Here is a 60,948-nt window from a genome sequence, read left to right on the forward strand (position 1 = left end):
CTATGCTGTTAAGCCTATCTTCCTTTTGTGCGTCAACTCTACTTTCCAGGAAATGTTTGGATGAAAGATCACAGGGCACCGGCACAGTAATTAAAAATTAAATTATGGGGTATTTCGTGCCAAAACCACTTTCTGATTATGAGGCACGCCGTAGTGGAGGACTCCGGAAATTTCGACCACCTGGGGTTCTTTACCGTGCACCTAAAGCTAAGTACACGGGTGTTTTCGCATTTCGCCCCCATCGAAATGCGGCCGCCGCGGCCGGGATTCGATCCCGCGACCTCGTGCTCAGCAGCCTAACACCATAGCCACTGAGCAACCGCGGCGGGTCACCGGCACAGTATCTACGGAAGCATGCATGCCGGTAGCATCGCGCACAAGCTATATAGAGATAGATCGTGCTGAGAGGGAATTGCAAAGCGTGCTGACCGCGCTGTCACAGTGAAGCGCGTGGCCGACACCTGAACATCGGTCAGCTGTATGCGGAAGGGAGGAGGAGACGATGGGAACGTGGCAGAGAGAGGGACAGGAAGAAAAAAAAAAGAGAAACAGGCGTGGAGTCGACAGCTCTGTTCGCATCAGCTTTTCGTCAAACGCTAAACGCATTCAATAAGAACGCGGGACGTGACAAATCCTGCTGCGCTCGCAAGAGAAAGGAAGTTGGCGTCATGCCAGAATCAGCCTATAGGTAGGATGCTGCTGGGAGACTCTGACACGAACACCCTCTCGGCTGATTAATAGTAACTATAATTCATCTTAGAATATCCTCCTTGCATTGCTGCGAACTCTGGGGAGGTTGTCATACAATCTGAAAAGCCAATATATATGTACCCACAAAGTGATCAGCGCCTGTGCCTCCGGCTCCGAGGAGCACGAAGTAGAGAACGCGGTTTGCAAGGGGTGAGCCTGCAATATAGCGTGCGATATATGCAATATAATCGATGCCGAAGCGCGGAACTAATCGTGTTGCAAACTCTGCGGTGCCTTAGCACGCCCCATTACATTCGCTGCACTGCGTGTAGACTGCGCGACCACCACCACCACTCTCTCCGCTATCGCAGCACGTACGTCTGGGAAAATTGCAGCTGACGCTGGCTGATGAGGAACGGGACCTTGCGGGCGCACACGTCTCAACGCACGTGTCCCTCGAGCCTCGAGCATCGTGATATTCCAAAGTTGATACGCCTCGATATTTCCAGATCTCGAAAGGGACCGTGCACCCTTTATTATAACTTTCATTATTGTATCACGATTTCTCGCCGGCGTTCCGCCATCCGATGACGCAGCCGAAATAAAAAAAAAAGAATTAAAGCTGCTCGCAGCTGCATATAACCAAGGAGGTGTTGATATAACTCGCAGATGAAGTTACCGTGCTTCGACGCCTGTTACAGCGATTCGTATTATGAGCGCATCTCGCAATGACGGCTGAGCTGACATTTAGGAAAGATGACGAGTGCGAAGGCTTTCTAGGAGACTTTCTGGCCGCGAGTGAACATAACGTTCCTATTCTTCGCCTCGAGACGGAGGGTCACGTCGACGTTAGCCCGACCACACGTATACTTGCTGCTCGGCGCCTACAGGGGGAGAAAAGTGGAGCAGAACAAGTGGCGAATTATGTTTACATGGGGAGGAAGAAAGGATACGGGCATAAAAGTGGACAGAACAGAGACTGACCTAAACCCGTGTGTATATTATTAAATATATTAAGTAGTATGGTTAAATATACTATTTAACTGAAGTTCTCGTTTCAACGCATCGAGATCCCAGTAAGGTTAACTTCGCGCGGAGATCTTAATTATCAACGCAGTTGGTTATATATTGGGCACCCTTACTTCATTCGTTTGTCGTTTTGAGCCGCAATTTAAGACCCCGGTGTTCACAAAAACGAGTTTCACGCAGGGTGTCGGAACGAAATGTTTTTTCGTTCTGGATTTAGTTTCGTTCCACTGGAAAAAATGCCGCTCAGGTTCTGCTCCGGTACGGAAAAAAAAAAAAAAAAGATCCATAACGGACCATAACAGTTTTTGTTAACATGCGAAAATTTTTGAAGCCATGTAACGATAAAGACATAGCGTTTATTTTTCTCAATGAGGATTGCCGATTTTCCCCAGTTGAACCGAAAACCGTTAACAGATATTTCGGTTGAACTCCCAAACAAAATAATAAATAAGGGTTCGGTTACGCTTTTGTTGCGCTCAAAAATATTGTTTGCTTTCGTTTTTTTGTTTTTGCTTTCGTTCAGTTCCTAAGCACTGGTTTCACCTACCATGTGCACTGGCGTTGCCATCTGTGATTGTAGTATCCGGTCGTTGTTTCTGCGCGCCCTGCTTCATTTTATCTAAACGCAAACAAAAATCAACGCACAGACTGTCGGCAGAGAGCCTATAGGTAGACACCTGGCAAGGTTATTCCACCTTGCCTGTCTGACTCACTGTCTATATAGTGCAGGAGCCGTTATTTGCAACAATTTCGCATTTCTGCATGGAAAAACCACCAGAGTCACAAAAGTGGTGCTAACCAAGCTTTAAGTCATGAAAAAATACGATTATCCGTGCGAAATTTGAACGCCGACGTGGCAGAGGCAAGCTCGGAACAGTTGCTCATTGTTGTCTGGGTGAATATATACGCAGACCTTTGTAGAAGTACACAAAAAGCCATCTCGTGCTTCCTGGCAGGTCTGAGAGGGCGGTTCTCGTGCATCTCGCACAAATACTCGACTCGATGGGCATTCGAATGGATTTGAGAACACTGTTCGTCACAATGTCGAATAGACGGATAGGCGCCTAGCGGCGAGACAAAGTGCAGTTGCCACTTTTTTCTTTTTTTTTTCTTTCCGAGCCCCACTCCGCGCTGACAAAGTGTGTCGCTCCAGCTGGTCGCTGACACGAGTGCAGCACACAAGTGTGTGCAGCTCACGGAACGAAATAGAAGCCACCCCCACCCCATGGCGCGTGCGGGTTTTCTTTACGCTCCACAACTTCCATCACGCGCTCGTTACAAGATACAGGCATACGCCGCCGCACTCAACAGCCGCTGCGTATGGGGTGGAAGTCGTGGCTCCAAACTGACGAAACAATACCGCGTATGCAGGATCGCGGCTCACATAAAGCTTCGTGCGCGACAAAGTACCGCAGTTTCTTTTCGTTCTTTCTCGTCGGACACAGCTCTCTGCATAACTTTCCAGTTTGAATTATCGATTTTCGAGTGAGCGCACACGCTCTGGAGTCGATCTCGTTAATCGTTAGTTTCGACACGCTGTGCTTACGCGAGCTCGCGTCGCAACGTTTTTCTGCGATACCGCCGGTGTTTCTTCTCTCTTTGTCGCCCGTTCACGCCAGATGAAAGCCGCACTTAAATATATCTACAAGAGAGTGCCAAGTGGACTAGCAGTACCAATGGAACGCACAGCTTTGGCGCTGAGGTCAGCTTTTTTACGCCGCTACACAGGGACCGCAGGAGGACGTGCAGAGCACAGCCGGCGCTTTAACGAAGGCCTTCGTGCGTTTCGTACAAAAGAGCGAACACGCATTGAGCTGTCCAGACCCTGACACGCGATTCTCGCTTGCAATGGTCGTAAATGTTTCGAGATTTTCGAGATACGTGTACAAGCAGCGTGCGCGATGCATCCGGCCCACCTGTTCATCTAAAAATAAAATAAAATAAAAATAAAAAAAGCACAGAAGAGAGCGAGAAGTGTGAACAAAGTGCGGTCAGGATATGATATTTCGGTGGACATTAAACGATCGTGCGCGTGCGCGCACATGTGTGTTCTGAAATGAAAGAGCGGACGGATGTGGCGAAATGCGCCCATCAACGCATATACAGAACAAATAGGTCATCGTTACGGTTTTCAGCTGCGACATATAATAACCATCCTGCCGAAAGGTCCGCAGGGACATTGCCCGGCGTAAATGCAAGAAAGGCCATCCCCTGAGCTGTGTGAACCCGGGCCACGGCCGCGTGCTCGGGCTTGCGTTCTTTATGCGCATGAATGCTAGTCCCGAAGTAAGGAAACTGTTTGTTGATGGGCACAAAATTGTTCTCCATTTTATCTGCCTTCTGCACACGTATGCACTTGGCGTAAGATGTTCGCCGACAATGACGTCTGAGATATGGACATTATTTCCGCAGTCCGGGCATGCGGCCCGGCATTCAGATTTCCGGTGTGTACACAATATTATACAGGGTGATCATTTTTAAAATTTTAAGTGAAGTTTTAAAATTTTAAGTCAATTTTTAAAAATAGCCTGTTGCATATAACACAGTTATAGTTTTTGAGCTGGATTATATTAAAAGAGGCGGACATTACTTGCACGAAAAGTCAAAGCACATATTCAACTAATGAAAAAAAGTTCACCAATTATATTCGGGATTAATTAGTTCAAGGGACATGTTGCAATTTACGAATTGTAGCCGGTGAGTTTGCGAGGCGTATCCACTTGGAATTTCCAGAATGACGCCAGTTTGGAGATATGCGCCATCAAACTCGCCATCCAAAATGCACTGTTGTTCCACTTATTTCTTTAAGAAAGAGCTGTTGTATTGATCGAAGCACAAAGGCAACGGAAACGCCCACGTATTTTGTCCCGAACCTTGGGAAATAAAAATTATGCAGACAGCAGCAGCACCAGCAGCGGGAAAGTCGAAGGAAAAGGCAAAGAAAGCTTCGCTTTAATAAAAATTCTAAAGGTACAATATCACACCTGGGTGTACCACTCAGTCAAGGACCCCACGAGCCATAGCCACACGGCGCTTCCTCCTGACCAGATCACGCTGGTCCCCGGAGTCCACGCTGGACAGCAAAACTTTCCACTGTTGTGCGGTCGGGTGTGTGGCACGAGATATGGGTTTTGCTAACCGGTCGGTGCGTTGCAATCGGGACGAGTGTGTGGATACTTCGCGTGAGATAGCATGCGATGTGGGAATGTGTTTGCGATTGCCTCCAACGACACTGCCTCGTCACACGTGAGTCATGCGTGAGGAGGGGGAGGGGAGGATTTCTGTCTTTCGAACCTGAAGTGTTGCAGGATGGCGTGAAACTGTTCGCGGATGGGTTCTAGTCTTTCCCATTCGCCTCGCTCGTCTCACTGAGAGACTCTGGAGACGTGCACGCTTGAGTCGATGCATGGGCCTTCAGATTCCCAGTGAGAGATTCGTGGCCGGAAGTCCAGATGATCATCGTGGCTGTTTTCAGCAGGGTATAGACTTTCGTACGATAGAAAGCGCCAACTGCGAGATTCTACCTGCAGCGTAATTTCTGCTCGGGCAAGAGCCAGAGGTTTTGTCAATCGGACTATCTCCGCCACCGCAGACATCCTTTCAGCGTCGCAGTCCCCAGAGGAACCTCAGCAGGCGCGCTGCAAGCCAATGGCGGATGCCACCAGGCCTGCTGGTGGCATCCGTACTCACAAAGAAGATCGCATGAGAACCAAAAAAAAAAAGAAGTTCACCGACGATTGCGATACTCTCTAATGCGAATTTTGAGCGCAGATGGTTAGGCGTTTTGAATTCGCGATATATTGTGCCAAATAATTTGATTCTGAACGACAGGGTCCTCTCGGCGGCGGCGCTGAGCCTCTGCTCGGGCAGCTCGTTTAGGGCCGATTTACGCTCGAGCCGCCCATCGCCGCAAGCCCCACCGCACGCGTGCGGTCGCGTGAAAAATTGCACGTATCCAGCACTTGTGCACAAATTACCATTTACACTGTGTGCACAGTGTATACCTCACACATTGTAAACCGAAATTTGTGCACAAGTGTTTGATACGTGCAATCCTTCGCGCGACCGCACGCGTGCGGTGCGGCTTGCGGCGATGGGCGGCTCGAGCGTAAATCGGCCCTTAGCAGCTACGTGCGGCAGACGAAGCACTTCCGCCGGTCGCGTCGCTCATTGTTCAGAAAGAAAGTGGAAACACGGGAACGCATGGCTCGCGTGGAGTGCATTCTCTAGCGGTGGCGGCGCAGGCGAACTAGCGTACGCGCAGTGGGTCCGAAGCCCACGCGAGCGCTTTGTTTCCGCGCGTGGTAGCTGTGGACGCGCTCGCCGCCTGACTGGTCGCCGCCGTGAAGCACGTCTCGTGTGGCACACCGATTTCCTCCTCACCCTTTCACTACACTCTGTCCCTCTTTCCTCCTCATGCTTCGGCTGCACCTTCCTCCTTCGTTTTTCTCCTCGCGCTCTCTCCGCTCTCGCCGTCTTTCATCAACACCTCCTAGAGGGTGTTGCTTTCATCCCCCGCTGCGCTCCGCATTCGCTCTTTCATCATTGGCTCTGCTCGTTCGCTCGGTTACACCGAGGGACTCCCGACGTCGACGCTCAACGCAGGAACGGGCACCTAAGAGGTGCGATCTAAAATTGAATGAAGAGAAGATGAAAAAAACATAGACGCCAAGAAACGAGCCTGTAGTTTTCAACACCTTCCTTGCTGCTCGCAGGTGGCCTCGGTATGTGTGCGCGATATCCGCCCGTGGTTGTTTAGTGGCTCCAGTGTTGGGTTTCTAAACAGGAGATTGCGGGATCAAATTCCGTCCAAGGCGGTCGCATTTCGATGGGGGCGAGATGCGAAAACACCCGTGGTACTTGGATTTAGAGAGAGAGAGAGAGAGAAAGGCGAAGGAAAGACAGGGAGGTTAACCAGAGATTATCTCCGGTTGGCTACCCTGGATTTAGGTGCACGTCAAAGAAATACAGGTGGTCCAAGTTATTCCGGAGTTCCGCACAACGGCGTGCCTCATAATCAGACCGTCGGGTTCGCACGTAAAACCACATAACTCAATTTTCACGTGCGCAATAAGCATTTTTATTGCTTAACGTCCAATCTTACAAGTGAATTTTGCCGTATGTTATATTAAATTCTTCTGTATTAGTTTTGAGGCGTAAAGCGCATGTTTCTTCTTAATCTAAAAACCTAAATATAGACTTTCAGAGCAGCAAAACGACTTAATAACGCACTCTGTATTCTGGCGCCGTAGGCTGATAAGGCCCGCGACCGGAAGTTTCTCGGGGCCGCGTTCTCTCTGCAGCTGTTGTGCGCGAGTGAAACCGCTTATACACACGCGGCCGCCTACGCGTGAAGTGTTAGAGCGGGCCACAAATCATTTTCATGAGCGTGAACTGAAAGCACCACTTGAACGAAACACGTTCAGTCACCGTGAGAGCAGGGAAAGCAGACCAATTATTTAGTGACTATTTTTGATAGGGAACTTTGTGAGCGTATTTCACTGGTTCTGTGATGTCTATACTATTCTTCCTGCTACTTCGAGCCAGATAGACAGTAGTCGGCAAGGTTCTTATTGGGACTCGAACCACAGGGTATTTGTGATGTCACGCCTCAGGAAGCCATTTTCTCGTACTACATTTATAAACGTAGTCTAAGAAAATGAAAGCGATTTGTGGCCCGCTCTAAACACTTAACGCGTAGGCGCCCGCATATGTGTACTTCCAGTAGCATGGAAGTGTGCATTGTCGATCTACCTTCAAGGTTCAAATTTTTACGAACCGCTGGTGATAGTGGCTTTCATTCCGCACCACGCAGACCACCATGTGCACCACCCTGGTTTGTATTTCCCGCCAACATGCTATCAGGTGAAGTGGAAGCACGAACCAAAGTAATGCAATGGTGGGACTCAAACTCAAATTTATTTTTCTCAGTGAAAGCGCAAAATTACTTCGATTAAAATTTCCGTGGCGAAAGCTGTTATTTTTCTCAACGATATCCGCTCTTTTGCTTATGTATTTATGGACGACCTTAATGTGCTACTAACGTCTAAACATAGGCCAAAATAGCGTGTTTGCCAAATTCAAGCTTTTATTTTGGAGCCTGTGAGCATCACATAGGGTAAAACAATATTTTACAAGATAGCAAGCCTTAGTGGCAGTTCTATAAAAGTAATTCCAAGTTTTTTTAGTAACTTTAGTAACTTTTTTTAGTAAAAAATTTTACAAGAACGCTAGAATTTGCGCACTTTCACCTCCGTGCTAAGGAGTAAAAAACATGAAGTTATTTTGCGAAACTGTTTTACTATAAAAGAACAATGTTCAGACAACGCAAAACACCAAAATTTGAGATAATGCGCAAGACGGTCGACTTTTGGTGAATTTCTTTTTTGCGCCTGGTTTTCCATCATTTCGTGAAATTCGAATGGCTCTCACGTGGCCAAAAATATTTTTCCGTTCAAAATATTTTTTGGGAAATACTCTTCAAGTAACTCTTATATACGTGTAACCTTTTTGTAATCTTTTGAGAGAAATGATTTTTCTCGAGCGCCATGGTTAGGACAGTTGGCGTGGAATTACCCAACACGAATAGGGGATATAAATGTTGGAGTTCCACGACATGAGCAACACGGCACCAAAACGATTCTGCCACGTTTTATGAAATACTATGAAAGACTTCGCCAAAGCTGGACCAAGAATTAGCCACCATACATATTATCGAAAAATGTGATCGCCTACGCCCCGCAACCGCAACTGCGGTCAACTGCGGTATGTAACATCTCTTGTTTGCATGTATGCAACGAGCTACTGAAAGCATAGATCCTCCATTTCTTTTTTTTTGTTTCTTTTCAGCGTGGTTCAATCGTCGACGATGGCAGCTGCAAGTGAGAGCTCAGATGCAAGCGCGGAATAACTGCTGCGAATTGCACCTCTGACCTTCGCGAGAACGTCAATAGCCTTTTTTTATATTTGGGGTTTTACGTGCCAAAACCACTTTCTGATTAGGAGGCACGCCGTAGTGGAGGACTCCGGAAATTTTGACCACCTGGGGTTCTTTAACGTGCACCTAAATCTAAGCACACGGGTGTTTTCGCATTTCGCCCCCATCGAAATGCGGCCGCCGTGGCCGGGATTCGATCCCGCGACCTCGTGCTCAGCAGCCCAACACCATAGCCACTGAGCAACCACGGCGGTTTTCAATATCCTGTACACCAACTCGGCGGAAGCGTGAACCTCAGTAACGCGCACTTCATTTCCATGCGACAAAAAAAGAAAGAAAAGGAAAAAAAAGACAGAAAAAGATTATGCCGAGATATGTGTGCTGATGATGTTGCTGCCGCTATCGCCATTAAAGCGGCCAGCTGCACGGGGCAGGCGTGCAGGCGTGTCGTCCCCAGCTGCGACTAATAATAATAAACCACGCGCACAACTGCAGCTCAGCTGGATGTGTTGTCGTCCGCATATGTATGTTTATATATAGCCACAGGCAACTAGATTGTGAACGCGTTGAATGATTTGTAAGACAAATTTTTAAATGACTTTCCGGCTTGGTAGTTTGCTGCGCTGTGTCACGCAGCTGCGTGTTAGGAAAGCATCAAGAGGATCAGGAATAAGCACGAAACAACGCTTGACGCCGTACACGTTTTATGTAAATTAATTAGTACGTGACCCAAATGCGATCGTGCTGCAATATCCCGTGCGGACAGGAACAGACATGTGCTTCTTCTTGGCGAAGTTTAAGTTGCCAGGCCATTAAGTAAAAAAAATTTAATTATGGGGTTTTACGTGCCAAAATCACCTTCTGATTATGAGGCACGCCATAGTGGAGGACTCGGGAAATTTCGACCACCTGGGGTTCCTTAACATGCACCTAAATCTGAGTACATGGGTGTTTTCGCATTTCGCCCCCATCGGAATGCGGCCGCCGTGGCCGGGATTCGTTCCCGCGACCTCGTGCTGAGCAGCCTAACACTATAGCCACTGAGCAACCACGGCGGGTGCAATTAAGTAAGAAACACTGACTGTGTCTAAAATTTCAAATGGCTTCCAGCACGTAGAGGGGCTGCGATGTATTCGACACTTCGTTGCATTCATTTATGCACGAAGGTCCGTATCGTAGAGAATTCATTTTTCCTTTAATTTCTGAAAGACGGTGATGTATATTGCACGCTAATAAATGTCAGCAAGTAGAGTAATGATATTGAAAGAAAAGCCAGCATTTTCTCAACGGACTTACTGCGTGCTGAGGCATGAGCAGAAAGGCCTCCGGGTGACGGAGCCGAAATCTTCGCAGAGAGAGAGAGAAAAAGAGAGAGAGAGAGAGAGAGAGAGAGAGAGAGAGAGAGAGAGAACGTTGAGTAAAACTAGTGACGTCAAGGAGAAAACTTTGAGTAAATAATGAAAGGTGACAGGGGCCTGGCGAATTGCTAACGCCTCGAGAAAATTTAACTTTGCTTTGGCTTTCGTTGGTTCGAAAACGCCTGCCAGTCTGGCTTACATAAATAGCTGATCTCCAAGAATTCGTATTGCGTTGTATCTCCTCGCCTGGTCAAGAAGAAGCTATACTTCAGGAAAAGGAAAACAAAGATTCTGGAAAGTGACACGGCGCGTGATAAATGCGCCTATTGTGCGCACAATTTGCTTCCTCTGGTATATTTCGTTCGCGCAAGAGCGTTCGGCATTCCGTTACATCTGCAAGATAATGGCTTGCGAAATCGATTCAAAGAAAAGTGAAAATACTGGCGACTATTGTCATGCGCTCCTGGCGCAAATGGTAGATGAAAATAAATTTAATGATAAAAAATGAAACAAGCCGGTGGAGCAGCGATAACATACAAGAAAGCATTATACCATAGCACATTCCGTTAAATAACTTGTAACATATCCTACTCAGGAAAAGAGGTTTCCCTCTCTCTTTTTTTCCTCACACACAGAGTGAGAGAGAGAGGAATACCTTTCTATGGCTGTATCATTCAACTGAAGTGCAGCCAAACTGGGTTTGCCTTGTTATGCTACGTGATTATAAACCACAGCTTCGATTTATCAACTGCGTATTGGCACAGCTAGCTGTGATGTACCCTGCCTTCCCGTTTTTCAACAGTTAGTAAGCAACAACAAAAGCCCCTCTACTTCAATAGAGGGCAAATACTACATTGGAGAAAAACGAACACAACAGTTGAAAAGATTGCAACAGTTTGCCTCTCTCCCTCCCTCCTCCTCATCATTAGAGACCTACAGAATAAAACACTCAAAGAGCGTGATGTTCAGGCTTATTCCCGCATTCATTAAGTGCTACCACACTTGACTTCTCGACTTCTGGGAGTGAAATGCAGCTTCGGGCCAAGACTGAAGCGGTCGCGACGGCTCCTTGACTGTCATGGCTAAATCCTAAGCTACAGTCCAGCGCCTCTTCAACTAATGCCTCTATAAGAGGCCTGTGCAATGAAGGATTCTGCTTGTCCCGGCCAGATTACTATCGTTCACATGTATCGTGAACACCTCTACAGCAAAGACTACTGCCGCAAATTTGCCTGCACAACGAAGACATTCAAACGTCCCTGACGGCCGATTTGTTGCTCTACAGCGAACGCACGAAGCGCCTAAGGAGCACCGTTCAACAACACAAGAAACCGTCGAGATTGTCGTTGCCTGGTCGAATTTTCGCGGCAAAGGAGATAATACTGGCACTTTACCAACTGCACACCCTGGCACCCTGCTCCATTCCCCGGTTTGGCCCCTAAACTTGCTGTTAAAAGCGATGCCACAATGTCGGGTACAGTCTCACATTACGTAGGCTAAAGTGTGCAGAAGAAAATTAGTAACTTCACTGAGTATTCCTTGATTGCATGTTTAATTAACGTTTTTTTTTTCTGAACGTGCTCAGCATGCTCTAACGCGAACGGTGCGGTGGAACATCTTGACAACGAAGTGAGCTGTATAACGAAGGATCTTGGAGGTCACATGAGCTTCCTAATGAACGGGCTCAACTGTATAGTTTCGTTATCCGGCATTTCAAGCATGTACTTGAAGGCACTGAAGTAAACAAATGTTGTTCACACAATTTCTTATAGGGGGAACCACCGGGCGTAGTCAGTGAAGTACAGTTAAGTGCTAGAAGTGAAAAGATGTGCTAGTTGGTTCTGGCCGAAACTAAAACATTATTCCAGGGAAAAAAAAGAAAGAAGGAGCGAAGAGAAGATAAAAGAATACGTGATATACTTTGAATTGAAAGCATAGCGTGTTTACTACTTTCCTTTTTCAGGTCGAAAGTCTAGACCGAATTCACCACGTTTAGAGTGCATCCACAGTGGCAATGTCGGCACTACGATGACAGCAGTTCTTGTCGCCGTCCTGCTGCACTTGGGTTCAAGACAACATTGAGGGGAACGCGTAGGACAATGAACTTGTGGACTTTTACACCGATTTTAGCGGGAAGCGCGTCTTCTTAAGTCTACTCTTATTGTAGATTTTTTATTACTAGTCTCACCTCCTTGCCTTTTGTCGTCGAGTGGTAAGCGCGTTTGTCGTGGTTCAAACACAACACGTTTGTTATCACATCTGCTCTTCGGCCCACTAAGGAGAAGTACTACCAGCATGCTTTTCGACAGTAGTGGAGACAGGCACGTACCCAGGATTTTTTTTCGGGGGGGGCCCACCACCTCAATCATCATCATCATCATCATCATCATCATCATCATCATCATCATCATCATCATCATCATCATCATCATCCTGATTTATGTCCACTGCAGGACGAAGGCCTCTCCCTGCGATCTCCAATTACCCCTGTCCTGCGCCAACCGATTCCAACCAGCGCCCGTGAATTTCCTAATTTCATCGCTCCACCTAGTGTTTTGTCGTCCTCGATTGCGTTTTCATTCTCTTGGTACCCATTCTGTAACCCTAATGGTCCAACGGTTATCTAATCGGCGCATTGCATGAGCTGCCCAGCACCATTTTTTCCTCTTCACGTCAATTAGAATATCGTCTATACCCGTTCGCTCTCTGATCCAAACCGCTTTCTTTCTCTCTCTTAACGTTATGCCTAGCAATCTTCGTTCGATCGCTCTTTGCGCGGTCCTTAACTCATTCTCAAGACTCTGCCCCATATGTCAGCACCGGCAAAATGCACTGATTGCACACCTTACTTTTCAATAATAATGGTAAGCTTCCAGTCAGGAGCTGGCAATGCCTGCCGTATGCAATCCAACTTATTTTTATTCTTCTGTGAATTTTCTTCTCATGATCAGCGTTCCCTGTGATTAATTGACCTAGGTAAACGTACTCCTTCGCAGTCTAGTAGCCGACAGGCGATCCTAATCTCTTATTCCTTTGCCCGGCTATTTATCATTATCTTCATCTTCTCCATATTAATATTCAACCCCACTCTTACACTCTCTCCGTTAAGGTCTCCAATCATTTGTTGTAACTCGTTTGCATTGTTCTTGAATAGAACAATATCAACAACAATCCGAAGGTTGCTAAGAGTTTTGCCGTCGATCTTTACTCCTAAGCCTTCCCAGTTTATTGGCTTGAATTCTTCAAAGCATGCAGTGAATAGCTTTGGAGAAATTGTGTCTCCCTGTATGACCCCTTTCTCTATAGGTATCTCCCTGCTTTTCTTGTATAGAATTAAGGTAGCTGTAGAACCTCTGTAGATATTCTTACGCGAAGGACGAGTCAGTAAGACGAGAAACTATTTACATATTATATTTACAACAACGGTTGCAGCGAAGACCGGTCAGATTCACAGCGCGAGCCCAGTTCGTTCTTCCTCCTCTTTTCTGGAGTGATGGCACCCACGCGCCTCGTTCAAACAAACAAATACCACACGATTGTAGCACTGTTTTCCAAGCTTTTTACGTAAGCGTTCTCTACTTCTTGATTACGTAGTGCCTCTATGACTGCTGGTATCTCTACTGAATCAAGTGCATTTTCGTAATCTATATAAGCCACATAGCGAGGCTTATTGTACTCTGCAAATTTCGCGATAATCTGATTGATGACATGGATGTGATCCATTGTAAAGTATCTCTTCCGGAAGCCAGCCTGTTCCCTTGGTTGACAAAATTGAGTGTTGCTCTTATTCTATTGGAGATTATTTTGGTAAATATTTTATATAATACTGGGAGCAAGCTAAGGGTCCTATAATTTTTCAATTCTTCAACATTTCCTTTTTTGTTGATTAGTGTAATGTCTGCATTCTTCCAGTTTTCTGGGACCCTTACAGTCGATAGACACTTCGTATAAAGAGCCGCCAGTTTTCCAAACATTATGTCACCTCCATCTTTGATTAAATCGATAGTTATTCCACCTTCTCCTCCTGCTCTTCATCGTTTCATGTCTTGCAGGGCCCTTCTGACCTCATCGCTAGTTATAGGAAAGTTTTTGTATCCTTTTCATTACTGTTTCATTACCTTTTCATTACCGTTTCATATATCATTTTCATTACGTGACTGCTCTGGGTACTATATACTAGTCAGCTTAGAATTTTTCCGCTGCTTTTACTATATCTTCGAGATTGCTGATGATATTATCCTTCTTATCTTTTAGCATACATCATGGTTTGTCCTATGCTAGGTTTCTTTTTTACTGTTTTCAGGCTGCGTTCATTTTTGACGGCTTCTTCAGTCTTTCTCATGTTATAGTTTCGAATATCAGTTATTTTCGCCTTGTTGATCAGTTTTGACAGTTCCGTGAATTACGTAACGCTGTGCGGCCGCCAGTCCCGTACAACCGCGTAGAGCGCAGGACTCTGCGATTCTAGACGTACTGCGCTCACCGCGAAAGGTTAGAAAAACACCCACATAAGCACAGCAGAGAAGTGGCTACGTGAGGCGGTTCGACCGATAACTGTAGAAGCGTCATTCAAAACAAGTAATTGTTCTCCACTTCCGGCGACGTTTTCTCTAGTTCCTTTCTAAATAAAAAGATGTTGATCCATAAATACTCTCATAAACAACGGTTAACTTTTTTATTATTCTCTTTTGCTGGCAGTTTGGTTGTTGCCTTGGCTCTCTCCCTAAGTAGATCGCTTAATTTCTCAACTCCTTGCGATTTTTGTTTCCAGTTTCCAATTTGGCACGAAAAGTGCTATGGAATTAGGTAAAAACAAACGAAGTAACGGGCGACAGTCATCTTGCTTATGAGCTTAAGGGTTATTGCAGGATTTCATGATGGACCTTCTTTCACATTATTTTATTTCCCACCTTATCGAACCCATATCACGTGTATATGGTTCCGGGCATCTGCCAGCGTCGCGGCGAGCCGTAACTCAAGGAAATAATGAAGCAAAGGGAAAAGCTAAACGCAATTGGCGTATTCTCCGCGGCCGCAACTCGTTCCATGAGAGTACAGACCAGCTGAGTAACAGCCGCATCCCTCTCCTGGTCCCAGGATCAGCCTAAGCAAAGAAGGTTGAACTAAAAAAAGCAACAGCTATGCGCGTGACGGTTGAATAGATGGTGACAACTGAACGCATCTTGAGTTAATCGCGCGGGTGCGGAATCTATGAAAAAACTGTCCTTCACATTACAAGAGATGCCGATAACTACCGCCATCTAAAAGGAGTGAAAAAGGCAGCATAATGCTGACCGATGAACAGCTGCCAAGTCTCAACATTGATCTGGCGGCGCTTCAGGAATGTGTGAGGAGTGGTGGCTTGGGTGGGGAGGGGAAGGGGGTATGCCACTTGATTTCGGGGGGGGCCCGGGCCCCCCCAGGCCCCCCCCTGGGTACGTGCCTGAGTGGAGAGGTAAATCTGGCTGTGAACTCGAGCCGAGGGGTGACTTCCAATCAATTTCTCTTAACAGAACTTTTTGAAAGTCATTGAGGTGCAGTGAGCACATACCCAATAGTCATGGGGCGGCTCCAACTTAAGAAAAAGAAAGGAAATAACGATGCAGAAAAAAAGAGGAAAGGGATGTAAAAACTCCAGGCCATTCCACCCTGCGAAGGCGGATGACCAGCGGAGCTGTAAACGTCGTGGTAAGAAAACTTGTGGCAAAGACTTTATTGCATCACTCATTGTCGCTAAGTAAAGACGGTCACTATGTCTTTGTGGTCACTGCGATATACACTGACCGGCGTACTCGCAAATGCAGACACATTCCTTGATAATGTCAAATCGATGCCCGTACGCCGCTGGGTAGTCGATTGGGTCGGATCGGTGTGGCATCGGAGGCGATATGTCTGCAACACGAAACGCGTAAACCACTTCCATTCCGGTCCCGACACATTCGCACTGAAATTACCGCGACAACGACCACAGGGGTAGTGTCGTCGCAACTAACCCACGCAAAGTGAGTAGCCACGAGTCTTTCGACATCGCATTTCGACATCGAAGAAACTTCTGCGTCTCTTCGCCGCGTTCTCCGATTCGCGACAGTCGTCCCTTCTGGCCTGCCGCTTACGGTCAGTCTCTTGGGCACGATCCTCGGTAGTGTTTGCCGTTGTGCTTCGTAAGCCAGCTGCTCTCCGGGAGTCCTAACCACGAATGTTGTAATTTTGAACACATGCTCTGGCTGCGCCCAGGCTTAGAAGAAGCCTCTTCACTTCAAACCAAGGACTTCTGTGAATCCACCCTCAAGTGTCTAGAACATCTACAACTCCAGGCCGTCTAGAAGGCCCATGATGTTGCAGTGTGTATCGGCGTGCCAGTCGCGTCATGTGTGAAGCCATTGGCTCCTCCAGGATCCTTCACGAACGTGAGCTCTTCGGGACCTCAATAAAGTTCTTGTCATGTCATGTCCCTATCGCAACTCATACTCAACGCTACCCAGGTTTCTCCGAGGCAGCCGATGACAGTTTTCGATATGCTGTTCTGTGTACAGTATGCGTGATTCTAAAGAATGTAAGCACTAAGAATGTAAGCACTTCGTTGAGTGTTTGCAGCCTCTGTCTCACGGAGCTCTGAGCCACTGCATTTCTTGCTTGCTTACGGGGGTATTAGTGTTTACGCAGTTATGAGTCATTGATGGTGATAGTTTTTGTGTGCGGACACGAAAATTCTATGGTACCCTAGCCATATACAGCTCCACTGTAAAACCAGAATGGCTTCCAGTTTGCTAGACTACGCTGAAAGAGGGGAAATTGGCATAGATGAAGGAGAGAGGGAAAAAGCAGGGAGGAAGCTCGGCACTTGTTGCTTTTGGAGTTTCGCAGGGCAGTTATATTAGAGATCAATACTAGGATAAAAATGCATCTACATATTATCCAGGTGAAATTTACATTGTATGTATGTATGTATGTATGTATGTATGTATGTATGTATGTATGTATGTATATATGTATGTATGTATGTATGTATGTATGTATGTATGTATGTATGTATGTATGTATGTATGTATGTATGTATGTATGTATGTATGTATGTATGTATGTATGTATGTATGTATGTATGTATGTATGTATGTATGTATGTATGTATGTATGTATGTATGTATGTATGTATGTATGTATGTATGTATGTATGTATGTATGTATGTATGTATGTATGTATGTATGTATGTATGTATGTATGTCATTGTACATTTACGCTTTAAGACAGTGATTTATGGCTGCGACATTGCGTAGACAAGTAGTGTGTACACAGTGCTCGCGAAATTTTTCGCTGTATTTCTGTGTTGTGACATTTTGTGCATGAACATTTATCGTAACACCATTTTATAGTTTAGGACCGTAGAAAATGAGACGGGACGAGCGAAGCTCGTCTCGCTTTCACCCCCGTGCTGCTTTTGCGATGTTCACGCTCATTATGGATTACTAACTAGCCCAGTTAGCCACCTTACTAAGCCATTTTATAATTAATTTCACTTACATTTGTGATTTCCCGTGGATTGTGGTGTATTTCTGCCTCTCATGTAAAAAGGGGTAGCCGACACTAGCTCTCGGCGCCAATGCCTCCTTGTTTATGCCCGCAAAAAAAAAAAAAAGCTTGGCAGACTCATACGGATACAAGGAACTGTACAGAATTGCGAGATACGTTCGAAGAAGACACATCTTCTGAGAAAGACTCGTTGAAAAATACGATAGCCTAGTTTATTTTAGGCAATGTGCTAGAAGAACATGGGAATCTGAGAGGCTCGATATCTTGTTACAACGATTCGAAGAAAATACACAATGAAGTCAGAAGGAGCGCAGGGGAAAAATTGAAACGTAGAAGTAATAAGGAAAAGTGTGAACGAAAGTGGACGAAAACACAACTTGCCGAAAGTGGGATAATGATGTTCAACGCAGAAAATTGTCTCCTCTTCGGAGATGAAATATTGATCAATTATTATTCGATTCATCTGAATTGATCTCTGAATCAATTTTCATTGATTTCGAAAAGTAATTCGCTCGCGTTGGTCATTGCGCTTGGTATATAAAATGAAGTTTAGTAAATAGAAGATAGAGCCATCGAGTGGGTTCATGAATACTTATGCGACAGGCGAAACAGTATTTGTTGACGCCGTTAGTTATAACTTCGAATAAGACAACCAAGGATACACTGATTTCGTAGACTTGTCATTCTTTCAAATAACGCAATTTATCTCTGCCCCAACACGCTCTGTTGCGACCCTTGATTTGTTGCTTACAAGGAATCCTGAACATGCCACCATGAACTTCAGGGAGCGCGCAAGTGACCACAGAATGATTCACCATTTGTTCAATGCCAAAATAAAAGAAGGAAAGGAAAGAAAAAAGGAAAGAAAGAGAAAAAAGGAAACGCTCCCGGACGAAAGAGATATACTAGCTTACCAAGACTGATTGCAACGAGATAGAAACCGAAATCAAAGAATTCAATTCAAAATTTTTTTTGTGCGCGTACGAATATCGAACTTTGCATTAAAACAGAGCGCTATTTCGTAATCACGTGAAAAGGTTGCAGGAGATATACGTTCCAAGAAATGTCATCACCAAGACTAAGCACAAACAGTGGCTCACTGTGGATGTCAAGCGGCCCTTGAATAAGAAAAGAAAGTCTAAAGAAAACCGCTCTAAAAGAACAACAACTAAAAGGTGAAAAAAAAAAACGATTGCATTTAGCTCTTGAATTTGCAAATTCCTGCAATCAAAAATTAAAGAAGCCAGAAAGCTTTTTGTTACCGATATGCCAAGCTTCTTAAATATGACCTTAAATAGTCTGGAAAGTGATTTCTCCTGAGCGTATGAGAAAATTCCTTCATGTATATTCTCGCCACAGTTCTCCATTGGCTGCTGCTGATTTGTCACGTGCATTTAATTCATATTTCTGCAGTATTATTCTGAAAGAAAGGCTTCTTGGTGTTGAAAGTTAATACACTAATAACAGTAATAATGTATTTGATTATGATGCCTCTGCAATGCCTCGCATAATAACCTCTAATAGAGTTATAAAAGCTATTGAAGTTTTTTTGATCATACTCAAGACTTGGTCCGGATGGCATTGGCACGAAATTACTAAGACTTACTAAGCATTATTCAGCACTTACACTCATTTTCCAGCCATCGGTACTAGATAACACTCAGAACCCGGATGAATGGAAACTTGCTGATGTAGTGTCGATTTTTGAAACACGTGATAAGAATAAGATGACCAATTATCGATTATCGACCGATACCCTTGGAAACCGTCACTTGTAAACTGTTTGAACACATTCTGTCCACTCAGACTATGACAGTTAATTTGCTAACCGACGTGGCTTTCAGCATGTACTCTCTTGCGATACACAGCTTCCCAAACTAATAGGTGATATTCAAAGCGAGCTGCATGGATTTCTAAAAACTGATGCAATTTTCATTGATTTCGAAAAGTAACTCGATCGCGTTGGTCATAGCGCTTGGTATATAAAATGATGTTTAGTAAAAAGAAAATCGAGCCATTGACTGGGTTCATGAATATTTGTGCGACAGGTGAAACGGTATTTGTTGACACCGTTAGTTATAACTTTGAGCACATTAAGTCTGGTGTGCCACAAAGTTCAGTAGTGGGGCCAATGCTGTTTCTAGTCTACATAAATGATATTCACATTGCTACAAATTCAAGAAGTCGTCTATTTGCCTACGACTCCGTTATTTATCGGGCTGCTACTGACCCTAATTATCGCTGTGTACTAGAAAACGATTTGTAGAAAATTGGTCAATGGTGTTTTGATTGGTAGATAAATATTAATATTTAGAAGACAAAGCCAATGCCCAGTCTACTACCCGAAATAAGTTTCGCGTTGCAGACTTATGAAATGAATAATGATGAAATTGAACCAGTCAAGCCATTGAAATAGATAGGTGCCCATTTAAATAAATTCTTATTGTGAAACACACATATTGACTTTCTATTGGGGAACGCAAAAAAAGAAATGCTTGGTTTTCTCCGGCGCACACTTCGCCAAGCTAACAAAGACATACAACATTTTGCCTACAGTTCAATTGTGCAATTCAAACTTGAATATGCGTCAGTCATTTGAAATCCTCATCACGCATAGCTTATGAAGATATGGGTGCCTGCCAGCGTTGGCAGGCAACCACTGTCGGAAAAAGCTATCCTCGGCCCATGGCCTGACACTGCAATTTCAATGCGCGCAACTGAAGTGTTGTTGAAGTTTCTGCAGGACACGAAGCTCGACGAGCGGCTCTAGCAAGGCAACTGTTTCACGTACATAAGCACTCACCACTTCTCTTATCATCATCGTCCATCCCAGTATTTTCACTCCCCTTCCCTCTTCCCCAGTGCAGAGTAGAACACTATATAGAGCGCACTAGCTCAGGTTGACCTCTCTGTCTTTCCTATCAATAAATCCTATATATATGTCATATAAAGGTAATAAAACGGCATAAGGTGCTTCAGAAAGGCTGGCCAACACTCGATAGGAGACCTTTGACGAAGATAGGTCCTCCCATCAAAACGCTGGCCAACCTTTCTGAGTCACCTTATCCTTGTTTATAATCTTTATACCACATTGTGCCACTCTATCTGTCAGCCCATTTGTTGATTTTGGATTATCAAAAGATTAGAATCCCCAGAAAACCTAGCGACTGCTAGGTACACCCCATCGGATTCTTATGATAATTGAAGTATATGTAGAATGAAAAATAGCCTTGACCTTGCATTACTAGAAACGAGACGGAAAGCCGCTCGACCAACATGCTTTCACAAGACATGCCCCTACCTTACCCCTTACACTAAAAAAGTAAATAAGTAAATAAAAAAATAAAGGCGTCAGCTCCATCTTTTCCGCACTTGAATCACTCTTTCAAAGTCGCCAACCTTACGCTCACACTAACTTACTTCGTTTTTCGTGGAATCATTCGCCGAGATCAGTAGCTGATATAGTCAATGCAGATACACCTTCAGAGGCACTGAACGAATTTCTCTTGCTGACCAAGAGGCCAATAACGTAAACGCGAGAATGTTCCCGATTGTTTTTACCATCTGCAATGGCACGCGGTATTGTAACTGACGTCATGCTTAGTTTAATTCTTTTTTCTTACTCGTTACAAGTATTTTTCTTATACTTCTGCACATGCATTTTTGTGTACCTTGTAATGTAAATATTTTCTATAATGGTTTCTATCATTGCAAATGAAGTAAGTGTGTTATTTATTTCGCAATCTTTCTTCTGTTGGAACGTTTTGTACTGTACAAAATTTCAGCACCTTTGCAAGCTTTGTTGCGCTGATGAAATTTTAGTAAACAGGGCGTTGCGCGTACATATTGTGAGAATTATTTTCACTATTCATTCGTGTCGTCCTACGTAATTAACTCGTAACTCTGCACGTGCGGCCACATGCGGCACTATGAAAGATAAGCGATAAATAGAATCTACGCAAAACGATAATCGTCGGGAAATAGGGAACGGTCGTTATCGATGCGGCAGAACCTCTTCCAGCCGCGAGGCTGGCGACAGCAAACGAAAGAACCCGGAATGTGAAGCTCCATTGTTCGTGCTCGTTCACACGTCGCGGTGGATCACTGACTCGCTCTGGGGCTAAGCACGAGGTCGTGGGCTCGATTCCCAGATCCGGCAGCCACATTCTCATGGGAATAATGCATTTCTCTCGAGGCGCACATTAAACACCAGCTGGTCAAAATTAATCCGGGACTCCACTCATAGGGCCAGAGTTGTTTTGGGAGAGAGAGAGAGAGAGAGGGAGGTTCTTTCATGGTTGCTGGAAGTATTTTCTGGGCCATGCACCTAACAAGCTACTCCCGATGATGAGCGTGACATATAAAATGTCCATGTTGATAGAAAGTACGGATGTACACAACACACGCACACGTTAACAAGCAACTACAGTTTCTAGTCGATACCATGCAGTGTCTTTGAAGAAGGTTAATAGCGCCTACGCGGCGCGCAAACCAGCGCATTTAACATCCAAACGCAACCCTCCGTTCCTTGGAGTTGCACCATGCACTTGGAGTTTATGATTGCTCCGGGACGTTGACCACGGTCAACGGTCGTTCGCACCAAGGCCCGGCAACCGACCTACGCCGAAAAGAGTTCTTACCTGTCGTAATGTGACAGACGTGTCGTTGCTTTTGTAATCCGTCCCCGTATCGCTTGGAAGACACAGACCTTCTGGCTTGCCCGTGCGCGTGGTTGAGCGGCACACTCTTGAGACCTCATCAACGTTGGAGGAAACCAGCTTGCATTCATGCCGGAGTAATCCTCGCTTGCAGTGGAAAGTTCATATCGGCCGCGCCTCTCAGTGCGGTATTAACCCAGCTGCGGTCACGCCGTGTTAATCGTCTCTTATCGCTCCGATACCTCCAGTCACCGCTGCAGTGGGGCTGTAGTCGATGAGGAGGGGAAGAAAGCAAAAAAAAAAAATCGCTTACACCTGTAAATGTACCACACAAATGGTCAGACAAAAGATAAAAGGAACTCGCTGTCAGCATCAGCTGGCCGCTGAAAGTTCAACTTAACAAAACGACGCTGTCTATCAGTACGTTTTGGCGGAGCACTTATATGTTTCTGACGCCACCTTAGAAAGTTATCAGAAGTGTCGTAATTTATTCCCCCGCAGCAACTATTCTTATGGCTCTGCTTTTATGACCACACAGATAAGGAACGGCGATGACCTATATACTTATATCCTTATGCCATATTTTGTGATAAGAGTACTCGATTAGTGCTTGTCAATGCGAACGAGAAGCTCACAGATAAATATAAAGAAAGGTAGGAAGGAAGAAATTGTTACACTGCACGCAAGCTAAGCAAAATGTGCCTGTTCTGAATAAACGTTTTAGTCTTTCCTCCGTAACCGATGCAGTGTAAGAAAGAAAAAAAATCTTAACGCCAACTCCTGGTTGGCTTGACGTGATGTGATATTCAAAGAATGTGTGAGAAAAACTAAGACAGGGAAGAAAGAAACATGAAAAAACGCAATCACATGCATGGCTCTGGAGCGGGTTTCGTACTATTTTGAATAGCAACTAGAAGATAACTCCACACCAAAAGACCATATATGAAGCAAACAGACAACGAAACCAGACGAGAAAGCATAAAAAAGAATTTTCTCTTCTTAATTGAAATCTAGAAGCAACATGGAAAAGGAAAATGAAAATGCGCCGTGGCTGTGACTAGCGCTGGCTAACACTTCCATGGCTAAGCTTGTAAACATACATATTATACCACAAGTACGGCAGGGTGGTAGCGTCGCACGCTCAATGTTGAAAGTGTTGGTGCGGCTCCCACCTTTGGCAAGATGTTTTTTAGTCCATCTATATGGACATTTTTTTGTTATCATTTATACATTTCAATTAAATCCGAACAGTCGCTTTCCCCTATGCGTTTTCTGGTTTCACTGTATGCTTGCTTTGTATGGTGATGGCTAACAAAAGATTAAATCCCTCGGTTCGCACTATTCCTCCATTCTGAAGGAGTGTTACTTCGCAGTCAACCAATAGACGGCAAAAGCATCCCTGAATTTAATGAATTGTGGGGTTTTACGAGTCGAAACCTCGATTCGATTATGAGACACGCCATAGTGGGAGACTTCGGAATAATTTTGACCACCACGGAATCTTTAACGTGCCACCAATGCACGGGACACGGGTATTTCTTTGCATTTCGCCCCCATCGAAATGCGGCCGCCGCGGCCGGGATTCGATCCCGCGACCTTGTGCTTAGCAGCGCGACACCATAGCCGCTAAGCGACCCCGGCGGGTCGAAAAATATGTACGCTGAAAAGAAAAAAAATATTTGTCATCCAGCCGACTGCAGCGGAAGCTACAAAGGAAACCCAAACGAGACTCTCATTAACCAAGCTTCGCAGCTGAACAGAAGTTCCTCCTGGTCCGGTGTCAAACCAGGGACTAACGCTTTTCGAGGCAGTCGTCCCAGGAGACTAGCGGATCGTACAGCGAAGCCGAATTTATAGACAACTCAAAGCACAGGGAAGCACTGAACATGGAAGATTATTTCTGCGGAAGTCCACAAGACGGAGGAAGATTCGTGAAAGGGGAAAAAAATTGTCATCCACCCGACAGCATTACAGACGTTTCCTTCGTGCCTTCTGCTACGGTCGGCTGGACAAAAAATTGTTTCTCCTATCGCAAATATTTTTCCACCTTGTGGGCTTTCGCGGAACTGATGTGCCAGGTCTCTATGCCGTATTTCATACAAGCAGACATGCTTACCTGTCGGAGATACACATACAGGCGTATTTCAGCTGGTGCCAGAGTTACAGCGGCAACGCCGACTGCGGCCACTTGAAAAGAGGCGCTCTTGCAACGCAACGAAGCCCAGGCCGAAACACGCGGCGGAATGTCAAACACCGGAGGGGGGGAGAAATCAATTTGCCCGTGGCTCCACCTGTCGATCGATGGCGACGTTCCGTGAGCGTAAGACGTGCTGCGGGCTGTCGGCAATCAATACCACGAAAAGTTCCGCGTTGTATATCGCAATCTCCAGACGACCTGCGGTGATAACGGCCTCAAGTGGGAACAGGTGGCGTAACTCTGTCGCGCTTGCGTGAAACAAAAGGCACGTGGCATCAGGAGTAACGTGTTGCATGTGACCTGAAGAGAGCCGGCATGCGTTTATATACATGGTCTTCAAAGTTAAATCTGTAGATAGATAGATAGATAGATAGATAGATAGATAGATAGATAGATAGATAGATAGATAGATAGATAGATAGATAGATAGATAGATAGATAGATAGATAGATAGATAGATAGATAGATAGATAGACAGACAGACAGACAGACAGACAGACAGACAGACAGACAGACAGACAGACAGACAGACAGACAGACAGACAGACAGACAGATAGATAGATAGATAGATAGATAGATAGATAGATAGATAGATAGATAGATAGATAGATAGATAGATAGATAGATAGATAGATAGATAGATAGATAGATAGATAGATAGATAGATAGATAGATAGATAGATAGATTTACAGAAATGCAGAGAAGCAGGCCTGATTTGCACCTATATCTTGCTCTGGCCTGACATATAAATGGGGGACGGGACGGGGAAGAAAAGGAGTGAGGAGTGATGATCGTGAAGAGAAGAAAGTGCAGTAATTTCACTGAAAGGGTTAGAAATTCATTACAAGAGAGAATCTGAGAGGTCACTTGAACTAAGGTGTTCTATTCATTGAATCAATGGAAAGTCAGACATCCACCCGTTCGTAGCAATTGCTACAAAGGAAACCCATACGGGTTCCTCGAAAGAAAAGCCTCAAAGTTGATGAAAAATTCATCCTGGTCCGGGACTCGAACTCGGGACCTCCGCCTTTCCGGGGCAGCCGCTCTACCATCTGAGCTAACCAGGCGGCTAGGAGATGGCAGGGCGAAGTCGAATTTTTCGACAACACTGTTCTATTCATTGTGGCTAAAGAGCCCAAAGTAAATGCGATCGCGCGGAAGAAAGGACAGGACCAGGCGCTGACTTTCAGCGAAAGTTTATGCGCGCGTGCACACATATACCGTGGGTCCCGGCTGGCATTAACCAAGTCGCTCATAAAAAAAATAACTTTAAAAAATATGGTACAAAATACTATTATAACATCTACAGTGTTCAGTCGTCAAACCTTTGAACACCAAGTACCTCAGGTCTTAAAACCGTATCGGACACTGTGTATTTTAAATATTTCTTTTTCGCTGGAGAGCTCGGTTAACGTTAGCTGGAACACCTTATATAAGTAGGATAGACAGAAAATCATAACGTTTCCAGGAAAGCCACCTCCTTCGGCGACAGCATGATCGAAACTTGGTTTGCGAAGGTATACCAGTAGGGTTAAACGGAGACTAACTACAGTGGTTGGAAGCAGTACTCCCCGGACACCATTTCGCTTCTATACAAGAAAGAATTCATTTCCTTTAAAATAAATAAAAGTCGATAGTGCTGTCTCCTGAACGTGGCTAAAGTTAAAACTCGTTATGACAATGCAAACCATTTGTTGAAATTTTACACCTTGTTTACGCGATCAGCCGCTTTACCCACAATGAATTCACAACGACCAGCTCAACCTAAACACTGCTATTGTGTTATAACCTACTACTTAGCGTTTGGGTAGGGTAAGCAAAGAAGAGGGAGCTAGTGAATAATAATATGGTGATATGAAGAGAAGAGAGCATAAAAAACGAAACCGGAAACACTTATTACAGTCGCATAACATGTTCCCCGTCTCACACAAAAGCCACAATGGCCTTTATGGCATGGCACGCGAAGTATTTTGGCTGTGAGCCTAAAAGAAAGCTTTCAGAAAGTGGCCGGTTGTCGATGCGTGCTGAATGTCCATACCTTTAATAATTGCCCCTTGTGCCAGAGACATCACAGCAAAAATAACTATTATTTTAATTAAATTTTAAAATTTTAAAGAAATATCAAGCAAAAGAGACATGAAAGGACACGAAAAGACGGCTTGCCGCAGGTGCGCACCGAATCCACACGTTGCGATGCTTTATCATTGAGCGATCACAAATGCTGCTGGCACAGCTAGTTTATGCGCTTTGGTGGGCACAGTTATTGCGAACAGGTGGGGTTAGTGAATAAATAATATAAAAAAAAACATGCGATGATTTTCAGTGTATATGGTATACATCTATATTACATACTTGAAGACAATTGTATTCGAATGCAACCCCATCTTCTTTGATGCTTCTAGAGCTCCTGTGTTCCGAGATATTCTTAATCGAATGAGAACACCAAGTGCGCTAATTTGGCACTCAGAGGCGGGAATCTTGACAGTGACAATGTATGATCTCTTATGGTCACGCTAACTACATTTGACAGGAACTTGAATCGTCGTTCGAGCACGCTGCACATGAAGCCGAATATGTAGCTAACATGAGCCTAACTGTCTCTTGCTCAAGCCTGTTCACATCAATACCATTACCTTTATCTCACCTGCACATACCATGGTCATATATTTCCTTGCTGCTATACTTTTTTTTTGCCTCTCCGGAGCTCCTCAGGTCCTAGGGCCTTTCTATCCCCGATTCCTTTCCCTATATGCGGAGCAGCATCTAGGCGCCTACATATACGCTGGCAGAATTATCTGCATTTAACTGAAGAGCTTTCTCGCTCTCTTGAACTTGGCTTGCATCACTGGGCAAACGAGAGCAGTGATCCACTGTATGCCTCACTCGTTAGCCATCACCATCACTTCTTGTGAGTTGCAGCGCGAACGCAGATGCTGGAAGCTTAATTGACCTGTCTCTTGGTCTTTTCCTGTCTCTGCAAGATGAGAACATATAGCAGGACAACTTTGGGCTCAACAGCGCTGATTACATTGACAGATTGAAGGTCAAAGCGCTTTAGCCACGTGGTCACGAGGAAGGGCGCAGACCTGTGATACTGACAACTACACCTTATATTGGGCAGGAGGCCAATTTGTACCAGCTGCTAGATACACAGGGATGAACCAACTCGCGTGCAGTCGTGCTGTATCAAGGAAGTACGCTGCCTTGCACTCAAAATATACGAAATGATCTCTGCTCCCTTTCTGGCAAATAAGCACATATCCGCGATCTTTTCTTTTCACTAAGCATCACGTTCAGATTTATATGAGCTTGTAATCATTTACATCAAAAAGCGGTCACAAAGAACTAACGTAGGCGCGACTCCCCATTGAAAACTTCGATGAAAAAAGACAGAGTATATAGTAAGGCTCAACAAAACGTGATAAAATGCCAGTTTAGGACAGGCCTTTGTTGGCCCTATCCAAACATTTGATTAACATTCTGCCCAATGACACAACATGCACAAGCACTAGTTCCATGGGCAACTCCTTGAGAGAAGCTTCATTTTGCAAATAACAAGATGGCAGTATACAGCTGCTATATCTAGTGTTCTACGGTGACACGGGAGCCCTGTTGTAATATAACCGAAAATAGAGAGATAACCCCACGAAAAGGAGAACCGATGACAGGGCTGTCGGAAAATGAGACAAAGTGTGAGTATTGTCTAACGGCTTCGACACAAACATGGCTCACGTTGTGTGTGCGCTGAGCCGTTATACTTCTCTTCGGTGGCACAAGCGACAACCACTACCTCACAAAGCGCTTTCCCAATTGTAACGCGAACACCTGCTCGTTTTCCAAACCTCGGCACCTGTTACGCGGCCGAAACGGCCTTCACAACCGCGGCTTCACGGGGCTCCGTTTGGTTCCCTGTTTGTCTTTTTCTGCGACCAAGGTCAAACAGGAGCAAGCACGTGGTCTCACCCTTGACCAGTGTCGCGTTGCGAGAGCAGGTGGAAGGGCCGCAGCTCGGCTAAAGGCCGGCGTTGCCATGGAAACTCACGACGCACTCGAGCGAGCAACGGCTCGCGTGCGTCGGGGCGCGCAAGGCACGCCAAGCCTGAGGGTCACGCGCTGTCCGGCAACGCGGAAAACACTCAAACGCCCCAGCCACGTCTGGTGGGCACATACGGTCGAGTATGACAGCGACGCGCGCTACATACACAATGCGCGAAGCGTACGTCACGCTCGGGGACCGCCAAAGCGCTGGGAAACGGGCCACATGATTGTTGCGACGCTGTGTTTTGTTCGGCGCAGTGGGAAACGCCGTCTGACATTTATGCACGCTTTGCTCTCTCGCAGTTATCGCATTTTCAGTGAAGCCGGGAGGATCCGGGTTTCGACACGCGCCCCTGCAGGGGTGGTCCTCCTAGAATGTGACGGGCCGTAAGTCGGAAACGAAGCTCTTCCGCATACTATGCGAATTTGTGCGGCTCAGTCCCTACGTTGAGGTGCACCTATGGAAATTCGTTTATTAAATTCTGTGGTTTTGATGCCAGAACCACGATCTGATTACGAGGCCCACCGTAGTGGGGTACTGCGGATATAATTTTGACACTCTGGTGTTCTCTAATGTGCATCGAATGCCCTATACGCGCGCGTTTTTGCCTTTCGCCCCCATCGGAATGCTGAGCCGCCGTGGCCGTGAACGAACCTGCGACCTTGAGCTCGCCAGCGCAAAGCCATAACCACTGCTCTACCTTTATAAGCAACTTGTTGCTATGCGACACCACGCATGCGAAGGGCAGTTCTTGCGTCCGCGGTCAAATGCAAACCGGCAACCGTGCGCGTGCTTTCACTGTTATAAGCAAATTGTTGCTACGTGACGAAGCATGCGCCATTCGTCTCAAAGGGGAGAAGTGTCATACGTCTGCGGCCTAACGGGTAGGGCATCTGGTTTCTGTTTTGGTGGACCCAGATTAAAATGCGGACTTTTTTTTTTTTTGCTGAGCCACAGTTTGCGCTGAGCCAGCGAGGCCCAGCGCCCTGACCAACCCAGCCATATGTGGCGTAGAACGCACTACGTTAAGCTAGACGAATCATTTGTTGTACATGAGAGGAGAAAACGTATGACGTTAAGGCGAAGCAACTGCTCACAACACCGGATCCGGCGCCGAGGATGCCCCTACGACCGGCGACGGAAGGAAACCTGGGCACGTACCTAAAGAATGCTTCGTATTATAAGCGTGCACGCTGAACATCTCTATCCTAGAGGAGTGAGCGATGATTATGTACCCAGTCGGTCACGTCGGTGACTTCACGTTCACGGTGGAAGCTGAGCTTTTGGCTTGTCATCAGGGTGGAAGCCTTAGAGTGCGTGCTTACTGCTAATAAAGGCTGATCAACTGGTGCTGGACGCTCGTGTGCCAGTGGTGCTGTTAATGCTGATTATTTAGCACGCCTGGTGAAACATAACCGATAGATTTGTGCATTTCAGATCTATGCATCTAAGACGTCAGGGGCGCCTTAGCGGAGTGCTCCAAGATTGGTGATGTGCTTTACTTTCTTCACAAGTAATTGATTTCTATGTAGTAAGCATAGACATATGCTGTGAGCAAGGTCGTAACGGAAGGCTCTGGATTGAGTTTGACCGTTTGATAGGGAATTTCTTCCTCGTGCACTGAAATGATAAAGCGTTTGAATTTTCTCTCCGCAACAGTAAAGTCCGAGCCGCTCAGTTAGTGAACCATCTGGCCTTATATGTGGTGTATCCCTCCTACAAATTTATTGCCGGAAAAAATTTTCGCTACTTTATGCGTCAGCCGCCCGCCTTTTAACCTTCTTGCCTCTATACAAGAAAAATAAAAAGAGTGGTCATATTAAATAGCGTATGTAATAACCTACAAGTACGCCGACGAACTTGACATGCGGCACTCATGAGGAATATTTAGAAAGGGCCGCCTGTTGGCACATGCTCCCACTTTTGCCTACTGTCTAGCATGCTGTATATGACGATGTTGCTTGGCGGCATGGTCGGGGCCCTCAAAAGTCAGCATATCTGTCGGTGGCGCTAACGTGCTTTGATGACAATTTAAGGGAAGGCTTTCTCTTTGTATGTTTAAAAATGCTTTTTGACAACTTTGTCATTTGTGTTATATTTCCTTTCCTACATTTCTCTCTCTCTATCTCTCAACCGCACACATGCAGCATATTCTGGTGATTTAATTACACACTGGTTTTAAAGTGTTGTACCTTGGCCATGCGGAAAAATATCCCATCCTCTATAGTCCTATGGTACTTGGTTAGGTCACTAAGGTCATTCAATCGCGTTGTAAGTAGTTCTTTTCTAGTGGTATACTGTCACTGTAAGCAAGCACCAAAACAGTTGCTCAGAACTTCGCCTTTAAATCGCGGTGACATTTACTCCCGTTCCTTCCTACAAATCCCCCCAACGAACCGGTCCAACTAATTCAACCCGACGGATACAAATGGTGTCCTTCCAAGTCCGGAACTAATTTAACTGCGCCCACATAATTTGCCTTACCGGCATAAGAAAGCTAGCGAGATGTTTGAGTAAACCTACAGTCTCGTCAGAGAATGTGCACGTCGCAAAAATGGAGGAGAATGCAAGAATAAAATAAGAACAGCTTGCGATAAACGTTGTTATGAGAGAAACAGTTGTACCACCATATTTCGTATCAGCTCAGATTTATAAGGTCGCGCAGACTTTCTCCATCTAAAGGGCTCCACAACGTATCGAGATTTAACGGAAAGAGATCAACCAGACTGCTTCTCTAGTGTGCCGACGATTCTAAGTGTCGCAGTGACTACTTTTCTGTTTGTTTACCACTCGGGTACCTTGTGGACAATTACGCACACTCCGCAAAACACATATAAACGAAGGCCCAACATAATCATAACTTTCCTGCAAGGCTGACACTGCCTGCACACAACACACTAACAAAACACTCACTCTCCCATCCTCGATATAATACCATGATGTTATCTATACCGCGCAACTCCTTCATACTCGTGCTAACCACAGGCAGGAACAAACGCTGTGAATTTACGTTATTACCCTAGAATGAAGGTAAACAGCTTTATATTTCCCTTCCTGTCAATATCATTTCCTCCCACGCATGCAGGTAAAGGGCAGCACGTTCAGCAAACACTTCCACGGCGAGTCCGCGCGACCCTTTCATGTATAACATTGTGTTTATTCATTTATTTCACCCACCATGGTTGCTTAGGGACTTTGGCGTGGCGCTGCTGAGCACGAGGCCATGGGATCAGATCCGGGCCGCGGCGACCGCATATCGATGGGGGCGAAATGTAAAAACTCCCGTCTACCATGCACTGAGTGCACAGTAAAGAACACCAGGTGTCCAAAATTAAGTCGTAGTCTGGTACTAATTTCCTATCTAAAGCTAATTTTGACAGACGACATCCCTTTGTCAACCAAAGGGCCTGGTACATTGTCCCATGCAATACTTACGCACACGAGAAAACTTATTTCAGATGATTAAACATTCATTTATCCTATATATTCTATGGCGCTGTACATAAAAATAAAATTGGTGCACTTTGGTGCAAGAAATGTTATTTCCACTATTTACTCAATTTCTCATGAGAGCGAGCTGACGTTTGTGCATATGACCGTCTACTGTGACGCCGACGCTGGCAAAGCGGGAATCCCTCAGCCGGGCCTCATCCACAGACGAAACCCGAGAGTCTGCAATCTGTTTCCAGCAAAACCCTACAGACACTTCTTATCTTGAGTTACGGCTTACGTGATCTGGTCTGCCCCCGGTGCTTTTCGAGAGAAGGGACTTTAAGGCCGAGAAGAAGATGCAAACACAGAAGGCCATGCCGTCGAGCCGTCGAGAAACATTGTGCGCCTTGCACAGGTTGTTCTTGTTGTCATGGGTGGTGCAGTGGACTTCCTGCGCACCGTCCTGCTTTTACAGCACCGGACCCTCGGGACAGGAGACCTACACGTGTTCTGGCCTTCGGTCTTCGGCCGATCTCGTAGACAATTTCAGGCCCAACAGAACTTCCCCTGAAGGAGGCAAGCTGAAACTGGTGCTCGAAAACAGCGTGTTGGAACGCATCCCTCAGGGTCTCTTCGAGGGTTTGCGGGCCTCGACGTTGCAGCTCGACAACGTCACGTTGACCAGTCGATGGGGTCGAACGGAATCGACTCCCCTGCGTGGTCTCGAGTCCACCTTGGAGAAAGTGGTCTTCAGCCACAACAGCACCGTTCCGGACAACTGGGCTTTCTTCCTGGCGGGCATGACGGAACTGGTCGAGATGGTCTTCTTCGATATGAGCCACCTGAGGTTCTCGTCCAGCTCCCAAGAGGGACTGCCTAGGACGCTCCGCAAGCTGCACCTGGTCCGATCGAACATCGAGAACGCGGACGACTACTGGCTGTCGGCCCTGGCAGACCTGGAGGCACTCTCGCTACGTCACGTGAGCCTGACGGCGTTCGCGAGGACAGTGCTGCCAACGGTGGCCGCCAAGCTGGAGACGCTGCTGCTGGAGTAAGGTGCCTGTGAAGGCTCTCTCCTTTTCTTCATTATCAAACAGTATTTTGTGACTCACATGCTTCAGCCCAGCAACCATGTACTAGACTTAATACGTCCCTGAACAAAAGCTGTGCTATCAGGAAAAGGAAATATCAGAAGAATCATTGGAAGAAACAAGCGCGTCTGAATTACAGCTGATTCAAAGGAGCAAGTTCTCGTGCGTTAAAGTTATAAACCCCATAGGGGCTGATATAACAGGTCCTGCGGCGCGCACGCAGAAGCGTTTTAAAGCAGCGTCACGGATACCTTCGCGCTTATGCACACTGCCCTGTCGCGCTTACTCCGAACATGCTTGTCTCATCGCAGTCGCTATAGATACGTCCGCCGGCACACTCTAATCCTCGAGTCTTGATGGTGTTTTACGAAGCCTGTTTTTTTTTCAGAATGGCAACTAGTGCTTTTATTAGATGTCTTGCAGTTTGGTGGTTCATTCATCAACTTCTATGATGGTCTCAAGGCAACACTTTTCTCTTTACGTCGAGTTGAAACAAGTTAGCTAAAGTGCCGTCTATTGTGACTTCTGTCCTCCAAGAACCGATGCATACGTGGGGATAGTTGAAGAAGCGGGAGGCCGTGGTTTGCATGAACATTTAATAGCGAAAATAATAACGCATTTGAGAAAGCGGTATTAAATGTTCCCTAGTCAACGACTATTGAGCAGTTGGGTTAGGGAATGTTGGAGAACCACCAGTTCCGAAAAGTACTGGCGCCGCTAAGCAGCTCTGTTGCCCTCATAGGCGTCCGTGCGCGTGCTCCTGCGTTCTGGCGCTTCAAACGATAGATCATTTAAACAAGGTCTAACTTACTGCATGAATCTTTCGGCACGCCTCTCCAGGGCGCATGCGGCGCGGCGCACAATCCTTGAAGCTGTGGACTTGTGAACGCCAACAACATCGCCTGCTGTAGTCAAAGGGTTTCCAGTTACAAAAAACTGCAGGGCCACGACGACTTCAAGCAGTGGTGGAAAAGCCATGCTTCGACGCGTCCGGGGCTGCAAGTCCTCACGCAGCTCTTCTGTGATAAGCATGATACCGTCGCGTCCGAAGCGGTATCGCCTGCAGCCCAGCTGGTCCTCACTCGGAACGTCCAAAGAGTTGGTTCGATCGCGAAACACGCGCTGTCGCAAAAGCATTAATTCGGTGTACAATTGATACGGCCGAGCTTCGCGCACTCCAGCTGGGCCAGCCATGTTGAAATGAGTGGTTTGATTCTAATTGTCCCCAGATGCCCTTCAATGTCTGCAACTTTTTCTCTGCTTGCCCCGGCAGAAGTGCAGACTAGGAGTTGTCTAGGGAACGTTTAAGAACGCGTTCTTAAATTCGTTATTATTCTTGTTATTAAATGTTCGTGCAAGCCGCCCCTGGCCTGCTCTAACGTAAAGCTATTCCAACATGTTTCTATTCCATTTTTGCCATTAGCCCCTTGCGATTGGTCAAACATATTTCTGGCCACGCTCACTTCACCGGTCTGTCACGCGATGTGACAATATATGCTTGTGTACACTATTATTATGCATGATTAGGCCAAATAAAAAAAGAAAAGGCTACTTCCAATTCTAAGTTTTTTTTCCCATTAACCTACCACTATTCGCCAATATTTTTTCCCCAGATACCTCCACTTCGTCTATTGCTACGCGATGTCACCAAACAGCAAAACTCACCTCGTCAAAGTAACACAACTCTCCTCCCCCGGTTATCCACTTTCACTGCACTATATGCCTCGGCCTCGCCGTAACTGTCTGCACTTACTGCGTGCTTTTCGCACATTTTGTGAGCCAATTAGATAAGAAAAACCGGGCAAGGTAGGTAATGCTATTCTCAGTGAAAGCAAACGAAAGTGACGTATGAAGGAAGAGAGCGTTTGATTGGGCTGTTCAACCAACGCTGACGGTCACCGCCCGATGCTTGCGGTGGCAGTTACTTAATTTTTGACGTCAGGAGCGTGGAATAAAACCAGAATGGAACAGTTGAGCGTCATACGACCCCTGAATAAGCATCACTGTGTATTTTTCTTCACTTTCAGAGACTGCTCGCTAACAAGCCTTCCTTCCGGTCTTGACAAAGGTCTTCCTTCGCTGAAATACGTCGGCCTACAGAAAAATCAAATCGCTCAACTTGGAAGTGACGACGTCGGGCCTTTGATCAACAAAGGCGTTGTCCTGCAGCTTGGAGGCAAGTCACTAAATTTTGTTTTCTTTGTTCACAAGTTACAATTTCGCTTGCTTCCATTTCTTTCTGAATTTTCTTTATTACGTCATTTGTCGCTCTGCAAGCAACAAGTGCGCCTGGAAAGATGTGTTGTAAGTTGTCACACACTCTGTGACGAAAACTTGATTCTGGCTGTGCTGTTTTTCATCGTTTTCATGGTTTATTCAAAGCCGTTAGACGAGGAGCTTGAGGAATGCTGAAAACAAGCCCCGAATAAGCACCGAATGCAAGCTGACTCTAATAAGATCGAGGTTGCATACCCGTTATGCAAAGATAAAGAATCAAAGTACCAGCCATGTCAAGGTGAGAATTTGATCCAGATGTAGGGAAGACGTGACCTCGTGGCTTCAATTCTTCGAGATTGGAACAGGTGACCAAATTATGTTAGAGACTACAGTCAAACGCCTTTACAGCGAAGTGCTTGAGACCTCCAACATATTTAGTTATGCAGGTTACTTCGTTGTAAATAAAGATCGTGCCCCGCACAGCTCACGATACAGCAGGTTAGGCATGTTTTACAAAAGAAAAAAAAATATGTAAGCTTCATTCAAGAGAGGCGTAGTGAAATAGGTCCCTAATCACTTTGTTGACACTAAGTATTAGTGTCATTATTGCACCGATGTTCGCGGCCTGCTTCTCGGCGAAACGCTGGAGCGATGCAAAGAAAAGCTGCGCTTCGTCAAATCGGCGCTCTCGCCTCCCTTGCGGTAAAAATTATCCGTTCGTTTACAGGTTTTCCAATAATGTGGCCTTCGTCGAGATTCGTGTCCTTGCCGCCATGCATTGCTTTGAAGACGTCGTTGGTCGTCAGTTACGATTACACCATCGCGTCGTGAGCTGCGACGTATTCGTCAGCCGTCGCACCTGCTGCTGTGTTACAACAAGCTGACGTCAGCGTACGAGTTGAGCGATTCTTGGAGCAGTGCGGCAGGACTGCGACACTCGCTGACATCGTCGCGCTCGTCCAATGCGTCACTAGCGGATCGCAGTGAAGGCACTGCCCCGTGACGTTCCTTGTAAATGACAAATCATCCGTCGGGGACAGGGGCGTAGCCAGGGGGGGGGGGGGCTTATGGGGCTTCAGCCCCCCCCCGAAATTTTTTCGTGCTGTCATGTGCCACCGACCAAAACAACTCCCGGCGCCAGAAATCATGCTCGATTTTGTCTAGAATGTCCTTAATTCACGCCCGAAAAGGCATTTTAGCGCGAACATTGCTAAATCGGGCTGGATTTCGGGGCAACGCCCATGCATAGGGAGTCACATATCGTAACGCAAGGAGCCCCACCGGGCACAAAATTTCAAGGGCGTTTTGAAGGCGAGCGGGGTCGTCTCGGCATCTCGCGGAGGCCGTGGAATCTACGGAGCGCTTGGATTTCAATTCTGAAACGTTGTGGGTGTGAAGTTCTCATAACATTTTGATGCGAAAGGTCCATTGACATTTTCAAAGTCGTGCTTTAGATTTTCGATTCCGGAACTTTTTGGGTTTAATGCTGTTGTAAACATTTGACGCCAAAGGTGCATCAACTTTTCTAAAGTCGTACATCGGGCCATACAACGAGACAAGCCAAATCAACATACTATCAGACCTGTTGACAAAGCACGCAGCGAGGTCCGATGAGACAAAGCGTTCTGGTGGTTCATTTGTGCCATCAGGTCACAGAAAAGAATATAAACATTTTTTTTTTCACCTGCGCCAAAGCATTCATGTCAAGACACTAAAGCCGCCATTGTAAATAAGTTCTTATTTATTTTTCTACCTAGGCTTTTATTCGCGAGGATATATTGAGCCTCTTTTTCCTTTCTTTCTCATACTTTTTTTTTTTGTTCTCGCAACCCGCGGGCTGCCGATCCAGCCAGAGTGCATGCGTTTTTCTCGTGCTGCATCGATAACCGCGCGGCGCACTTGGATGCGCGTTTTTCTCTGGCCGACTGCATTATCACCTGGCAGAGTTTTGGACGCTTTCCGGCTAGCAGACGAGAAAAGAAACAATGCATAGTTGCTCGCCACCAGCACTGCGGGGACTCGGTGGATTGAAACGCGTCCGCTTGAGCGCAACCTCTCCGGAAAATTTTGTCTCGCCGGTGTAGGATACCGAGGAGTACGCGTATGGTTTTCTGTGGACCAAGCTTCACACGTTTTCTTCGATAATCGTTCGGTAGCCACACTAGGTGCCCAAAGTAGGCATTCGATTGTAGCCAACATGCTTTCCTTTGCGTTATACTATTTCGCTGCCCCCCGCCCACAAAAAGAAAAGAAGACATTACTGCGGCGCAGCAAATTTTCGCATGGTGAAAGTTCGATTTTGTTACTTCTTTTGCGGAAAGTAATGGGCGACGGGACGCTTCAGTTGCCGGATACTATTTTATTATTGCGATAGCAGCTCTGTGAAGACTCCAGGCGCATTCCTGTCATTGCCCTCATGTTGCGTATAAGTAAAGGCCAAGGGCGATAACATCGTGACCGCGCGCCGCATGCTCTATGTGCGAGTGAAAGCGTGCGGGGGGGAAGGGGAGGTGGTGAGCCGACGATGGTGGCTGAGTCTTGTGTGAGCAAGAGAGAAAAGCGGGGAGGAAGCACGCCGCCTTCCGTCGCACGCGATACATTTTGGGAGTGAAGGGATGGGGGGGGGGGGAGGTGCTGTGATCTGTGAATCTGTGGTTGCGCAACCTGCTTATTTGCCTTGTTTGACGCATTATATATAGTGACTTTTTCTTAGGCACGTAGATTTATTGGTGACTTATGCGTATATTTAAATATCTTGTTGCGAGGTTTCGTGAATATGCGCAGTGAACATTGTTTCCAGTGACAATTTTTTGCCCTGTATCAACCTGTATCTTCACATTTGTGTATTCCATTGTATCTTCGCATTTCTAATGTACGAAGGCGAGTCAAATGAAAGTGAGACAACCCGCCCGGTGCAATGAAGGTTCGGTTCAATATTTTCGAGGCATGCGCGTAGCACATACGCATCTCATTTACAAGTGACGTGCAGAGGTGAGGATAAATGTTCTTTAATGCTCTCATACACGGGGTTTAACATGGTTGCGTGACATTATGGACACTTCGAAAGTTGAACAGCTTGGTGTCGTGAGGTTTTTGACAAATGAAGATGTTTCCCAAAAAGAAATTATTCGCCGTATGGCTGCCGTATGCGTTGAACATTGCGTCTCATTGGTCACTAAAAAGCGTTGTAGCAAACTGTTCAAAGAAGCACATGAAAGTTACAAAGACGATCCATGGCTGGGCCAAAGCCACCTTGCAATCACCCCCAACACAATTGAAAAGGCCGTGGTTGCTCAGTGGCTATGGTGTTCGGCTGCTGAGCACGCTGTCGCGTGATCAAATCCTGGTCACGGCGGCTGCATTTCGATGGAGGCGAAATGCGAAAACACTCGTGTACTTAGATTTAGGTGCTCGTCAAAGAACCCCAGATGAGGGTGACGACTTTTTGTCTGTAATTGTGACCGGGGATGACTCACGGTGCCGCTACTACTAGCCTGAAACACTACGGCAAATCTTACAGTGGAAACATTTGAATTCACCGCTCCCAAGGAAAACAAAGGCCGTCAGTTATGCCGGAAAAGCGTTGACTTCTTTTTAGATCGTTAGGAGCCGCTATTGATCGAATTTTCTAAACCTGGAGAGACTCTAAATCGTTTCAGATATTGTGAAATATCGGATCGGCTGCGTGTCGCAATTAAGAACAAACGACGTGGAAAATTGAGCATTGGGGACATCTTGCTTCACGACATTGCCCGTTCCCACGTCGCTGATGTGGTTAATACAAAACTGGCAAAGTTCAAGTCGGAAACGCTGCAACATCCCTCATGTAGCCCAAACCTGTTACCTTGCGTCTTCCACATTTGGTAAAATTTGAAGAAACTGCTCAAGGGAACCAGATTCGTGTCGAAAGATGACGTGTAGTCATTTACAGATTTTTGAGGCAGCAACCCAAGGAGTTTTATGAGACGGGAATTACGCGACTCGTTTGTAGAACAAGTGTCTAAATACTCATGGTGACTACTTTTAAATAAAGTACCCCGTTTGTCATATATTCTAATTGGCTCACTTTCATTTGACTCGCCCTCGTATATGTTGCAGAACTCCTGCTTTTTATATGTGCTCTCTGTTGCGACTGTAATTTCGGATCAATTACTCGCAATGAACAACCGGTGACAGCTGCTCCTGCGCAATACATTCTAACAAAGTAAAGCGTCATTGAGATTTTCCCCTGGTCGTTGCATATGTACAAAAATGTAAACAAGGTTGTTGAATGACATATATATATATATATATATATATATATATATATATATATATATATATATATATATATATATATATATATATATATATATATATATATATATATATATATATATATATAATTTATCCCTCGACTAATATTATAAGGAGCAGGCCGAGCTGCAAAGTGAGCCCCCCCCGAACGAAATTTCTGGCTACGCCACTGGTCGGGGACACTTAAATTTCTTCGTTGTACAGGCTAACTTGTTGTAGTGCTCTTCGCTGTGTAGGCGTTCAAATAACTTGTGAAATGTATGGATTCGGCCAGGACGTAATCGATCATTCTTTATATAGGTTATTTTGTTGCAAAGCTTTCGTTGTAAAAGAGTGACCGTACCTCCTTTTCTCTAACTCCACCACCACATGCTTGAGAAATCAGTTTGGAGCAATGTTTGGAGTGACAAAGACGAATCTGTTTATTAATTGAATGTAATCAAGATAGCGATCCTATCCTCACACTTTTTGTTCAGTCCGGAAGCACCTTTATTATTTCGTCTTCATTCATGCAGGCAACCCATTGAACTGCGACTGTCACCTGCAGTTCTTGTATGAAAATTCGAGACGGCACTCCGTGTACGGGAAGTGTGACACGCCAGCGGCCCTCAGGGGACGCAGTCTCAGAGAACTCTCCCAACGAGACCTAGTGGCTTGCTCGGGGCGACAAGCCTCGTGATCACTGTATATCCGTTATGCATGTACATAGCAAATGAAATAAAAAGGCTCAAATGCCGTCTGTCCACATAATGAAACTATTTCAAAACACTCAGAGGACAGGTACAACAGTTCAACTCAATCTTTACTTAAGAACTTTTACACCATGCACTGATACGACGCGACTGTACGCAGGTCTTAAAAGTTGCAGGACGCTGGGCTCGTGGGCCTTCCTTGCAAGAGGCTAGTTAGCCTTGTGGTCCGAATGTCTAAAAAAACAAAACAATGTGTGCAGCTACAGAACCACGTAGAATATATGTGACCTCTTGGGATTCACGCACTAAATAAGTGTTAAATTTGTTCCTCGTAATAAGACGAAGCGTGTCGATCTTGAGGCTGTAGCGCTCACGAACGCACACTCACGGACAGTCACACACACACCACCCTGTGCAAAACAAAAATCAATCTATCTATCTATCTATCTATCTATCATCTATCATCTATCATCTATCATCTATCTATCTATCTATCTATCTATCTATCTATCTATCTATCTATCTATCTATCTATCTATCTATCTATCTATCTATCTATCTATCTATCTATCTATCTATCTATCTATCTATCTATCTATCTATCTATCTATCTATCTATCTATCTATCTATCTATCTATCTATCTATCTATCTATCTATCTATCTATCTATCTATCTATCTATCTATCTATCTATCTATCTATCTATCTATCTATCTATCTATCTATCTATCTATCTATCTATCTATCTATCTATCTATCTATCTATCTATCTATCTATCTATCTGCTGTCTGTCTGTCTGTCTGTCTGTCTGTCTCACAGGTACACATAGGTACACAGCAAATAGCGCCGAAGAAAAAGAAAAAAAAATATCCATTGGGTTGCACCATCAAAGAGCCTCACGCACGCTCAGTCGCAATCAGTTGTTCTTCAAGTATTTTCGTTCTTTCGTTTTTCACTGTTTCGCATTTCCTTCCCACAACCAAACCTGTTTAAGCGAGACTGAACTTATGACTGCACATCTGGATTCAGTGCGCAGCTGCACCGGACTGCACATGCTGATGTGTTGAGATTTGCAGATCACCCAGTAGTACGAAACGTCTCCGCGGAAGGTTTTCGGTGAACAACCGCAGAGAAACTTACACATCTGAAAACACGTTTTACTGACGTCACGAGAACACTTTTGCACTGGCGTCCCTAGCCGGCAGCTATTACATTGCACAGCCACGTTAACTGCAATAACGTCGGAAGGGCGGGTGCTCTAGCGGACGAAAACGATTATTGCTTCATTTTATTTGATGCGTGCCGCCACTAAACTTTTTCAGCATAAGACGAGCGACAGCTGGTAGTTGCTGGGGTAACACGGCAGCTGATACTGGAGCCACGTTGTGATTCCAGTAGCTTCTCACTTATAGGATATGGTTCATATTTCATATGAACCTACCAGAATCACAATCTAGTTCGAATAGTGGAGATGACAAACTGAAACAGATTCCGAAAATGTCTTGGAAGACATCTTTTGCAATTTGGTTCAGTTGGCCCTCTCCGCAATCTGGTGCACCGACACAGCTTCAACACAGCATCACGTGCTGTTGCCGAATGCAACAGCAAATAAGGACGCTCAGGTATGGACGGTAATGAGGACGAGCTGTCGTAAAAGTGCTGGTTTGAGCTATGTCGTTTTTTCTTTTTTTTTCCGCTGGAGTCTGTCTTGATTACTGCGACAAGAAAGGCACAAGAACAACCAAGTGGACAGCATAACGTGCTTTGCTACTCTCTGGGCCGTTTAGGTCCAGTGGTAGACATGCTCGCCCAATGCCTTTGCTTTGCAGCAGCGATAACGACAAAACAGATTACGCTTAGGCACAGCCTACACAAAGTGTTTGTGACATAGAGTAGGCCGATCCGAAAGCGTGATATGCTCTCGCTCAGAATCAGGACATACATATTGAGCACCTTTTTTCGCACACGCTCCACATTTTAAAAACTAATTAAGAGACAAATTGCATGCTCTGGACGAAAGGCCGCTTTCACTGGAAAGAGAAATTGGAAACCCGTGGCATGCGAGATATTAAAAACAAATGTTTTCACTGACTGTTTCTTGTTTTCAAGCCTAAAAACAGAGTTCAAAGCTATTGTTATAGTTTGTTTAGAGAAAGGAAGACATGTTGATATGCTTACTGCAAATCAAATGCTTTTTTGTGTTCCTTGATATATCTTTAATGAATTAGTGGTGCCAAATGAGAAAGTACAAGTTCGTGCCTTGAAAATGTTATTATACATTTCGTAAATCTTTTCGTAACGTTCTCAAAAACTTAATTCAGACATCTGTGCTTTGCCCTTTTATTTCATGTATGTAATATGCTTGTACGCTTTTATTGTATGCCTTGTACATGGGAGCCTCGGCCTTCCTCAATCGAATTGCATCGCTTTTTGTCCAAGCTATCCCACATCTACACGATGTAAATCAGCCGAATTAAATCGAATTGAATAAGGTGTTAGATCAATCAATCAATCAATCAATCAATCAATCAATCAATCAATCAATCAATCAATCAATCAATCAATCAATCAATCAATCAATCAATCAATCAATCAATCAATCAATCAATCAGCGCGTCATTTGTGGGTAACGTGACCTGGAGTCAAATGAAACTATAATTAAGGAAAAACATTGAGTGATCGTCGGCGGACGTAGGCACTTTTAATCGGAATCGAACGTGCACCGAAGCGCATTGGCTCCGCGCTTATCCGTGCTGTAGGTAGTCACGAACTGTGCGCCCAGCACCAGACAGTCAGGGAATGCTCTCGCATTTGAGCTGATTGAACCGCAGGTTGGTGGCGTAGGTGTCCTTCAGGTCACGTGGACTGGCGCACAGAAAGTAATGCCACGACGACGGGTAATCCAGGATGAAGGACACGGTGCAGTTGCAGTGCATCGGGTTATCTGCGTGGCAGAAAAGGCTCAATAATGACAAACAACCCCAGACGGATTGGCAGACAAAAGGAAAAAAAATGTTTGTGCGTATAAACGTCGAAAATCTGCGCAGTGGGATAGGACACGATGGCCGCTGCAGTGCAGGACTCCGGGATAATTTTGACCCCCTAGGGTTTTAACGCAGACAGGCAGTCACGCACGCACGCACGCACGCACGCACGCACGCACGCACGCACGCACGCACGCACGCACATACATACATACATACATACATACATACATACATACATACATACATACATACATACATACATACATACATACATACATACATACATACATACATACATACATACATACATACATACATACATACATACATACATACATACATACATACATACATACATACATACATACATACATACATACATACATACATACATACATACATACATACATACATACATACATACATACATACATACATACATACAGAAGGGAAGTTAATCATACACACACTTAGATGGCTATCCTGCGCTGGATGAAGGGAAAAGGGGCAAGAATAATAGAGAAATATTATAAGCGGTTCAAAACCTATGTAAAGCCTACAAAGACAAAAAACACTCGTCGCCTCATCGCACGCGAATGAGTGGTATGTAGTCCAAGTTTGCGTCGTAAGACTGTCTAGTACGCTGTCAGTTACGTTTCTCTGTTGACCGATGGCATTCAGCCTTGCCGAGACTCATGCAAATTACGTAATGTATTCAACCACTTTACGGCGAATTCTATGTTCTGCTTTTTCTAAACATAAGACCAGCCGTGAAGTAGCAGCCGTTCCGATCAGTGAGAGTTAAAATGTTTTGCTCGGTCTGAACGAAGATTGCAGTGCATTAGGGTTTTCGCAGAGACTCAGCCTACTGGTCAACTTTATTTGCTATGCTTCTGTTTACAACCCTTTTTCTGCTCAATGGGTGCACACGTGCCTATAAGCCTGAGGTTTTCATTGTTCTTTCGTTCGCAGTCTTTTCTTAACACATGAAACACGTAACACGTTAAATGCGTTACGGATTAAAGTAGACAGTTTCTGAGTTGGCTCTCTGTTCTTTCTTTCTTTCTTTCTTTCTTTCTTTCTTTCTTTCTTTCTTTCTTTCTTTCTTTCTTTCTTTCTTTCTTTCTTTCTTTCTTTCTTTCTTTCTTTCTTTCTTTCTTTCTTTCTTTCTTTTATTCAGGCTTTTTGTTTAAGTCTTGCTTTCCTGTTCTGTTTGTTTTCTGATTTTGGACCGGTTGGCGTTGTGCCCTTCAGAGGCTACTGACAGCTTCAAGATTACGTTTGTTGCAGCAGTACAATACTACTCCTTCTTTTTCTCGCACTCCGCTATATATTTATAGCTCCACAAAATTTAACGCCAGAATGCTTATACAATGTGAGTTGTAGTGAATGACAATGGTCTCACACTTCCTGGATGATCACTCCTCGTCCAGTTTTTTTTTTTTTTTTTGGTAACCTGCATTTCTGGGCACTGCCGACGAGATAGTTACTTTGTCGCTTAGAAGTTTCCGATCTACTGAGGGCGGTTCCCTTGCTAGAGTTTTTCGGTGTTATCGTCAATCTTTCTCGATTTTTTTTCTCGATATTTCTTTTGGTTCTAAGATTACAGCACTAGCTGTCACTCTTCACCATCACCCGTTCCTTGGAATATCCCCATAGCGACTTCGTGCCCACCTGTACTCGAAAGTGCAATCAAATTCCAATAGGAAGGCAATCATTGGAAATCAGGCCTTACACAGCATGTCGACGACGGCCACCTTGTCCTTGATGGGTGCGAAGTCTTCTTCCCTGATCGTTGTGATTAAGTTCTTGAACACATTGACGTAGTTCAGAGCTGGCAGATTATCGCCAAGTCCTACCGGGAAAGAAGTCAACTTGTTCGTCCTGCAAGCAAGCGTGATTGTGCATAATTCAGTGAACGCCGCCAGTATAATAAACATATTTCGCAAAATGCACTCTGTGTCTCAATATGGTGTGTTGTCGCCGGTAGCTTCAAGTAGCAAATATGCTATCAACTTTCATCAACTGTCAACTTTGTGAGTTTCGGGCCCTCTTTGTCCAGTCCAAGGTGACGACCACTGCGGAAATCCGTTCTCTCTCATGGGTAGCCAGCGGCTCCGCCAATTTCTTACATTGCGGAAATCAAGTGATCACATGTAAACATGTATTTACAAGTTGCGTACAAGAAAGGCAACTATAGACAAACAAGACGGCTGCCGAGACCGATCCCACATCAACGCGCCATATTGTCCTCTTTTTTCTTTGGTGCCACTTTTTGGTGCACCTTAGCAACCGAGACGGCAGCAGAAGTAAATATTTCCAGAATTCACAGCTTTTTTTTTGTTCGGAACACCTGTTTGGGCTTGACTGGACGCTTTTTCTGGCAATATCTTCGCTATACCAATTTGCCGGCGCCTGTTTTCAATGAACGTACCTAACGCACGAGCTGCAGCAAGAAAATGGACCCTGTGGTGCACAGCCTCGAAGTTGTATGAGCAACAGGCCCGAAAAAACGGAGACAGATAAAGGTGCACGTAAAACTTCACTGAAGAGAGCGAATAGAATAAAAATGGCGGTACCTTTACTAAAGTTTATCCAATCCAATCCTATACCCATGTTACATTAAAATAGTACATCTTAAAAAAGCGCATCCCCCCCCTTCCCCTTTAACAAACCGGCCTATAACTATTGTGTTCTTGTTCATTTCCCCAAAGGGGGTGGATTCAATCAAACAGCAGACTTAGGTGCCAGTGAAGCACAATATGTCACCCTCGTCCACTACAGTATTGCGTGTTCTGACCTCCGAAAATACATACATAGACGCCACTAACCTTTGAGTCTGCGCAGAGCGCAAAGCCTTGCAGTAATTTCAAAGCACTGTTGTTGCGCGATAGGTCTAATTTCAAAGCTCTTTTTTTTTAAGTCCGTTGGAAGACGTCCCAAAATAGGATGGCGTCGGTGTAGCTAATACAACAATGTTCAATTGTCTGGCACATCACAAAGGCGACAGTTAACAGAAGAGACAAAAAATATCCTTTCTCTGTAGCCACCTTTACTGTGCGATACCTACTCTCGACCTCTGATAATAATGCACCTTTCGACATGTTTTTTTTTTCTCATGGGAACGCACAGTTTGTGGAGAACGCGAATGATGGATCGAAAGGCCGAAACGGTTGTACCTACACGGGTACATTTCATCCAGACGAGACTACACCTAAACCATATTTATGATGGACTCGATATACAACCCAACATGGTACCCCATTTTCGTCAGTTGCCTATGCTTACCACCCTTCTAAAGTGGAACCAGCGTTCCCGCTCAAAGTATGGACGCTGCGTTTTCTGTGTGTGACTTTCATTGTGCCCTCCATTCTCTGACAATGCACAACTGGTGAATGTCGGGTTGAATGCTACTGTAATAAATACCACGAAAGAAAAGAAATATTGCTCGGTAGTTCAGTGGTTAGTGCACTCGACTCCCAATTGCACATTTGCTTCACTGTCATAAACTCAATCCCTGCGGAGGGCGAGTTGTGACGAAGTTTTCTTTTTCTCCACGCTGTGGCAATGGAGCAGCCGGGGAAGACTACAGGTGGCTTAATGACGGCAAAAAAGTCGTTGTGTTTCGTCGATGATGACAACGGGCAGATTCCAGCAGACTAACTGCTCTCGCAGTAAAAAAAAAAAAAAGCACGGGCTTATTTGAATTCACAACTGCAAACCGAAATAGACATGCAGAGAATCTGCGAGCGCGGTAAGCATAATCGAGGTAACTTGGGACCGAGTTCACAAAGCTTTTCGTTAGCAAGTGCTATTTCCCATGCTTAAAAAGGGGCTAAAAAACACAAGACGAAAGAAAATTAGTGGGCACGGGACAAGCACTTTTTTTTCGCGCTGTTTGTTTCTTTGCCCTCTTTAATCGTTTCAAGAATGCGCAAAGTAAGCCCTGTGAAAAACCTATTGTGTTATTTGCCTTTGGCTGGTCGCCCTCGCTTACAATATATACGGGATCAGGAGTGGCTGGAAGTTTCTCTTACGAACAATTCTAGCATAAGAGCTTTTTTTTTTTTTGCGAATACCGACCTTGGTGATTCGGACTATGTTGAGACAGAAAGATTGTCCCGAGTTGGTGGCCATAGTCCCATGAGTAACTGTTGCCAGCACTGGAGCTGACGGGACAGATAAAGTACGCGTGGTAGACGCTGAATTTGTTTTAAGCATTTCCAGCGTTTGTTCCGCCATACTTCTCCCCCAGGATTCAACGCACAAGGTAGAAGAGCGATCTACACAAATTCTGAGCATCTCATGTCTTGTGCGCTTCTTTCTTCGCTCCGTCCAGCCCTCCCAGCTCTGGTAAATTATGGCGGATAGAGTCGAGAGGCGTCTACTCACGGCAAGTCGAGGGTGGTAAAACGAGGCGCCGGCGAAGGTAGCCAGTTCCTGTTGAAGCTGTCGAGGCCCGTGTTTCGGAAAATGAGGTGCTCCAGGTTGACCAGGTCGCTGATCCATCCGCCCTCAATGGACTCGAAGGTAACGTCTGCGATGAGCAGCGTCTTAAGGCTTTTGGGCAGGTAGTTGAAGTCGCGCGTCAGCCGCAGGCGCGCGTAGTGAAGGATCTGCAGTTCTTCCAGACGCCGCAGGCCGGACAGCAGGGACCACGAGGACGGCATGGTGCCCAGGCTAAAGGTGAGCTTGCGCAGGGTGTCCTCGAGACCGGCGAAAGGGTTCTCGGTCTCGGCCGGGTCGAAACGTCCCACTTCGACCGACCTCAGCTCCAGGATTGTGACGTTGAGTCCCGCGAAGGCCGACGGAGGCAGCGCGGAAAGATGTGACTCGTGCAGCGAGAACCACGTCGGCTTCGGGGACGGATATCGCCGAACGTGCTCGGTGAAGTCGCTGGCCGTCCGAAAGTCACGACACATGTAGCGTCGGTAATCACGGGACTCGAAGAGTTCGCACGCAGGATCGGCGAGTGCTACGGCCGCGGATAAAGACAGGATGACCATGTGCAGGCAATACATTGTCGCTCCTCGAGAAGCGCCCGTCTTAGCCGGAATGCTTGGTCAAACGATCAGAGGTGGAGTGACCTGGAGAGTGACCAAATGTTGTTCTGGATCTCTCTTGTTGTCTTTGCGCAGTCGTTCTACTCGACTGCTACCGAGAACGAAGTGAAAGCGGTGGTATACGAGAACGCAGGGCCCTATATATCTTCGCAGCTTTCCACGTAGGGTGCCAGGAAGGTCCCACGTGTCGCCTCTGTGTGTCAAACTGCTTGCGTCGCCCGTGAATGAGGCGCATAAAGCTCTTTATATAGAAGACCTAGGACGGGCATAAACGGCACAACGTCGACCGATGCTAGTGGCGTGTTCCTGTTTTTTTTTCGGCGCATGTCTGGCTGCTATCTTGGGGTCAGCCGTGCGGCTTATTTTTGTGACATCTCATACCCTCACCACCACCATCTCCTCCCTATATTTTTTCTTCCATCTCCAGCTGTCACGAGCGATTATTTCGTGCAACAGGAAGAGCTTATCGTGGCAGGGAACTGGAGGAAGCACCGGAAAAACCACCCGTATAGAATAAGTGGTCTCGACTCAACCGACAACAACCTGAACCTGGTTATCTTGTTAAAGGATCTTGAAAAGTGGATGGACAACGCCGGCACAATGTACAATCAAACAAGAACGGCTTGCATAGGAATGAAAAACACATGTTTATTGATGAACGCAGGACGCGCCTTCCAGACGCGGTGGCTTATCGGCCTGTTTTGGGTGTCCCCCGGTTTGTCTCCAGCGTCGCTTAAATGATTGCGCAGTGCTATTCAGTAAAATGGCGTTGCCCAAATCACGGACTTTGCATCCCAATGACATTGCGACTGCCGAGGTAAGGGCACGTTTGCTGATTTCCTTAGCTGATTTTTTGACAGGGTCCATGTTCTGTTGTCGTTTGTGTGCGAGCCAGTGGCCGACGCATGGTAAAAGCAAGTTTGAGAGCACCAAGTACAAGGTGGTGTTTTATGATGGCTGTCATGCAAGGGAGACCGATTCTCTAGCGCTGGAAAGTGGGCACGAATCACACATCTAAACTTCACTCTCACAGTGTCTTGCCAGTACGTGGGACTATATGTATAGTGTTTCTTCTTTGCCTATATTTTCATAATTTTCCGAGCCCACTAGTATTGTCCAATGCAGAGTGCAAGAAGAATTTCAGAAAAGCTGCTCACACCTTTCAAATCATGATATACATAGCTTGTCACAGTTTTTTTTCCTTTTTCCTTTCTTTTTTTTCGACACAGACAGAACAACTTTTACTTTCCCTTATTTCCTGAAGGATAACGCTCACAGTTTCATATCACACGATTTATGATACCGTTATGTGGGTAAACCTCTGCGTAGCTGAAGACATTGACCAGAACACACCTACTTTTCTATGTCTCCTCCACACATACTTCTTTCTATCGAGGAAGAGTGCCTTTTGTCCTTGGTATGAAACTTTCTTGAAATCAATTTTTAAAAAATGATATGAAAAGAATGCTTGCTACTCTTTCTTCATGCATAAGGCAGTTCATGGTCCTTTTTTCTATTTTGTTTTCACAGTTACATTGCGAGAGTGGGCTTTATTTTTCAGGCACGGCTTGCACGAAGCATCTTGCACGTGGTCGAATTCGCCCACTCCTAAAACGTTTAGCGCACAGCGACATTACGTTGCGGAGCAGTCATTCTCGAGTGACACTTGCGCGGAACTTTTTATCCTCTCTTCTGTTTCTTCAAGAGACTGCGTTCGCCTTGGAGAAATACTGTCATTGTGACTGATATTACGCGGAGAAAACGTACTCTTTGTCGAGGGGAGTACAAGAAGTCCTCGAGATAGGGTTAGACGTGGGGCTGGCAGTCACTCGCATGAAGTACTTCCCAGCGCTATGTTTTTTTTTTTCCAGAGCACCAAAATTGCCGCATTCGCTTTGTTCGCCACATGAAATGGGAGAGAATGTAGTTTGTTGCATTTCTGCTGCATTCCTGAACGATAAGCATGCTGAGTCAAGTAACTCAGCGAGATGGCTAAGAGACAATTTATCAGACACATTTGTGAGAAATTCTGCCACTGGAGAGGCCATTGCATGTATTACCACTCTGAGCCCGAAGGCGAGTGAATGGTTTCTCTCTCGCCTTCGCTTCCCCCACGTGCGCTCTATCCTTCTCGCCACGTGCTCATCCAGAATACACGTGGTCACCACGTCAGTACCGAACGTCACGTTGGCACTCTTGTTTGAAGATATCAATTTCTGCTTGTCAGGATTTCACCCTTTCAGCAACACGCTGTTTTCGCCGCACGCGCACTGCTCAACCCCCCCCCCCCCCCCTCCCGAGGTGAAATCAGTTTACTGCGCACGAGAAGCAAGCAGCGATACAAGGAAGAGCTCTACAAGGAGAGCTTTTTTATTCTCAGGAGGGTGGTTCAAGGGGCTTTTTAATGGGACGCAGCCGCATGTTGAGCAGCGTAATGGTATACGTCGCCGACTTAGATGTTCAACCTGTCCACACGCGCGCAAGCATTCCCCTCCCCTCCTCCTCGGCGAAAAGAGCGATGGAACGAAAAATGTCAGGCGTAACGTTAAGAGGCAGGGAGAGAGCGGTGTGAAGCAGAGAGCCAACGGTGATAGCCGATATTCTAGTTGACATCAAGAGAAAGAATGGAGCTTGGCAGGCCACGTAATGCGTAGGGCAGAAAACCGGTGGGCCATTAGAATCACAGAATGGGTGCCAAGTGAAGGTAAGCGCAGTCAAGCACGGCAGAAAATTACGTAGGGTGATTAATTTAGGAAACTTGCAGGCGCCAGCTGGAATCAGCTAGCGCAAGACAGTGATAATTGGAAATCGCGTGAGAGGCCTTCATCCTGCGTGGACGCAAATATAGGTTGGTGATGATGATGATAAGGTTACTTCGTATCAGAAGAAATAACAAACATCAGTTCATAGGTCGTGTGAGCATTTATTCGAATAGCAACCTGTAGAAATAACACCAAAGGTGACATGATGGGCAACAACGACGAACTTCAAACGAAGTGAATGTTCACAGGCTGGCGGAGTCCCTCAAGCGGTATTGTGCTAGCACTGAAGCTGTTCTTCGGTAAGGTGCGTGACGTAGCGGTCGGCCACCTCTCCGGGCGTGGCGCACAGGAAGTAGTGCCAGCGGGTCGGGTAGTCCAGGATGAAAGCCAGCTTGCAGTCGCAGTGCACAGGGTTGACTGCACGTGTGCGTAAAAATCCACAGTAAAGCAAAGAAACATCAAAGGGATGGCAAAATAGGCTCGTTGGCGCATCATGCGACAGCAATAAGTACAACGTAGTGCTAGTGCAACCAGGACTCGGGATAAACAAACGCAGACAGCGCCATGCATATGTGTGCTGGTGTTTCCGCTGTATTTTTGCATTCTCATTTCGAATGACCTACGATGCGCGGTGGGCTTTCTGCTTTGATGATGGGAAGCCCTTATAGAACCTTTTTAAGAAGGGCGTTTATTAAGCACGCTCGATAAGTGCTACTACGTCGACGCATGTCGCTGCACCCCTTCTGTTACAAATAGGCAGTTTTCTACAGAATCCTTATACTGGTGGTATACAGTGCATACAGTGGCTGTACGATGGAAGCCCTCAGACTGAAGCCAATGTTCCGAATGTGCACCTGAGCTGCGAGTTTGCAGCAATGCCTTCCATTCGATTCTATGCCACTCTCATAAACCACCATTCACTTCCGAATGATCCCATTGATTGGTTGGGCTGAGCGTCGCTCTCACCACTGACGAAGGTAAAAAGCGCGAAAGGATTAGCATCGGAAGAGGCATCGCTATAAAGAAGTGGCCTTGTCTTCGTCAGGGCCCTTGTCCCGACGCAGACAAGTTCCCTGGTTCAAACGACGGCTGAGGATTCTCTTTTCCGGCCACCTTTCGTCAGTTCAAAAATCCATCTTTCTGTAAACCACTGTCATGTTTGGGCTCATACTGGAAGGTGTTATATATAGCAAGCGCCCTACAAGGCAGGGGCACTATGTAAGGACCTTCACTGCGCCGGAGAAACGTTCTTTCGGGTTGTGGCAGCTACGTGTTGGAGCCCCGAGCACCAACCTCCATCCCAGTGTTTCCATAAAACCATCGGGTGCCTGCCGCAGTCCACGTCTCGAACGCGTGACGGCGCAATCGAGGTTAAAGAACATTTAAACTGAACCGTCATCAACAATGGCTATACGTACACATGAAGTCCACCAGCACCGGCTTGTCCTTGAGCGGAGCCAGGTCATCTTCGTGCAGACTGGTGATGAGGTTCTTTTCGACGCTCACATACTTGAGCTCAGGCAGGCCGTCGTCCAGATTGGCGGGGAACGAGATCAGTTTGTTTGTCCTGCGAGTGACACGCATGGGCTCATTCACATTATCTGAACTTCGCTGTGCAGGCTTATGCATCTGTTGCTAGATTGCTGCGTAAATTATGTGCCAGTTTCCGGGAAGTCACAAATCTCTGAGCTCATAATAAATTTTCCTCACGCCTGCTAAATAAACTAGACTTCGCGAAACGATAATTATATTTTAAGAGACAGGCCGCTACAAGCGTATTAGCCTGGACGCTGTCCCGTTAACCAAGCGTGGTCTTGCGGTCCTTCCGGGCTTGACATTTATTATACAGCGCACGACGCCATTAGTGTAAATTTGTAACTTCTGCATCTAGATAATTCATTCTCTAGTGGATACCTGTCTAAATGTAACTAATTTACCGTTGTCATTTGCTGCTTGGCAAATGCTAATTCAAGCTGAAAGCTGAGCTCTCTGAAAGTGCGTGTAGCCCCATGCGTCTCATCTACATCATCCCTTTCAAGAGCAAAAAGGAAGGCGATGTACTCACGGAAGGTCTAGAGTGGTGAAGTGAGGGGCCGGATTAGGCAGCCATGACCTGGTGAAGTTGTACAAGTCGGTCTGGCGCACAACGAGATGCTTCAGGTCATCCAAGTGAGCCAGCCAGTCGTCGTCGATCTTCTTAATGGTACCATCGGCGATGTAAAGAGTTTCGACACTCTTTGGAAGGTTGTTGAAATCATTGCTGAGATGCATGTCCTTGTAATGGATGAGCTTCAGCTCTTCCAAATGCTGCAGGTGACCGAGGATGGACCACGAAGTCGGCAGGGTCCCCAGGCTGAACATCAGCCGGTGAAGGGATTGCTCGAGGCCATGGAACGGATTCTCCTCTCCCTCTGTTGGCTCAAAATGCTCGACGTTGACGCGCCTGAGCTCCAAAACCGAAACGTTGAGGTCCTTGAATGCGCCTCCAGGAATCTTGGGAACCTGACTGTCCCACAAGGTGAACCAAGTCGGTTTGTCGGAGTGGGTGTCGTGGACGATCTGCTGGAAGTCTTCGAGAGAGTGGAAGTTGCGGCACGTGAAATGGCGGTAGTGAAGTCCTTCGTGCACCTTGCAGGAGGGTGGCGCGGGTACGGCGGACGAGTGACATAGACCTGCAAGGAAGGCCAGCAGGAGGCCGCGCGACAAAACGCTTGAACACATGGCTCTCGCCGCGGTCGACAGTTGCGGTGACCACACCGGGTTCGCGTCCTCTCCAAGTTGCGCCTTCTTATAGGACGCCTCGAGAAGCATAGCGACCTTGGCCTTGATCTCCAAATTGGTGGTGTGTTCGTACGCCACGCTCTTGATTGCTTCATTTGCCCTTTGTTTTTTGACGCGCCGAAGTGCGTCGCTTGTAAGGTCATCGCGTAACGGCTTCTCCGCCGAAAACTGCACACGTGTTGAAGAAAGCGGCGTATCGCAAGCCGCTCGAGTGTCCGACAGTGCGGCAGAAACTTTATGAATTTCGCGCGCCGATAGTGGGTCTCATTTTCGTAACATCCCTCAGTCTGCTCTTCATCCGCAAGCGGGAGATAAGCCGAGACGCTGCGCCCACTTGCCAGAGCTTTCAGATATTCTTTCTATAGAGACCACACGCCGCCGTAAAGGCTGACGTCGAGAGAAAATGCATGCAAAAGCATCGCAACCTTCACTTTTCCGGCCGTTTAATCTTGCTAGCTGCTCCCGAGAACACGCCATACGCCGAGCAATGCGGTTTCCGCTCTGTATCAGAAAGCGGAACGGTCATATTTCTCTCTGCGCAATGCGAAGCAGGCTTCCGATAAGGAAAACTTGCTTCCATGCAGTGCAATCTGCAATTATATCTGCAAGGTGACCAGTCAGTATTCACTTTCAGTGCTACTGGTAATCTATAGCGCAGCAAAAGCTGATGAAAAAAAAATATGCGAAGGGTGCTCCTGGCTGAGATCAGCACAACCTTGAGGGCTTATAAGGCATAGTTAACGTGAACACGCTGCAGTTTCAGTTGTGTGCGGTCTGTTTGCAGCTGGTCTGGTTGCAGTAGGGTCCAGTCGCTGTTTCTTTTTGCAGTTCAGATGTATACCTCTACGTTTAAGGAAATTTTTGTGTCCTTGGCGTGGTAAGCAAGAAACTCCCCATACGTGGGTCGATCAGTGCAATGTCGGGCCGACCAGCCGTGGAGGTGAAGCGGGCGTTAAGCACTCCCCATACGTGGGCCTGTTCCGAAGATAGTGCAATGCCGGGTCGACCCGTGGTGGAGCTGCAGTTCGCCGTTAAGGGGACCACATACACAGCTTCGCTGGCCATCCTTCCTTACAGAGTGGAAAGGACTGAGTTTTTTCAATCATCTGTCATGAATTAAATGTGAAATGTAACAAAAAATATGAATAAAATGTCATTTCGTAATCTACATGTCCGAGTAACCAAGACCTGCGACATATAATTGCCGCGTTCGATGAACGGCAATTTGCCAGAATTTGTAAGAATTTGCCAGAACACGCTTTAATCAAGCCACCTTATTGTTGCCATAAATTTCGGTTCTACACTTATCCACGTTAATATTATGGTAAAAAATTGAGCACTTCTTACTCGTTAATATTTTCAACAGAAGTTAGTGGCATGTAATCATGTGCGGAAATTCATGAGCTTCGCCAATTTTGAAGATGCGCTCTTCACTTGATTAACATGTACTTTAATAGCTTCCGCATACTATCGGTAAGATTTAGAACTGCAGTAGAAAAATATAGGAAGCAACGTTACAACGCACACTTTATAGAGTACGCTCGCAATTTTCACATCTTTGCAAAATGGCGTTTTAAGAAGCCCCAAATTTTCTTAACAAAGCTTAAGAAACTGTTATGGGAAAGGGAGATGGAGTTGGATTTAGGAGAGGGTGATGCTAGGTTGACGGCATATTGTGTTTTGCTGACGAGAGAGAGAAAGCAAGGAGAGAAAAGGCAGGCAGGTGAACCAGAGGAGCGTTCGGTTTGCTGCCCTTATACATAGGCGGAGAGTTTTCATTTTTCCAGTGGGTGGCGATATATATATATCTACATATATATGGGGTCTTGAACACGAAGTTCCTTCAAGTGCAAGAATTCTTGCACTTGAAGGAACTTCGTGTGACCTTGAAGAATTGGGCGCTGGAGTGACGGCGTTATATGAGTATATACAAGACCTCATAGTCGGAGACAGTCCAATTTCACAGCCTGAGTCCTCTCTGTGGTGTAATCTCCCTTCGTGTAATTGTGACATACTTGGCTACCATTAATACTGCTTTGCCTTTCCGGCGAAACTGCATTCTCTAGCTCTCTTCTTTTTTTTTTCTTTTTCTGTGAGTCCGAGTAAAAGCGCTGCTTCGCATGACTGCTGTTGATTCTGATTTCGAGTGAATACGGCTTGGACTCATTTAAGTTATTGAAAGAATTGTACAGTGTTCCCCAACTACCACGCACCAAGTCTTTAAAAAAGAGCAGTTGAGTTACTCGAACAAAACCTGGTGCATATTGTTTACAGTACAGTGGAGTAGCCGCCAGTAGTTCTTTTGTTACTGATATTTAATTCGGTAGATGTAAGTTATCTAACTCGAGGAGTACTGTCCTAATTTTCAAAGTGTCAAGGAGGCATTTGTAGGCACCCAAAATGACATCTAAAAGCGGTGTCTCCAATGACGTACTAATTGCGTACAACTTTTTCAGACTGGCAAAGAAACCTCACGAAGTTTGCAAAATACTACGTGAGTGCGCTCCCGACCTCATCATAAAGGAGCGCGCTCAGATAAGCTGATTGAAAGCAACTGCATTGCCTATAGCAAACCCGAAGAAACAGCGCATCACCTTGATAATGGTACGGAAGGAGCACCAACAGCGGGTTTCGCGGCTTCTATTCCTTCGTCTCTCTTCTACATCACGCTTATTATCCGTCTCTAGCTCAAGGCCGACTGATCACACTGATAAGAAAAACCCCTTGATAACGGGGACGAATTTACAGGCCCGCGCCTTCCAATCTATTGCGTATAAAAAGTCGCATCCAGCCAGTTTCATGCTCGGTCACTGCTGTGTTCGGGTGCCCCATCTTGCTGATGCCAAGGAAGTGGAAGACGTGACAGCGGGACTTCGCTGAAAAACTCATCCACCACTCCTTCAAGGATTTCGTCCACGTAAGGTCCCGTTGGACCCTCGTCCGACGGACCCTCGACCCCCGTCCACGACGCGGGTCCCGTTGCAGTCTTCGACTTTGGGACCCTCATTTGTATATTGTATCTTTCCAATACATTGTATTTAAAGAATAATAAACTGAAACTGAAACCCTATCCAGTCAATGTGTGATCGAAGAAGATGGGACCGATTATAGAACCGGCGTAAATTCCCAACCACACATTGAGCGACCACTGGTACTGGTGACGATTGCGCTTTACCGACTGTGGATTGGAGTCCCTCCGATAGTGTGCATTATGCAAATTCATGTAGACGTTTCCGCGAAAATTGGCTACGTCTGTTGACATGATGTTGCTCAAGAAGTCCAGTGACCCATCAGCTTATGTGAGGACCGAGTTCTATACGATTCTACAGGTACCTATATTCCAAGAATTGGTGCTGGTTAAGGTGGTAAGGGTGAAAGGCCGTCAATTAGAATCCTCCAAGCTGATGGCTTGTAAATTGACACCTGGGCGGCAACGTCTCACACGCTAGCCTGAGGGTTTGAGGTCACAAATGCTATACCATCTGTACGTAGGCTATAGGACTCAAATATGGAATCTTCCGCCGCTCTTTCGTGAAGCTGCCGGTTTGTCTCAGGTTTTCATAATTTCTGATGATAGTCAATGCGTTTGGTCTACCGCCACACTTCCGTGAGTGATATTGTCACGTGGTGGTGACGTTGAAGAACACAGTAGCGATAATGTGAATGACAAAACTAACTTTTATTGGGCGAACCTGTGCCCACAAAAACAGGCTACACCTATAGCACAACGATAGCGGCGAACACGGTCGGCGATCGCCGAAAATCTGATCAGCGGGTCAAGCGCGTTGGCTTTTATAGATCAGTCGTCGAATGTTCCAGAGTAACTGCTAGGACCCGTGTGTCTTTCAGAAAGTCCTACAATATTCGCGTCGCGCATACATGCAATCAGATTACACAAGTTGCGGGAAAAGACAGCGGATGGAACCATCGATAACATTCCAGAAACTTCTTTTACATGCAGGCGCATCCTGCGCTGTACGATAACATTTGTTAGGCGGTGAGAAGTGGTCGCCCGATAAAGAAGTACACGTGTCAATATATATATATATATATATATATATATATATATATATATATATATATATATATATATATATATATATATATATATATATATATATATATATATATATATATATATATATATTCGTGGCCCTCCTTTTGTTGCCAAGTGCAGCTCCTAAACCTTGCCTTCTGCTCATTAGAGAAAGACACTGCGACTCGGAAGAAACAAAAGGCACCTTTAAATCTTTGCACTCACGTTATCAATTCGCTATTGCGGTGATAGTTTTCGTGGAAAAAAAGAACTACCTGTCCACTTTATCTACGCTAAGACAACAGCTATCACAGCTTGTTTCCAACTAACACCAAACGCGACATGTTACTTCGGCGAGGCGCGGCAGATAAGGCACTAGCTCGATCATGATGTTATTCTTTATTTCCTTTATTTCGTCCTGGCTAATTCAGAGGGAGCATGATCGAGGGCGCTGCTTTATGATGCGGGTTGGAGCGCAGTCACGTGGTATTCTCCATATTTCGCAGGGTTTATTTATCAATCGTAAAAAAAAAAATAGTACGCAGCAAGTATACTCCGCTGAAAATACCGCAATTAGACGTCCCTTGGCTGTGCCTTCAAATGCCTCAGTGACACTTTGATAATTAGGATAGTACGTCTCAAGTTGGATATTTAATTACAATACCTAACTAAACCTCAGTAACGAAAAGATTACTGGCAGCTACTCCCCTGTACTAAACAATATGCACTACGCTTTCTTCAAGTAACGCATTTCTCTTTCTTTGAATCTTGGTGCATATTAGGACACTGTGTATACATTTATGACCTCTGCATGTAAGTGACGATGTTTCCATCCCTAATAAATGCTGTAATTTGTAGAAATGTTTTTTTTCAAGAGTCGTTAGCATTGCTTACTGGAAACAGAAGCAATACTGAGACACAACATTCACGTGCATTTCACACGACATTGATAGAAGTCTCTGCCGAAGGGGTCACTGACGTCTATAGTTATTTTTTTCATGGTAAAAAAAGCCCGCAAAACAATTTAAAGCGTGGTGAACATGTAGCAACATATTCATTCTCTAAGCATACGCTATCCAGACCTTTAGAAATAATTTTTTTATCTCCCTACCTCCATATACTTCAAAAATAAACTTCGTCCTGTGTGCATATTAAAATATATAGTATATGTGCGTGGTGTTTACAGGGGAAACTTAAACCAATGTTGAAGTGAGAAAGTACGGATGAGGCAGGCGCCGCTAGTGCTTATAATGCGCGTGTCCTCCTATTGTCAGGATTTGCATAAATGAAGCGGAAGTATGAATTAAAAGCCGTTAATCTCCGCGCTAACAAACAAGGGTGGAGTAAGGTATTAACCCCAGTAAAACTTCACGTGAAAAGGTCCAGACAGACAGACAGACAGACAAAGAACTTTTATTTTGGTCCTGAGAAGACGATGAGTGTCCCCGTTAGGGGGCAGCGTCTGCGGGCCGCACCCACGACGGAGCCGGGAGGTTGAGACTCTCGGCGATATCGCGGGCTCTCTGGACAGCCCTGAGTTGCTCTTCCTTGGCGGAGCTGGTGACGAGCCGGAGCCAGTCTTCCTCCGAAGAGGGAGACCCTGAGCCCCCGCACAAGTCGGGGCACTGCCAGAGCATGTGCTTAAGAGTGCATCTGGGATGTCCACAGCGCGGACAGCCCGGGTTGATGCCACCTAGGAACTTTGAGCAAATAAATGGAGACGGATACGTCTCCGTCTGCAGCATCCGCAGGGTGATTGCCTGTGGTCTGTTTAGGTGTGGGTGTGGAAGTGGAAACTTCCGACGCCCTAGTTGATAGTGCCTGCAGACCTCGTTAAAGGTAAGGAGAGGGTCCCTGTGCCATTGCCATCCCCCAGCCTCCGATTGCCCACTTCCGGCGCGGCGAGTGAGATCTCGCGCCTGGGAGTGAGCAAGTTCGTTGGCGTTGGGGACGGCTTCATGAGCATCGCTGCCCATGTGACCGGGGAACCAGATTAAGTGTTTTTTGCCTGTCCAAGATGCTGCAGAGAGAACGCGAGCGGCTTCCTTGCATACCGAGCCTTTCATGAATGCTCGAACGGCAGCTCGCGAGTCTGTGAAAATAGTGGAACGGTTCGTGGTGGCCATGGCGATGGCTACAGCCACCTGTTCGGCTTTGTCGGCGTTCACATTTTGATGCGTAAGCGACGTCAGCAGCTGCCCCCGCAGCGATGTAGCCACCGAAACAATATGATTGGAAGCAGCGTATTGCGCAGCGTCGACGAAGGCGACGGTGTCCTCAGTCTTAGCCGCCAGGCTAAGGAGGGCCCTGGCCCTCGCTTTACGTCTGCCGTAATTGTGCTGAGGGTGCATATTTCTAGGTATCTGGGATACCGAATACATTTCTCTGACTTTGACGGGGAGCGCGCACTCCCTCTGTTTGGTGATGCACGAACCTTGACCGATATGCGCTAGTAGCTGCCTGCCGGCTTCCGTGGAAGCCAGTCTTGCAACTTGTGACATCTGCTGCGCCTCGACTATCTCTTCAAAGGTGTTGTGGACACCTAGCTCCAACAGCCTTTCAGTACTGGTGCTCTGTGGGAGACCCAGTGCCTTTTTTATGCTCTTGCGAATGATTGTTTCTACTCTAGCTGCGTCCCTTCTGCTCCATTTGTGGGCCAGGGCTATATAGTTAATGTGGCTGATTAGGAAGGCGTGGAAGAGTCGCCTTAGATTATCCTCCGATAGCCCCCCTTTTTTGTTGGCCACCCTCGTGATTAACTTTGTCATGGAATCGGCTTTGGTTGCGATGCGCTCTAATGTGTAGTCATTACTGCCGTCCTCCTCCAGGAACATGCCCAGGATTCTGATTCTGTGTACTACCGGAATGACGGATCCGGTCGCGGTGGTGATAGAGATATCGGGAGGTGTCCCTTTCTTTGCACCGATTGTGGGTCGGTATAGTAGCAGTTCCGATTTCTTAGCCGACAGGCAGAGTCCTGCCTTCGCGAGAAACTCCTGAACGACTGTGATCGCTGTTTGTAATTTCTCTTCGATGTACCCGTCGCTACCTCCCTCGCACCAGACTGTGATGTCGTCGGCGTAGAAGGCGTGACCGATACCCTCAATCTCGGCCAGCTTTTGGGAAAGAGCTCTCATGGATAAGTTGAATA

The 60,948-nt window shown here is 46.0% G+C and overlaps 4 protein-coding genes across 4 annotated transcripts in view; 1 reads left to right on the plus strand and 3 right to left on the minus strand.

Annotated features, from left to right (window-relative positions):
• The window catches only part of alpha-Man-IIa (alpha-mannosidase 2), a 95,854-nt gene extending 73,412 nt beyond the window's left edge, over positions 1-22,442 (minus strand). The window contains exon 1 of the mRNA XM_065428863.2: positions 22,183-22,442. The gene's annotated coding sequence lies outside the window, so the exon portion shown is untranslated. The remainder of the gene's footprint in view (positions 1-22,182) is intronic.
• A 9,743-nt stretch (positions 22,443-32,185) lies between these two features.
• LOC135899564 (carboxypeptidase N subunit 2-like) lies at positions 32,186-40,227 on the plus strand. The gene is made up of 3 exons (XM_065428865.2): positions 32,186-32,921; positions 34,989-35,137; positions 39,990-40,227. Exons 1-3 carry the CDS (start codon positions 32,227-32,229, stop codon positions 40,151-40,153), a joined length of 1,008 nt encoding a protein of 335 aa, XP_065284937.1. The 5' UTR covers positions 32,186-32,226; the 3' UTR covers positions 40,154-40,227.
• A 2,631-nt stretch (positions 40,228-42,858) lies between these two features.
• Positions 42,859-48,579, minus strand: LOC135899561 (toll-like receptor 3). Its single transcript, XM_065428861.1, has 3 exons — positions 47,548-48,579; positions 44,891-45,039; positions 42,859-43,112 (listed from the first exon to the last, which is right to left on the minus strand). The coding sequence occupies exons 1-3, from the start codon at positions 48,174-48,176 to the stop codon at positions 42,961-42,963; spliced, it is 930 nt and encodes a 309-aa protein (XP_065284933.1). The 5' UTR covers positions 48,177-48,579; the 3' UTR covers positions 42,859-42,960.
• A 2,542-nt stretch (positions 48,580-51,121) lies between these two features.
• Positions 51,122-53,806, minus strand: LOC135899612 (leucine-rich repeat and fibronectin type-III domain-containing protein 2-like). Its single transcript, XM_065428920.1, has 3 exons — positions 53,046-53,806; positions 52,399-52,547; positions 51,122-51,397 (listed from the first exon to the last, which is right to left on the minus strand). Exons 1-3 carry the CDS (start codon positions 53,789-53,791, stop codon positions 51,258-51,260), a joined length of 1,035 nt encoding a protein of 344 aa, XP_065284992.1. The 5' UTR covers positions 53,792-53,806; the 3' UTR covers positions 51,122-51,257.
• Positions 53,807-60,948: the final 7,142 nt, after the last annotated feature.

Source organism: Dermacentor albipictus, chromosome 4 (genome assembly GCF_038994185.2).
Source record: "Dermacentor albipictus isolate Rhodes 1998 colony chromosome 4, USDA_Dalb.pri_finalv2, whole genome shotgun sequence".
NCBI lineage: Eukaryota > Metazoa > Arthropoda > Arachnida > Ixodida > Ixodidae > Dermacentor > Dermacentor albipictus.

Coding starts and splice junctions, on each gene's coding strand:
- LOC135899564 (XM_065428865.2), top strand. CDS start 32,227: ATGCAAACACAGAAGGCCATGCCGTCGAGCCGTCGAGAAACATTGTGC. Junction 32,922..34,988: donor CTGGAGACGCTGCTGCTGGA/GTAAGGTGCCTG, acceptor CTTCACTTTCAG/AGACTGCTCGCTAACAAGCC. Junction 35,138..39,989: donor CGTTGTCCTGCAGCTTGGAG/GCAAGTCACTAA, acceptor TCATTCATGCAG/GCAACCCATTGAACTGCGAC.
- LOC135899561 (XM_065428861.1), bottom strand. CDS start 48,176: ATGTATTGCCTGCACATGGTCATCCTGTCTTTATCCGCGGCCGTAGCA. Junction 45,040..47,547: donor TTTACCACCCTCGACTTGCC/GTGAGTAGACGC, acceptor GCTTGCTTGCAG/GACGAACAAGTTGACTTCTT. Junction 43,113..44,890: donor GGCCGTCGTCGACATGCTGT/GTAAGGCCTGAT, acceptor TCTGCCACGCAG/ATAACCCGATGCACTGCAAC.
- LOC135899612 (XM_065428920.1), bottom strand. CDS start 53,791: ATGCTTCTCGAGGCGTCCTATAAGAAGGCGCAACTTGGAGAGGACGCG. Junction 52,548..53,045: donor TTCACCACTCTAGACCTTCC/GTGAGTACATCG, acceptor TGTCACTCGCAG/GACAAACAAACTGATCTCGT. Junction 51,398..52,398: donor GGTGCTGGTGGACTTCATGT/GTACGTATAGCC, acceptor GCACACGTGCAG/TCAACCCTGTGCACTGCGAC.